This window comes from Panthera leo, chromosome E1 (assembly GCF_018350215.1).
Source record: "Panthera leo isolate Ple1 chromosome E1, P.leo_Ple1_pat1.1, whole genome shotgun sequence".
NCBI lineage: Eukaryota > Metazoa > Chordata > Mammalia > Carnivora > Felidae > Panthera > Panthera leo.
In genome coordinates, this window is record NC_056692.1 from 30,823,149 (window position 1) to 30,895,237 (window position 72,089).

Here is a 72,089-nt window from a genome sequence, read left to right on the forward strand (position 1 = left end):
TGGGCCACACCAGGGAGGGGGATCTGTTCAGAAGGTAGGTCAACTTCAAAGTCACGTATGTGAGAGGTGATGAGCCTGGATTCCAACCAGGAACCGTCCTCCACTCCCTTGGAGGAGACTGGCAAAGATGTCAAGGCATCATATCAGGCCACTGGACTTCAGAAGAAGGTTCTCATGTCAGGGAAGTTGGGCCACTGCAACAGCTAACTCCAGTCTCTCAAAGGTTTAATTCAGAGAAGCTTTTTTTCCTTCATATCATAGTTCAGTGACTTAGGGACCTAGGTCCTTTCCTTGTCTCTATCTTCTCAGGACATCTGCTGGAGCCAGAAGAAAGAGAAGAGAGGGGGACCATGTAGCTATGTTTATGGGCCAGTTGTAAAATGACAGCCATGCTCACGTCTACTCATATTCCAGTAGCTGGAATTTAGTGTATGGCCACACTCAATGCAAGGAAGGCTGGAAAAGGTGGTCTAGGTGAATGTCCGGAAGGAAAAGGAATGGATTTGGTAAGCCATTAACATATTACTTACCCTTGTCAGGGACGGCATATGCCTGGGCCTGTGTCTACAGGTGATTAGCAGGAGTTAACATGCATAGAATGTGTGTGTGTATATACACTATATTATGTATATGTATATAAATACTGTTTTATATATATGTGTATATATATAGTATATTACATATATATGTATATATAGTATATTATATATTATATGCATATATGTACACACACACATAGAATATATATCTATGTATATACAAATGACCCTTGAACAACATAGGGGTTAGGGGAAATGACCCTCTGCACAGTTGAAAATCTGCATATGACTTTTGACTCTCTCAAATCTTAACTGTTAATAGCCTCCTGTTGACTAGAAGCCTTAGTGATAATATAGTCATTTAACATTAGATGCATTATCTACTGTGTTCTTACAATAAAGTAAGCTAGAGAAAAGTATTAAGAAAACCATAGGGAAGAGAAAATATGTTTACAGTATTGTCCTGTATTTATTGAAAACAAAATCTGCATGGACCCACACAGCTCAAACTGTGTTGTTCAAGGGTCAACTATAGGTATATGTCTATGTACGTACATAGATACATATGGGTATATGTATAGGTATAGTATAGATATAGATATAGGATAGATATAGATATAGTATAGGTATATGTATAGTATAGGTACAGGTATAAGCATAGGCATAGATATAGGTATAGGATAGATACAGGTATAGGTTTAGGTTTAGGTGTAGGTATAGTATAGGTATACTTACTGGGGAGACTGAGGTGGGCCTGAAGGCAGAATCTAACAGGAGGGCCTCTGGGAATCACCACGACTTCTCATCTCCATGTGAACAGGGGGTGACCTCAAGCTACAAGTGTCAGCACTTTAGTACCATTCGGTACACTGGTTAAAATAAAGGTCTCCTAACTCCCAAGGCAGCAAAGCTGGCTTAACATTAGTGATGCTTCATGAATTTTATGTTTATAAAATCCATCTCAGAACCACAGTTTGGCTCATGAAGTGGCCACACTCCCTCCCCTGTTTACTCATCCATGTGGGACTGGGATGTCTCAAAAACATAGCAGTGACTCTGGAATCAAGTATTTGCAGAATGAAAATGCATCCACTAAAATATACAATGTATGGTCTGACTCTGTTGTAGCACATCACGAGTGAAATCAAATCAAGCAATTTTATTAATAATTACTATTATTATTACAAAAAGCAAGTGTTTGTTAAATTCCTGTTACACTCTGGGCAGTGATCTAAGTGTTTTGTTTATTTATTTTTTAAGTTTATTTATTTTGAGAGAGAGAGAGAGAGAGAGAGAATCCCAAGAAGGCTCTGCACTCAGCAGAGTGCAGGGCTCGAACCCATGAACCATGAGATCATGACCTGAGCCAAAACCAAGAGTCAGATGCTTAGCCAATTCAGCCACCCAAGTGGCCCAAAGCTAAATGATTTATTTTATTTTTTTATTAAAATTTTTTTTATGTTTATTTATTTTTGAGAGAGAGAGAGAGCGAGGGAGGGGCAGAGAGAGAGACACAGAATCTGAAGCAGGCTCCAGGCTCTGAGCTCTGAGCTGTCAGCACAGAGTCTGATGTGGGGCTCGAACTCATGAAGTGTGAGATCATGACTTGAGCTGAAGTCAGATGATACTTAACCAACTGAGCCACCCAGGCTATATATATATATATAGCCACCCAGGTGCCCCCCAAATCTAAGTGTTTTAGATGCATGTTCTCACTTAATCCTGGTAACAACCCTACAAGGAGAGTACTGTGGTGCCCATTTAACAGATAAAAGGGTGATTTGGTGAACTGTCTATGTCACATGAATATTGAGTAATGGATCTGGGATTCACATCCAGGCTTCCTGCTCCCTGCTCACCCTCCCGACTACAGCAATTACCGTTGGCCTTTGCTGAGCACCTAGTTTAACTCACGAAGAGGAGTGGTGTAGAGCACACTCTCAAATCAGCCTTTCTGCCTGGGTGTAAATTCTGCTTACTTCCTTTTTTGAGTCTGTTTCTTCATCTGCAAAACAGGGACAATGCTAGCACCCTCTTCACAGTGTAAGAATTAAATGAGATGTGGCAGGTAGAGGTCTAGGACTCTTACTGTTAGCTTTTCCTATTGTTTCCTGGCACCGGGCCAGGCTTTGCAGGATGAAAAGAAGTCAGAGAGAGGGGCCTTTAGACCCAAGTCCACACTGACTCAAAGCCCAGAGAGGCAGAGGATTCTCACCATCATCTTCACTCGGGCCTTTCTTCTCTAAAAGGTCCTTTTGATTTATTAGCAAGAAGCCATCTGCCGACTACAAAGGCAAGATTTCAATAATTCTCACCCAGTTCCTGGCTAAAGATGCCTGAAGAGACTTCTAAGCCAGTGATTTTCAAAGAGGGAATTTAATTCATATGCTTTGAAGAGGGGGGCCTGAGGGTTGGGCAGTTTGTTATATTTTAAGTGGAAATGGAAGAGCCATCCCACATGGGCAGCATGTGATGGACCCTGGGGACTGAGGACCTGTGAATGACCGGGCTTCTACACAGCTTGGCTTCCTATCTGTTCCTGCCATCTTAGAGGTCAAAGTCTCCCCAGACATGGAGACACGGTCACCTCCTATAAGAGATTTGAAGATGCCAAATATAAAATCAGCCACCCAAAGAGAACCTTACGGTCACTGTGCCTATTCCCCTGAGAGAGGAGAAAGTTGTTTGATGATGACAGTACAGCTGAACCTCCACTTGTAACTGTTCGATCTAAACGGGAAGGTGCCGCCAAGCAGATGGATGCCCACCAACCTGCGTACAAAACTAGGATCTATTAGGGATGTCAGAATATGAATCCACATCTATGTAGCACCCCTCATTCCCACACCTCCAGCCACCTGCTCCTTCTTCTGAGCAGGATAATTTTTTTCTGTCCTCTTGGAAGGAACAAATGGTCTGAGACACTGAATTGCAGAAATTGGTCCCCATCCCACTCCCCGAGGCTCCCCACGGCAGTTATTTGTTGAGGGCCTATCGTGTGCCAGAGACTATGCATTTGTTATGGCATTCATTCTCCCCACAACACTCAGAGGTGGAGATTATACTTTTACTTCACACATGAGGAGATTTAGGTTAAAAAACGCTTCGCACCGCGCAAGGTCATACACCCGCTAAGTGACAGATTTGAATCATCGAGCTCCTCACCAGAGTCCCCTTCTCTTACGCCCGAGATGCTGAGTTCCTTGGCCTGGGCTGCAGCCCACGCAGTGCCCGCGTTTGGAGCCCTCCAGGTGAGTCTCATGGGCTGCCAGGGCTGGGAACCACTGCACTGCATCAGCCTTCCTACAAATCCGCAAATGGGGACTTGATTCCATCTTGCATCACAGATTCCTTTGGGGAGTCGAGGTAGCTGTGCATCTCCCCTACAGAAAAATAAATGTTTATACGCAAAAAGTTGCATACAATTTCAGGTAATTATGGAAATTTTAAGCTTCTTCATGGATCCCCCAAGAGTCATGAACTCAAATTAAGGTCAAGTCTGTAAATCCTTGCTTCCAATTACTTGGCCACACACGGGGAGTGAGTTGGGAGACTTTAAGCAATTCATTTTCTCTCTACTGATTCAGAGTTGCTGGATCTGTAGTCCTGGAATATGTTCCCAGTTGATTCTTATACGTCCAACCAGAAGCAGTCTTTGGACTCGTTTTTGGGAACCAGTTCTCTAAATGATGCCCATTCAGTGGATCAGAATTCATTTCTGTCACCTCTAATGTTGGGGAAGCTGCTTAATCACATGAACCCTCTATTTTCTCTTCTGTAAAACAGGAAAAACAATAGTCCCCACCTTGTAGAGTTGACATGGGATTACAATATTCCAGGTAAGTGTTTAGCACAATGTCTGGCACATAAGTGCTCAATAAATATTAATTTACCATTAATAAATTACTTATTATTATTTGTCATTGATGTAATTGATCTCTGTAAGTGGGCTCTTGGTGATAGGATTGGGAACAGAATCTAACTTCTAGCAGACTACCAACAAAAATACATGAAAGAAAGGAACAAATTCAAAGTTTATTAAGCATTGAGAATAACAGACAGATAAGGGTTCGGACTTAACAGCATAAACACCACCCGTATCACGATGTACAATTAAACTGACCTCATGTGAACTTGTACCTGTTTAACAGATGCAACCTTTGTGGTGTTGCCAAAAGGATAATGGTTATGGTGGTTATGTTCGGGAAGGTTCTCCAAAATTAAAGATGTTATGATTTGACTTAAATATCCACACACATGTGCGCACACACACACACACACACACACACTCACACTCCTCTACATACACTTGGCCCTCTGCACAATGTACTGACTTAATTGTCAAGTCTAATCCAATTGAGATCTAGGATAAGGCTTTGCTCATTTTTAAAATGCCATTATTAATTGTAGAGAAAATGAGGAGGAGACCTTGGCCTCCCCAGTGGGGCCCAGGAGCCCTCAGCAGGGAGCTGCACCCTGAGAGCAGAAGCTGTCTAGCACACTGTCCCCCATCGCCTGCAGCTTGCCGACCCCGGGGTTAAATCCCAGCGTCCGCGCTCCACACAGGCAAACAGGCCAAGCCAGCCTGGCTTGGGACAGCTCTGATGAACTCTGACAAAGTCTGAATTTTCTTAAAAGGAACACCAGGGGGAAATTAGATAAACTACCGGAAAAAAAGCAAGTATACCTCTGCATGTTGTTTTCCTCAGGGGTGGCTGGAGAAGAGGGGCTGCACTTAAAATTCTTTTAGGCTCAAGACCTTCTAAATGCACATTTAGAATTATTGTGTGTTCCCTCACAAAACCGGCGAGTCGGAAGGAACCCCTGGGTTCTCTAGCACAGCATCCTACCCACCCGAAGCCACATCCCATCTGCACGCTCCTGGAACAAACGGTCCTTCTGCTTCGAGGGATGACTTCCCCCAGGCCTGTCGTACTGGAAGATGAAAGGCCTGGCACAGTCTTGCCCACTGAGTGTTTTGAATGGTCAGAAGGTGGCCCCTTTCTCAAAAGGAGGACGTGATCTCTTCCAGCCCTCCTATTCCCTACCTGCAGCCTCAAATTGCATGAGGCAGGACACGCTCATCAGGTTTTGCCCTTCTCTGCAAGTCTAAGTCCACAGAAATGACACCACGACCCTGTCAGGAAAGCAGGCCGCTCATTCCAAATTGTGTCTAAATGATGTTGGCACGATAGGATTTGCATTCATTTTTAATGGCCAAGTAATTAATCTCCGAAAGATGCTTCTGATGAAAAGGTGGAAAAATGACAACAGGACTCTTTTAATAGCTGCGGTCCGCAGAACTCATCTGACCCTGCTTGATCTGAGTCCTTCCAAATCAGGCCACGGCTTCCTACGCCATCGAGCAGAACTGCCTTGTTTACTAGTTAACCGCCCTCGACAGAAAGCAAGTCCAGGAATGAGTGTTCATGTGTGTGTGTGGGGACAATGACCTACATATAAGGCACGGGTACAGACTCCAAAAGTTTTTCAATTTTAAGACGAGGTAGGTTTCTGAAACCTCTCCTGGCACACCCAAGAGTAAATTTTATTATGATCTTTTTATTTCTTCCACAGAGAAAATGTGTGACCCTCATTTGATACAGACAACCTCAGTCCAAGACCAGAGCTCAAATAAATACGGTTTTTTCAGCTACCATGTCATCCTGTGGTGAACCTGGATGGCCAATGGTGCAACACTTCTCCACTTACAGACATTGCTTGTTTCCGTTTCAGTCACTCCTGCCACTGAATACTTCTGCTGCCACTGGTCTCTCTACCTATAAAAAAGCTAACGCTGCGTCCACCTGCATCTCTTCCTGAATATTGCTTATTCAGTTCTGCTTACTTTGGCCAAAGGTCTTTTTTTCTTAGTTGCATACCTGAACAATGCATTTCGATTCTAATGCTCTCGCATTTCCCACCATAATCTGTAGCTCGGGACAAAAGGAATATCTAGTAGAAATAGCCTTCTAGTCAGATTTACGGAAACTATGACACTCGACAGAAGCACTGCTGGTGGATGGACAAGGGGACCACCAGGTCATTCAAGGATTAGATACTCTGGAGGCAGGAGACTAGAAAATCCCATTGATGAAAGGGTGTTTTAATCTAGCACAAAACATATCTTTGCAATAACAGCAGAATCTCTTGACATTACACAACTTGGTGAAACAAAAGAACAATCACCTTTAAGGTCAAAACATCTACCAAATTATAAACAGTACATATAACACCGGTATCAACCTTATACTGCATAAGACACACGTGCCCACAGAGGGGAACAGAATTGTTTGGGGTGCTTGCAGTGATACTTCATTCCAGAAACTCGTAACTTTGAAGTGAACGTTTTCATGGCAGATGCTTTTCCTAAAAAACACCGTATCAGCCAATAAATATTTGACTAACATCCACTTTGTGCTTCTGGGTGACGTTAACTGACTTCTTTCTGAGACCTAATAGGGAACAGGAAAGCTCTTTATATATTTTAGAGCGGGATTCGTCACACCAAGCTTCGATACTGTCATAAAATTTTAATTTAAAGCAAAAAACATGCTGATGTATCAGTGATAGGCTTAAAATATTAAAGACTTCAAAAACCCCCAAGCGCTTCTTCTCTGTACAACACTGATGAATATATATCTTTGCTATATAATTTTAAAACATGGAATAGTTTTCCTCTTCTTTGCTATATATAATATATGTCTTCCAAAATACATTGTCAGTATTTATATCTGAAAAATACTGTACAAAAAAGAACTTCCTATAATTACTCTGTATAAACATTAAACAATTTAATAATCTCTCCTTTTGGTCTATAGTAAACATTTAAATTGATTGGATTAACCACAGTTTACGACAACACCATCCTCTTCTGAGATACACCAGTGTCTTTTACATTCATTTTTCAAAAGTCCTCTTTATAAGAGCACATACTTTCAAAAAAGCAAACGAAATAAGAAACGTAAGCTCCAGAATCATTAATTTATGAAGCATTCGAAAATGACACCACTAGGAAAAAGGGTCTTACAAAACATCAACTTATTAACTTAATTAACTGATTTTTAAAAACAGCAAGGTATAATTCACAAAAATATATATATTACCCAAAAATGGGGAAAACTGAATCTTAAGTAATTGTTTTGAATATCAAGAGGGATATGGAAAAAGGGAACTAGAAAAGTGGGGGTGGGGAGCAGAGAAAACAAAAGCAAACATATCAATGTCAAAAGCTGTTCCAAGATGCAATTTTTTTTTTTTTTTTTTTTTTTTTTTTTGGCTCCTATGCTGATAAATTAATCCCTCGTTCTTAGACCTGGCATTTCCCTCTGCTTCCCTGTCCTGGGGATATTCTGGGCATGCTCAAATGCATTACTGTAATTTTTGTTTTTTAAAAGACAGTGAAATTCTTAGGTAGGGAACATATCCTATGTCCACTAGTAATACTCAGGCAGCATGCTCTAGCGTACAATAGGATTATTGCTTTAGGTACAGACGGTGCAAAAACACACTCTGTGTTCTAGAATAGTACTCTTACTTACCTGGGGTTGGTAGAATTAAAAGGAAACTTAGTAGATAGCAGTAAGTAAATATGGGATCTAATAAATCTAAACAGCACTTGAAATTTGAAGACAATTATCACCAAAACTGAAAATATGAGGAAAGCAACCTATAACTGAAGAGAGAGAGAGAGAGCTGCAGTGTAGTGCTAAGTGATTTTTGCGCACCTTATTAGCATGGTAACTTACAGATTAAAGAGAAACAAGAGCTCGTAGTCTTGACAACTGAGATCTACTATTTCACCAGGGCCCTGCTTGGTGGAGCCCAGCAGAGGGTCCCGGAAGAGCAGGCAGGAGCCACCAGAGAGCGACGCGGGAAGGGGCAGGAGGGGGGTTGGAGGGAGGGGCAGGAGACCCCAGGAGGCGTCTCCGCAGTCCAGTAAAAACACGGCACCTTTCTTTTTCGGAACTGAAAGATGAGGAGAGGGCTACCTTAACATGGCAAGTGCAAAGGCACGCGCGCGCACCGCGGACCACACAGGAGCAGAAGCGCGCGCGGGCACACGCACACCAGAATGTGAGTCAGTTGTGTTTACGCCTCTGGTAAAGTGCTGATGTCAGAAAGGTTGGTTCGGGTGTGGTGCTATCAGGCGGGAAACACACTGTCCATCTATTGGAAAGCCAGCCCGCAAGACTGCCATCCTACAGGGGCCCGTGCCTGGCCTCGTACTTGGCAAGTATGTTCTTGCATTTGCCCAGCTCCTTCCGCAAGTCAGCCACTTCCTGGCGCAGGGCCGAGTTCTCCTTCTCCAGGAAGGACGCCCGGATTGCGATCTGGTTCTCCTTCAGCCGCCTGGCGTCGCGGGAACGCTTGGCTGCCATGTTGTTCTTCCTGCGCCGGGCCCAGTACTTGTCATCCTGCTCATTAGTCACAGGGGGAAAGAAACAAGATATTAGATTTCAGCCGCGCGGAGGGGCCCGGGGTGGCGCCCAGGAACCAGGAACCAGGAACCAGGAACCCACGCGTCTCACCTCACATCTCCTTCCCTGACAGTCCGTTTGAGTCTGAGACCACTGCTCGGGCGCCATGGCTTCCCTCCCGCAGCGTGGACGCACCTGTCACAGAGTGTCCCTCCTTACTCTCTGCCCTGCAGAGGCCACACCAGGGGCCACACGAAAGCAAGTGGCTCACCTCACACCCTAAACTACATTCAGATCGCTCTGTTTTCTTTGCCGAATGTTTTAAGAACCCTTTTCTTCCATGGGCGCTCATAGGCTTGTTGGTAGAAGTCCATACGATATGGTTGCAAGGCGACTTGGCAGTATCTATCAACTATTTAAATGCACTACCAATGATGAAGCAACTCGTCTTCTAGGATCTGCCTCCACCCATCTGCATGCATGTGCACACAGACAGACACCCCAGGCACAGAATTCTCACTGCGGCATTGTCTCTAATAGAAAGAGATGGGGGAAAACTAATCAGTAGGAGATTTAATAACTACATGACGGTGGAGTCCTACAAAAGGATACTCTGCAGCTGTTACAAATAATGACCCAGCTGAACCAAAAAAGATGTTTATGATCTACCACTATGTGGGTGGAAATGGCAATTTGCTGATAAATATGTATGGCCTCATCCCACTTTGGTTAAAAAATCACAATATTGTATATTCATAGAAGGAGGCCCGGAAGGATTTATACCAAGCTATGAAAAGTGGTGCCTCTAGAAGGGGAATCGGAGGAGGGATGCCAAGGAGAGAAGTAGGATCTTTCACCTTTTCTTTCTGATGTATCCCTTGGTCATCAAAAACAGGAAGAAGAAAAAAAAAAAAAAAAACCCTCCACCTGCCACCGATCAGTATGCTCATATTTGGTGGCTACCATTTAAATGATTTACTCTAATTTCCTGTTTAACTGTTCTCTAGGCCTTAATTCACCTGGGTACTATTTAAATGTGGTCAGTGTGAAAGCAAGGTGTCCTCTCCCCCTCATCCTTGCCCCTCCCCCAAAGAAAGGAAAACCTTCCTAGGAAGACTAAGAAATGTGAATCTTCTTTTAGGTCTTACCAATTCATTTATGGAGCCACCTGGTGTGTTTTGCAAACCCCTCTTTCCAGCCACTTGCAATAGCAAATCCCTCCATCCTAGCAAGGCTAATACCTGCAGGTACCTGTCACCCAGAATAAGTGAGTTGAGGCCAGTTCTTTCCCTCCCCCAGGATTACAAGGGGCAGCTGGCATTGGAGGAAGTCACATGGCTTGGGACCATGGCTGCAAGGAAGGCCCAAGGTCAGCGGTGTATGCCCATACCTGTCCATTACCTTTGGCAAACATCTGCCCTGCACAAAGACAGAACGTGTGAGACAGAATGCCCGTGCAGGCTCCTTGTGTCAGCCACTCACAACCTGGTAATGTTATTTGTAAAGCACACCTAGCTTTCTACATGTTTCATAATAGTATCTACCAAAGTGAAAACAGATCTTCATAAGAGCTGGTACCAGCATCCTTCTTTCAGAGAAGAAGGCTGTCCTTTGAAGAATCCCTGGATAAGTCAGCTTGGGCAGGTGTGCTGTGGCCGTTGGTGGGATTTGTCGTTTGTGCTTGGGAAAGGGGACAAGGGGCTGAAGGAAGGGGGGAGAGGCCTGACCAGCTGGTTGGGGGGAACAGGTAGGAGCTCGCCCCAGGACTTCACAGGAGGTAGGAAGACCTGAAGGCATATTAACAACAGTGAAGGCTCCAGTTCTGATGGCAGCTGTTCGGTTACTTGGATAGAAGCCCCAATTCCACCACCCTTGGTAGTCTCGGTGAATCCACCACATTCAATGTTCCTTGGGCATATGGTTTCCAAGATCATGCAAAAGAGGGGCTAACTCAGGATGTATCAGTACCCAACATAGAGGAACGGGAGCACAGAGGTGAAGGAGTGCATAAGAATAAGCCCCTGGGAAATGGCAGAAGCTGGGGGAGTGGAGGGAAGGGAAGGGAAGGGGTGTACTGCCATAGGCCACGGACTTGGTGGCATATGACAGGGTATTATGGGCCAGGGGGTCACCAGCTGACCTCAGGGGAACAACCAACATTTCTGTCTCTTAGAGCTCTTCTCACTTGTAAGGTGCTTTCATTTCCCAGCCTCACCTATCCACACATGCAGGTGAGCCAGGAAAGGTATCGAGTGGGGACCATCTCAGGTGAGAGGGGAGCTAACAAGAGGAGAGGAGTGGAGCAGAGGATGCAGAAGGCAGGAATGAATGATGGAAGGAGGGGGACCAGAAAAACCAGCTTGCCTCCCTTTGTCACCAGGGCATGGTTGGGGGAGGGGGAAGCAGGATATTGAGTGCCGCTGACAACTCTGGCACCACATTCCTGTCCTCTTCTCTATTCCCAGGTGCAGGTGCCATCTGGCTAGCTGGTTGCCCCCACCCAGCAAGGGCCCACCCAGTCCTGCCCCATCGTCTTTCGGAAGGAAGGTCTCGTGTTTGACAGCGCCTCCCCCAGTCAGCCCCCTCCTGAAAACCAGCGATTCCTTTCTCTTGCCAGACTCGAAGTTCCTTGAGAGTAGGAACACTATCAGTTCTGATTCACCTTGGTGTATCCCCAGGGCTTGGAACATACAAGCCTTTGAGATATCTCAGTCAAGTGAATGAATGGATAGTCAAAAGTATTAAGACATCAAGGTGATTAAACCGATTCTCAGCTGGGAATGCTGGTACTGCTTAATTCTCCTGGGGCACGCTAACCCAAAGGAACGGCTCAATAGAGGGGTTCGGGCAGCTGTGGGGAAGACCATTTATTGGCGGGGCTCTTTCACTCGTTTGGTTTGCTCGTCCAATGCTGGGGGCCACAAATATGTCACCCACCCCTAGCTCAGCCCTCTCTACTGGAAGGAAAAATATGTTACAGCTCTGCTTCTTGTTTCACATAAGATCATGGCCTGTGGCCTGACGCTTCACTCACAACTGAAGAAATCCAAAGACACTTGGCAGGAGAATGTTCCTGCCAGCTACCCACCTGCCATGGGAAAAGGTCAGGCATGGCCATGACAGCAGTACTATGCATAATTCCAACACATACTGTTTTCACAGGGCCTCTTTGTTGCCAAGGTTACCTGGGTTATTGAGCTTGCTCTTTGCTTTGAACTTGTAAATCTGGAGACCTGTGAAGGTTTGGCTGGAAGTTTTATCTACTGCTTAGCATCATCCTTCTGAACTACCCTCTGTTCAAAAGGAAATCCATGCTGCATGGCTCCCCAGTTTAGCTGAAGAGGTGAGCTCGAAAATACACACAGGATTGGGTGGCTAAGATGAGGAAAAGCATCCAGTTGAAAGAAGATTCTCAATTTCCCAGGACCCCATGGCCCCTTCTTATCCTATCTTAGTCTTGACCATCAGTTCCCTGACTTGTTTAGATTTTTTTTTTAAGTTTTATTTATTTAAGTAATCTCTACACCCAACGTGGGGCTCCAACTGATGACCCTGAGATCAAGAGTTGCATGCTCTTCCAACTGAGCCAGCCAGGCGCCCCTTGTTTAATTTTGTGGAGTGTTTACTATGAACTTTACTCTTTTGATTCTTAGGGTGACAGCTACTGGTTTGTCACCCAAGAGACCCTGCTGTAGCCCTTGTCAAGGCCAACATGCTGCAGTGACCTTTCTGGAAACTAGAAGATTTCCACTAACTAGCAGTGTTCACCTCACTTAACCCTTCTATTTCTCCATTTCTTCAACTGCAAAACAGCAACTGTGGTCTAACGAACCTCCGAGGTCCCTTTCAGCCCTGACATCTGATGAGTCTGCTACACTCAAGGTAATCTCAAGTATGTAGTCAACAGAAGTGATTTCAATCTGCAGGGTACCTTTTCCTCCAGTGGTCTTTCTAGATGGCAAAAATAGGTAAGAGGTCGAAATTGGTTCCAGGACAACATTCCAAACTCCCATGTTCCCAGCTGACAAGTGACTTTCCATCTGTACCACAGTTAGTTTTGAGAAATGGGGGTCAGAAGTTAGAAAAAGGCTAATTATGCCTGGTGTCAACGCCTCCAACATATACAATCAAATCTCTATTGTCCCTATGATTGGAAGGAAGCATAAACACAAGAAATTCTAAGCCATGGCTAATTAAAATTGTTCTATTTTGGCATTAGTGGACATGGCAAAATTTTGGAAAGAATTCTCATTAATTATCATTAAATGTGTCAGATTAATTTTGATTCTAGTTGTATCAGACCTCATAAGGTAAATCTATTTTCCTTTATAAATCATGTGTCCCCTCAACACAGCTGAAAAGAAACAACTTGGAATGAACCTTTTGCTGAGATATTCAAGTGACCATTATTTAAGATACAGAGTAAACACTGCATATCAACAACATCAGGGAACCCACCAGCTTCCTTGAGAATATCCCACCCAGGTCCTCTGAGGGTGGCAACATGGAGAGAGGTCTTAGCTCTAGCTGTTGTTCCCTGTGGACTATCGGGAAAAGGCAGCATTGGTTATCAACAAGTTCCCCGAGGGAAGGTAAGCCTTGGAGAACTATTGGCCCAGATGTCCTCTGCAGATAATTTCCTTTCTCTTTCCAACCCTGAAAGATTTTGGGTTTGGGTTGATTTTATGGGGCTTTCAGAGCATTCCCTGCAGATAGCAGCAGGTTTGTTTCCTTCATGGGTTGTAAATCACGCCAACATTTTTACTGCTTCTTCTTTCTGTGCTATATCAAGACATGAAAGGCATATTTCAGAAGATACCCAGGGAGAAAGCAACTTGCCCACAGTCACATGCCAAGAAACGGGATCAGAAATCACAAGTCTGTGGTTCACCAGCTTGTGTGATCTTCCTAGAGGTCACCCTTTTAGTCTGCCTCTTGATCCCACCCTCTGTTTGCCCAAAGCCTGATGACCAGTTCCAATTTACCTTCAGATCATCAGGGATGAAGACTTTACGCGCTTTCTTAATCATGGGCTGTGGCTTCAGTTCTTCCTCAGAGAACTTGCGTTTGCGAGGGTCAAACATTTCCTGGCCAGGGATGCTGGAGAGGGCAAGATCTGCCGGGTCTGGCTCGTAACCCACAGGGACCTGGATGGTGTCAGGATCAATGGGACTCGGTGTATTGCGGTTTGCTGGCAACAGCTGACCTGGAACAAGGCAGGAGCTTCAATTCAGGAACACTACCAGCGCCCCAGACAACTCCCTGGTGATACTTCGGGATAAGTGGCGAAAGTCTTCAACTTGCTTACATATGACTAACACTGTTCATTTTATTCATCCTCACTATGTTACTGAGAACACAGCAGGTTGAGTATGCCTTTACTCATGTCAGATCAGGCAAAAACAAAGACCCACACACGTCTGCAAACTAAATTTTAAAGATATGGGGCGCCTGGGTGGTTCAGTGAGTTAAGTGTCCGACTTGAGCTCAGGTCATGATCTCACAGTTCCTGAGTTCTAGATGCACACCAGGCTCTCTGCTGTCAGCTCGGAGCCTGCTTCGGATCCTCTGTCCCCCTCTCTCTCCTGCTTCGGATCCTCTGTCCCCCTCTCTCTCCTGCTTCGGATCCTCTGTCCCCCTCTCTCTCCTGCTTCAGATCCTCTGTCCCCCTCTCTCTGCCTCTACCCCACTCTCTCAAAAATAAACATTTAAAAAATTTTTCATGCATTCATTCTTTCCAAAAACACGTTCGTGGAGCACCAGCTATGTGCCAGGTACTCTGATTTTTACCTTTCTCATGTTTTCCAGGCAAGTCAAGGAATCAGACCCATCACTAGTCAGTTAGGATATAGTGAAGGTGCTGAGACAGAAGTAAACATCACGTGCTTCCAGAGTGTGGGGGACAGTATATAACACAAAGGAGGTTAGGGACAATTCCTAGAGGTGACACTTGGTGTAACTGCATCTTGAGACAAACAGTAATTAGCAAAGAAAGGTAATCTAGGGACAAATACAAGCCAGAGGGCTGCCTTTTTGAGGGGCACAGGTGGTCTTGGGTAGCTGTAGCCCTGACTCAGAGCACAAGATGAAGTGGAGAGAGACATAAATGCAACAGATATGGTCAGGAGGGTGGGCAGTGGGGATGTTATAAAAGGCCCTGAATGTCACTGAAGGATTCTGAGCTCCAAAGTGACAAGCAGAGCTGAAATCTGCAAAGAAGATTCAGGCAGCGTGAGGAATGGACCAAAGGATAGATGGCTGGAGAGGGGAGCTCGGCTTCCAGGATGCTATGATGACCCACATGCGCATCTGTGTTGACAGTGGAGACAATGGGAAGAGGGTAGGTTCAAGAAGCATTTCACAAATCAGAAAAGATGCAACAGAGGGGACCTGACTTCCACTTGAGGGTTCTGCAACCACTGAAACGCACAAACGTCCCCAGAACAACAGGCTTACTGTACTTTGGAATGTGTCTTACTGGTGAAAGTGAACTTAATGACAGACTGCGATGTTTACGTGGGCAGCTCTGAATCTTCATTTCTAATTTCATCTGAATTTTACAATTGCCCCTTTCACACCCAGAGAATAAAGGAAAGGATACTGCCCGGCTGTATTTGGCACACCGCCCCCCCGCCCCTCCTTCCTCACTGCCAATGGTTGGACAACGTGTGAAATCTCCTTTAGGCTTCATTAAAACCCACCCCAGGTTGAAGCACGAAGCCATGGGCTCCCATTCTAGCTGAACTATTAAGCCATGCTCATCTGTTTTCTGGAAAGGCCTGGTGGGGAGCCTGCAAAATGAATGTTCTGGGTGACCTTTTAGGTCCTCACTCTGCCTGGAGCTCTCTTTGTATCCTGCTTGCCAAAGAGGAAGAGATGGGCCCCCGAGGCATTGGCGGAGGACAGAGATGTCTCATTAGCCAGCCTGCCGCTCAGCTACAGCTTCTAGAGACTGCTGAGTTCGGTATTGGATGGTGTCAAGCTAGATTTGATCTTGTGCCTCTTGACATCGCCTCAGAAAATGAGCCATATCTGAGTCAAATGGGGATTTTATTTTCCCTTTAGAAATTCTCTTTGAACCAGATAACAAAGCTACCCCAATGCCCTATCACTACCAGCACCACTGCACCAGCACCTCCCCCACAACACACACACGCACACACATGCGCGCGCACACACACATGCACACTCATAGGTATGTACACCCTCTCCTACCCTCTGGAAGCATCTCGTGATTAGTATTTCCCAAACCTAATTGCTGCAAGTTTTCACGTTCTTCTTGAGGACTTTGGAATTCTGTTAATTATTCTATATTGCAATGTTCTCCTTTATTGCTTCATAAATGTTAAGCTTTACATGCACGCGTGCGAGCGCGCACGCGCACACGCACAGACACACACACACACACACACACACACACACACACACACACACACCTCTCCTCTACCGGACAACACGGTCTTTCATGTTTTATCTACTTTATCCCCACCCCTCCTGACCAGGGTACCTACTTCAGAGCTCGGCTTCTACCAAGTGTATTCCTCATGTAACGGTGGCCCACTTGGACCCTGGGCTCTGAAATTCATTCGTGGACATTCTAGCAACAACATAGGCCGAACCTTAGTTGGGCATTCTTTCTCCCCAGCCCTTTCTGCAATGAAAGTAGGTCATGCCTCCCTGCAGAATGCAGAAAACCTACTGGACAGTAGATGAGCTCAACGGCTTCCCCAGCGTCAAACAGCACATGGCAATGGACCTGAGTGAACCTGAGAAATACATCCAAATCCTCTTTCTCCCCAGAGACACCCTTGTGTTTACCTACACTTTCTACTGAGTCAACTCTGCTGGACTCATTTTTCCCCCTTTCGTTCCAAAATGTCAACAGTTGGGTAATGGAAAGGAGGACCTTTATTATTTTGTCCTACCTTTGCAGATTTTCAAATGTTTTACATAAGAATTTTCAACCTAAGAATGTATCATTCCATACATTTTTTAAATTACCAAGGATGTTCATTGTAAAACTATAACAAATGCACAAGTGCGTCAAGAAGTGCTCCTCTCCCCTGCCTCCAATCCATCTTGCTATTTTTCCCAGAGGTGACTGCCCTTAACTGCTTGGTGAAAACCTTAGTTTTTACACATATGATTTAACTCAGTAGGATGATACTACCCACATATCTTAAATTACTTTTTCAACATACCATACACAATTTCCCATGTTCTTTTAAATTATTTACTTACTTAAGTTTATTTACTTTGAGAGAGAGAGAGAGAGGGAATGCATGAGTAGGAGAGGGGCAGAAAGAGAGGAAGAGGGGGAGAGAGAATCCCAAGCAGGCTCTGCACTGATAGTGTGGAGCCTGGCACAGGGCTTGAACCCGCAAACCGAGATCATAACCTGAGCTGAAGTTGGACGTGAACCGACTGAGCCACCCAGGCGCCCCTACTTTGTTCTTTTTAAAGGGTTTATAGGGGCGCCTGGGTAGCTCAGTCGGTTAAGCGTCTGACTTCAGCTCAGGTCACGATCTCGCGGTCCGTGAGTTCAAGCTCTGCGTCGGGCTCTGGGCTGATGGCTCAGAGCCTGGAGCCTGCTTCCGATTCGGTGTCTCCCTCTCTCTCTGCCCCTCCCCCGTTCATGCTGTGTCTCTCTCTGTCTCAAAAATAAATAAACGTTAAAAAAATTTTAAAAAAATAAATAAATAAAGGGTTTATAGTCTACCTACTCATTCCCAACTGATGGATTTTTAGGTGTGTATTTTTGTAGAAAAGATTTCTAGAAGTGGGACTGCTCATCCAAAGGGATGTACATTTTATATTTATAAATGTGCTGCTAAACTGTCATTATCTATTTACACTTGTACCAACATTTATGAGTGCATTTCCACACAATTAAATACTAATTGTTAAAATGCTGTCAATTTGAGGGACGCAAATATCACTGTTGTTCTAATTTCCATTGCCATCACTACTAGTGAGACTGAACATCTCACATATTTATTATTTATTTCTTCTGCTAAACACCACCTCTTCCTTCCTGTCATTTGCCCCCTATGAAATGGATTTTGTTGCTTACTCATTTATAAGGACTCTTTATAGACTGGATGTCATCCTTTCATCTGATTTATCTATAGAAAATAGTTTCTCCATGACTACTGTTTTCTAACTTTGCATATGGAGTTTTTCACTACTGACAAGATCTTACATGGTAATGTAGTAGTATTTTTTTTAGTTTGTTTATTTTTGAGAGAGACAGAGACATAGAGAGAGAGAATCCCAAGCAGGCTCCACCACTAGCACAGAGCCTGATGCGGGGCTCAAACTCATGAAACCATGAGATCATGACCTGAGCCAAAACCGAGAATCAGATGCCTAACGATCTGAGCCACCCAGGCATCCCTATAATGTAGTAATATCTTGAAATCTTCTCATTTATGGCTTCTTACTTCCATACCCACCCCCAAGTTATATTATATATGCATACATATCTATCTACCTATATATCTCTGTGTATTTATTTTTTTAAGTTTATTTATTCTGAAAAAGAGAGCGCACATGAGTGGGGGAGGGGCAGGAAGAGAGGGAGAAAGAGAGAATCCCAAGCAGGCTCTGCACTGTCAGTGTATAGCCCATCATGGGGCTCAAATTCATGAAACATGAGGTCATGACCTAAGCCCAAACCAAGAGCTTAACCGATTGAGCCACTCAGGCACCCCAACATGCATATGTATTTGTAGATGTATATTACTCTGTATTTTTCTTTAATACAACTATAATGGATTTATGTTTTCAGAATTGTGAGTCACCTGGAATTTAATTTTGTATACAGTATAAGCAGGGGTTTTACTTAATGTTTTCCAAATGTCTTAATATAATGATATCAGTAAAGCTGGATATTCGATATATCAAGTTTTACACCCCTTATTGTTCTCTTTAGAAAATTTTCTTTGGATGGGCATTGAGGAGGGCCCTTGTTGGGATGAGCACTGGATGTTGTATGTAAGCAATGAATCATGGGAATCTACCCCCAAAACCAAAAGCACACTGTATACACTGTATGTTAGCTAACTTACATATATATACAAATATTTTTTTCTTTTATATATTTATATATATATATATTTTTTATATATAATATATATATATATATATATATATAAAAGAAAATTTTCTTTGGTATTCTTACAGTCTTCAGGATGAATTCTAGAATCCACCTATTAAGTTATATTTAGAGATTTTGAATGAAAACTACATGAAAGCTATGAGTTCAGCTGGGGACAAGTGAGGTCTTTAAAATATTTACTATACCCCTAGCATAACTTTCCTTTTTTTTTTTTTTTTTTTTTTGGTCTTTTTCTTATATCCAGCAGTTAAGGCTTATAGCATTCTTCATTTTAACTATTCACGTTTATTGCTAGGTACATCCCTTAAATGTTTTATAGTAGTTGTTCCTAGTGTAAATTTTCACTTACCTCCTAATTGGTTATTGCTGGCATCTAGGAAGCTACTGGTTTTAAAATGCTGGGTTTTATATCCAGCCACTTTACTCTCTTATTAGTCCTAATTGCTCTAGCATTGCCAGCTTACTTTTCTAAGAGAAAACTAATATAATCTTCTGCCTCTAGGGAAGTTGTTGCTTCCTCTCAATGTTTATAATTCCTACTTTTTACAAAACCTCACTGCATCAGTTAGGCTCTGCAAGACAAGGAGGAGTAAGACAAGTAAATACCGGAGATTCCTGCCTGTCCCAGACTTTAATGGAAAAAGTTTTTAGGACGTCCTCTGAAGTATTAAAGCATGAAGGCCTGTTCCTGCATCCGGATAGCTGCAGCATGACAAACTAAGGCAGTCCCAACATATTATATTGAGAGTTTCTTTTTTTTCTTTTTTAAATCAGGAATGGTGCATGAAATTTCCTCAAAGGCCTTTTTAGAATCTGTTGCGATGATTGTGTGGTTTTCTCCTGTATTTATTAAGTCTGAGCTTGATATTTCTCCAAGGCTTTCTTTGAAAGGTCTATGGGGGACGAGATCAACCCCACGATATAGACTCTGCAGTTTTCTGGTACACTGTTTTCTTCTTTCTAAAAACATCTTGATGAAAGTCACTTCCAAAAGGGCCAGGGAGGATTTCTGGAGGAAAGGACGGAACAAAAGGGCTCAAATCTGGAATAAGATTAGAAGTCACCTTCAAACCCAGAACTGGCCTCCACTTCTGTCACAGATTAGGCATGACTAAACCTCCAACTAGTGTAACTGAAGATCAGCCATTTCTTATTCTTCTATACTTTCACAAGAATTTAGCATCTCGTGTTCAATTGGCCGATTGGCTAGAATTCAGCAATGAATGGGAACAGCAGTGATCTGTGTCCTTATCTCTTCTCAAGTCAACAGTTTGTTTAATTGATGGCTGCCTCAAAGTAGTCGGTTATAGCTGTATTTGCTATTTCGTCCTCAAGGCTAATTGCAACACCTCCAATCTTTCTTTTGTGCTTCTTGTTAAGTAAATAAAACCTTACATCTGCAGCAGTAATGGCAGGACAAATAGTACTCCAGTGTTTATCACTGACAAGCATTATTCTCTATAAAGGAAGGCTGAGAAAAGAGAAAGTAATCTGGTTTTGGCCAAAGTGTTCTCTATTAGCACTGATGGGTGAACTTCCTTGTGATTTAAAGTTTGGTCCCACATCTTGATCCAAAATCTTTCTCTCCTCCCCATAACCAGTTTGTGGTCTGTTTGCTTGTCATCACCTCCTGGACCCTGGGTGGTCCTAATTTGAATCAGCACCATTTACCCTCTCTGCACCCACGGTTTTCAGAAGAAAACTGCCATGGGGGGCACAGCCTATTTCATTACAAAACACACCTGCTTCTGAGAATCTCTTAAGAGTACAGGGAGCCAATTAACTTAGAAGACTGTAGTAACACTAGAGGGTCCCTAAAGAGTGCTCACAATATGTATAGAGATTAAATAAAACTCTTACAAGTATATCCTAAGGATATGGGCTTCCTGGACATGGAGGCCAATTAGCTGGGCTCTGTTCCAATGGCAGGAACCTATTCTCTTGTTCATCAAGCAGTCTGCAAAAGCAGCTACGTGCTAATAGATAAAGGTCTCACCCTTCCCTCTACCCATGTCCCATTCCATGTGACTTTGCAGTTCCAGGCAGAGTCTATCTCCTCACCCCTTGAATCTGGGCTGGCCTTGGGACTTGTACTGCCCAACACAGTGTGGCAGATGTGGCAGTGTCAGTTCCAAGGCTGCACCTAAAGAGGCTTTGCACGCTCCTACCTCTTCTCTTCAGCACTTGGCACAAACATGCTCAGTCCAGCCTCCTAGGGAGTGAAGGGCACATGGCCAGGCTAGGTCAGCTCCCTCGAGGTGTGAGTCCAGCCCTGATCAGCAGAGCCATCTGACCAACCCATAGCATTTCCAAGTAGGTAAACAATAAACCTTCATGTGTGCATGCTACTGGGTATCTGCGACTACCTGCTAAATACAATCAGGAGAACAGAAGACTGATCTGCAGAGCTGGGCTACTGCATACAGGGAGATGCTTATACAATAGCGTAAATAGCACAGCAGGGTTTTTCAATGTATGGGGTAGTGGCTAAACTGTGAAGTGAGTCAGACTTGGGTTTCAATTCTGATTCTGCCATCAGTATGGTATCAACTTGGGTGTTTGTGAATAAAGGACCAGAAAGAAATACCCTCTCCCCCATTTCCTAATAAGGTCTGCTTTAAGGAACAGAACTATTGGGGGGTGCCTGGGTGGCTCAGTCAGTTAAGCGTCTGACCTCGGCTCAGGTCATGATCTCACGGTTTGTGGGTTCGAGCCCCGCATCGGGCTCTGTGCTGACAGCTCAACCTAGAGCCTGCTTTGGATTCTGTGTCTCCCTCTCTCTCTGCCCCTCCCCTGCTCACATGCTTTCTCTCTCTCAAAAGTAAATAAACATCAGAAAAAAAAAAGGGAACAGAACTATTGGTGTCTCCCCTTCCCCCCCTCTGGCTTTTTTAAAATTTCCCTCCCTGAGTTTCTTCATCTGCAAATGAAGATTACTATGCCAGCCTCATGGGGTGGTGTGAACAATGAATGAGATAATATGTGTATAAATAAAGTGCTTAACACAATGCATAGTACCTGGAAAGTACTCAATAAATGATCTATATATAAATACAATTACAAAGTAGATGCTGTAATCACAGATGGTTAAAAAACATGAAACAGGCTGTGCCCCCTTGTCCAAGCCAGCCCAGTCTCCCCGGAACCACTGCCACATCCCCCTAGCTGCTCCTTTTCCTTCCATTCGTGTCTCCACAATGCACTCTCCACGCAGCTACCAGAAGGTATTCTAAAAATGCAGACCTATGCAGGGCACTCCCCCATACCAAAACCCTCCCAAGGCTTTCCATTGCCACATATGATAACATTCAAGACTCCCCCTCACTCAATATGCTTAGCCATGCTGGCCTTCTTTCTACTCACAGAGCCCAAGTAGGACCCACCCGGGCCTTTGTACTTAGCGTTCTCTCCCCCTAAACCGTTCCTCCCCTGCTCTCTGCCTGCCTGTCCTTTTGCGTCATTTAGACACCAGCTCTCTGCATCTCCTCTGTCCTCTGACTTTCCCCCCCCAGCACTCGGCCTTTCCAACCACCCATCTCTTCACCTTTACAATATCTATCTCGCCCAAAACTGTCTTTTCTACTTCCTTGACATTTGGTGACCACCCCCCTCCACCTGTACAGAAGCTCCACAGGATGGAGACCTTGTCTTATTTGCTGCCCTGTCCCCAGCTTCTACAGGCGGCCTGCATCCGGGTGGCACATAGAGCACACTCTGGAGTAACCAGAAACAAAGACTCCTAGATCCTAACAAGGACTGTTTGGGGACACAGGGGCTATTTTTTTCTTTTTATGATATTTTTGCAGGTTGTCTATAGTGAGCACCTTTCACTTTCAAGGTCAGAAACTAAAACCTTATTTTTTAAACAATGGACTTTGCTACACTTCATACCTAATATTTTCAGGAGCCCGTGTTAGATGTGGTTGAGAGAAGACCATTCGAGTCCCTAGAAAGGAAGAAGAGAAGGAAGAGGAGAAAGAACAGACCAAAGAGGGAGAAGAGAATGGGACAGAGGGAGAACAGGAAGGGGGAGAACGAGGAATTAACAAACTAAAGCAGGAATACAAGGATGAATGAAAGAAAAAAATGGAAGAAGCGGGGAAGGAAGGAAAGGAAGAAGAGAAGGAACATGAAAGGACAGAAGGGCATAAAAAAAGAAGAGAAGGAAGAAAGAAAGAGGGTGAGAAAGAAAAGATTTAGCTGAGGACTGAAATGGGAAATGTCCTTCTAGACCCCAGCTCCTGGGAATCCATCATGACCCTAACACTCTTCAAGCGTCCTGAGCCTTATACAGCAGATACACTGACGTTAAGGCAAAAACGAATCTCACACACACACCCACCCACCCTTGTGTCAGATTCAGACAAGGTTCCAGTAAGTGCCGTCCATGACTGCTGAACAGATGCACCAAAAGGCACGCTACAAAGATGGCTTTGATATAAGTAGCTCTTTTCCTGCAACGCCCTGAGCACAGTAACAGACTGTCAACAGAAATATGGGACCATCAGTGAGCATCTCCTGGAGTCCGTGGGCTGGTCGCCAGGCCTGCCCCACCCACGGGTAAGCAATGTCAGCGATACTGCTGGTGACTGGGTGGGGCCCTTACTCTCCACCAGGCCCCTCTGATGGGTGGCCTCATTTAATCCTTACAATGGCTGCATGAATGTGGAATTATTAGTATCCCCATTTTTCTGACGTGGAAATAAAGGGATGGAAACAGTTTAAGACAAGCTCGGCGATGCTAAATAATTTGCCAAAGGTTGCCCAACTAGCAGATGAAACATGGACTCATCTTTTGATTTTTCTGACTCTGAAACCCAAGTTTTTAACTGTGTAAATGCCCCAGAAGTGGGGGCCAGAGAGCCTAACCCTGGGCCAGTGGAAAGCAAGGGACTCTGTGCTTCCGGAGTGAGAGTCCTGCGTCAGGACCCGGGCTCGGAGCCTAATGTGCAACACTGAACTGACCCGTTAGCCTGCCCCACGGGGGCGGATTGTGTCCCACATTTTATGGATGAGGAAATGTTTGGTCAGAGAGGTGAAACCACTTGCATAAAGTCATGCAGCTAAAAAGCTGGGGGGAGGGGCAAAGGTTGGGTAGAGTTCAGACTCCAAGTCTGCTTGATCCACAGTGGACCCATGCCCTTTCTACTCTGCTTTCCTCTCAATGGGACAGAAGAGGATGAGGAGGACTCTGAGGGTTCCCTTCTCTCTAACCCGACATGTGCAAGCAAGGTGGACCCCCCAAAGGGGTGGGAATAGCCTCCTGTCATGGACAAGAGCCCCCAGGAAGTTATGGCTGGCCAACCACTATTTTCCTCTCCCTCCTTCTCTCCCCCTCCCTCCCCTCCTCCACTACCTCAGTCCCCCCGAATGGCCAGCCTGTGCTAAGGGCACGTCTGCCTTTGACAACACCACTGCTGGCCACGGGGTCAGGGCTACTATGTCCACACTATGTCTCGCTCACTGGCATCTTAACGAGCTTCTGGATATCCAGAGACCATGCCTCACAAGAAGGGCCAGGATTCCTGGAAGGGAGGGTGTGTAACATACTGTTGTGTGGATATGAAGGTTGCCTCGTGGGGGAAGCGTGTTTTACATCTATACCCTTAAATTATCACTATGCCAATTAGTGCTTGGTCTGGGTTTAGGCAAAGAAAGTCAGCTGGAACTCTGTTTCTGAGGCTCAGCTCTGGCCTTCATCCCTCTGCTGTGACCTGTCCTGCGAGTCAGCACGGTTCATCAGAAAGCTCAGACACACTTGGACTCATCATGGCTTTGCCCCTAAATGGCTCTGTGGCCTGCGGCTGTCGCTGCACATGCAATTTCGTTCTCTCCTCTGCTGTGTAGGGCTGGATGGGGTGGGCAGCAGGCCGGAAAGCAAGTCCCCGTGTCCCTCCCTCATGCTCCCCAGTGCCTGCTCTCCTGTAGCTGCAGCCCAGGCGACCGTGTCCCCCCATGTGACCCTAGGACCAGGACAAGCACTCTGCCCTGAGATTGTGCAGCAGTACCCGAAATGGCCCTGACTTGACTCGGCAGCTCCTAACTTGGCAGGAGCCGGGACCAGATTAACGAGGCCTCTCATTCCAAGGGTGTTTATCATCATGCCTCTTGCCAACGGTGTCAGCAAGAAAGCTGCCTCCTTGAACTGACAGGAAGGTGAGGCCAGAGGAGCTAATAAATGCAGCCTGTTTCAAGTCAGTCAAGTGGGGGGCAGAAGTTTCAGCTAGTGGTCAGAGCACACATGGGCCTATTGGCCTGCTCGCCATAGCTCCTGAGACAGAGCACCCTCCACCTCCTCTCCTTGGGGCCCGTGGCCTCTCCCCATCCCTGCCACAGCACCTCAGGGTGCAGAGGAATAAAGCCTGGCTGGAAATGAACTCGGTGTCAAAGACTGAGGCCCAAGCGAGGCATATTTCCGATCGGGCCACACTGGCCCAGGGCAGGTAGGTAGGGTCATGAATGGGTAACAGGAAGCACTGTCTTCTTCCCACACACTCATGCCCCTGCCCCCACTCCACCCCAAAGCTCTGGTGCTACAGCAGGGGAAGATGGGGCCCCCTGGTTTCCTCTGTGGGTGCAGGGAATGCACGGTGGGGTAAAGACCCAGGAACTGGAAGGTTAAATCCCAGCCACCTGCTGGCTAGCTCAAAGTCTTTGGATCGTTTTGTGCTCCAACTATCCCTTCTGGAAGAGGGCAGGCCCTATCCCTCCTGAGGCTGCCATTGTGACCATGGGAGTGGCAGACAATGGCCATCTCAAGTCTCCCTGCAGCTCCACGCACTAGACACTAAGCAACAAGAAACACATGGAGAGGACCAAGTGGACACTGAAGTCCAGTGTGTGCTCACCGTGGGCCCCTCGTCAGACCCCCGCCACGGGCTGCATGGCGGTGGGGGGGTGGGGATGCAGTCAAGACCGACCGTGTTCCACAGAGGAGCGGTGACGGGCAGGGGCTCCCGCTCGCACTGACTGTTGCATCTGGACCTAGTTCGACGGCATGTTGCGTCTCTCGGGCCTCAGTGCACCCTCCTGAGGGCCCTGGGAGGCAGGCAGAGCCAATGGGCATGTTTTCCAATGGAGAAAGTCGCTAAGGGATTTACCTGGGTCCCTGTAGGATGGGGCTACTTTCTGATCAAGCAGCGAAACAAGCTCTCGCAACCTGGAGTCTATTTTCAGAGGCTCTTTCCATTTTTAATGACAATGTGCACCACTTGAATCAGCACCACCTAGGTCCCCGGAGTCTCTTTAATTGTCTGAGTTGGTGAAAATGTGCAGGCCTAGTCATTTGAAACCGGCAGTTTCCAAAATGCTGCCATGGCGTGTTATCAAACTGTCCATTCTCCTTTGGGCTATGTTAAATTTTTTTGTTTGGATTGAGAGGAGGGAGTGAAACAGGAGGCCAGATAAGTGGCGAGGTTGCTGACGCTCCCGGAGAACCCAGGAGCCCACAGCAAACAAAGGGCCCACACTGTCCCTGAACAACACCCTTCCTCCTCTCCCCAACCCCCAAACCACAGTAAACAAACATAGGAAGAAAAACAGGATTGTTTTAAAGCCTGAGTTTCCGGATGAACACGAATAGGATTCAGGTGTGTCTGTAGTTCTGCAGCTTCTCAAGGAGATTCACAAAAATTCTTTCCTGTGCAAGACTCCAAGCTGAGCACCCAAAAGTAAACATGCTTTTCCAGAGCCTCCTTGCCTTGGCCCTGGGCCAGGGCTCTGTGTGGCTGGTTCCTACCAAAGTTCACAGAGTCCTAGCCTGATCCGGTCGTCACTGCACATTGCCCCCGGTTCTCACTGTCACCTCCACCTCAGGGTGTTTAGGCCAAACCCATTCTCCACACTCCCAGGGATCATCAGCCTCTCGTGCCGGCCAACTAACTGTCCATTTCTCCGTTCTATCAGGCTTTGAATATTAACCACAGACCTCTCACGTGGGAAGGAGAAGTGAGCCACACATCCGAATCCAAAGACTCCATCAGTTATGGAAACCTTGGGGAGACTCCCTGGGCTTCCCTTTGACCACCCATTAAATAACGGGATGCAAGGTTGGAATGACGGTAAAGGCTCATTCCAGCTCTGGCAATAAATGATCCCTGAAGCTCTAGGGAGGTTTTCCTTTGTGGTTTAAGTCCTTGTTTTAGGCCAGGTGCGGGCCCTTCTACTAAGGACTCCGACAATCTCAATACCTTCTGGACTGGTCTCTCTGACACCTGCTATCCTGTCTGCCAATACAGCCACCAGGATACTCTTTCTAGAACATCTCCAGAATCAACAGTAGCCAATGGCTCCCCACTGCCTCCCATTTCTAAACTCTGAGAGTGAAGGCCCTCCTTATTCAGGCACACTGCCCTCATCTTGTAGTCTCTGCTCAAGACAAGCTGCCTTGCTTCCTGGATATTCTTGCTCACATCCTACCTCTACCTGTCTTGCCACCCATCGGGGTCTAATTCAAACCCTCCTCCTGCTGAATGCCCCAGTGTTGGTAGCAAATTCTAACTGCCCTCGCAGTTAGCATCCATTTCATGTTGCACTAAGCACATGCCAGCCTAGAATTTTTACCAAATTAAGTCAGTCTACAACTTCTAAGCAATTACCTATTCTCAAATTAGATTGGAAATCTTTTGAGAGAAAAGCCTTGCCAACGCCTTGCATAAAAGATGATTAACAAAGGCTTGCTGATTAAAACATTCATTTGTGTAACAAACATTCATTGAACACCTAGTATGAACTAGGCTCTGAGAATTTATAAATGAAACAATCCCTGGGAGCATACGGAGTGCCTGTGGAAGCAAGTGAGCAAATAGATGAATACAGGTGCTAAGTGCTCCAAGAGAGAGCTTTACCCTGGGAACCAAAGGTTGGAGTTCAAAGGTTGATCATTAATCCAGATCCCTGCAGAGACTGTAGGGACATCAGGAATAACTTCTCTGAGGGAGGAGGCATCTTGGTGGACTCTTGAAATTGGCCAGGCAAATCAAGAAACAGGGTGGTCAAGGCAGAGGGAGCAGAATATGTGAAGGCATGACGATATGAGAAAATTCATGGCCAGTCAAGGAACTGAATGGTTGGTATAGTTGGAGCTCAGACGGCAAAGAGAGGTCTCAAAAAATTGAGACCACAGAATGGCTTCAGATGGTCAGATTTATCCTCAAGGGACTGGAACAATTGATGGCATACTGCTATAGCAACCAAACAGAGGAGAGATCAGAGGGAAGACTGGAAAGGAAGGCCCCCCACAAAATGGCAGAGGACTAGGTAGGTTCAAGACCTACTGATGAGTTGGGTTCACCATGAGCCAACTAGATATGGGGAAAAGAGGAGAGAGCAAGATAAATTTTTAGGTTTCTGGCCGGGACAGCTGGAAAAAGGAGGTGGTTAAAATTCACTGGAAATAGGGACTACGGTGGAGTGAGCACATCCAAAGGAAAGGAGAGTGTCTGGCCATGGGCCCATTGAGTGTGGGGTGCCTATGCATTCCAGATGAAGAAGCTTGAGGACATGATCTCAGCTTTGTACATGAGTCTAGGCTTCAGAAGAGCAATCCTAACAACACCTACAGATTTAGTAACCTTGAAATCCCCCACCCCAGGTGAGAACACAGAGCCTGAAGGAAACCAGAGAAAAGGTACTGGGGGAAACCCTGACATTTTAGGGACAGGGAGAAGAACACTCCATGGAAGATACTTTGGAGAGGCCAGAGAGAGAGGAGGTAAGCTAGTTCTTGGACAAGCTGGTGAAATGGGACTGACCAAAAAGATGGTTTTCCTAATTATGTTGTTACTCCCTTATGGGCAGTCACTGTGCCTCCTAATCAAGGAGCTATATTATTACCTCCATTACACAAATGAGACACAATACAAGGAGACAAATCAAGTAATTTACTCAAGGTCAAGTACTCGGAAGAGACTACATTCAAATTAGGGCTAGTTCCAAGGCCCTAATGTTCTTTCTACATTTCCACCTGCACCCACACACGCCCACCAGTAAAATTAGTGCCAAAAAGGCTGGTGTCCAACAACTTCCTCCAAGCAATGCTCATCTGGCCCCTACGTGCAGCAGAGATCCGAGGGTTCTTCCATGCGTCTTGGGATGTTAGGTGTCTACTTCCCATTCTCTGTGTGGGTATTTTGTGAGGGGGGCTTGCAAAGGCATCTTAGTATAGCGAGCCTAACAGAGGTATTTCTCTTTGCTGCCCACTGTACCTACTGCGTGAAGTTCCCACAAAATCTTTATTATTATTATTATTATTATTATTATTATTATTCCTGGTCTATCAAGTGTATGTTTTGTGGGCATGGGCAGTAGAGATAGGGAGGATGATGGATGAAAATGCCTGGAGAGATCCCCTCTCTAGCCTACAATTAGAGATGTCTGTATGTACCACAGGCTGCGTATATAACATGGAACAGGGACATTTTTCTCTCCTTATTAATGATAATTCTGGAAGGTTACTAAATAAGCGTTGCTAGGCAATACGAACTGCCAAAGGGGAGGGGGGTTATGCTAAGTCAGGGATGTGGATTCTTGGGGGAAAAAGAATCAACTTCATTCCATGGAGTCAGCTGTTATCTAAAAAAAAAAAAAATGGATGTTGTGCCCCCAGCATCTCACGGCGGGTGAGGTGAGCAATCCCCTAATACTGCCGGCCCTGGTAGCTGCTGCTGGGCATTTCAGCTTCAGTCTTATCACTGCCAGACTGGCATATACCTTTGTGATGAGGTGTCACAGAAAGAATTACATTATAAATAAGAAACAGCTCGGTCTCAGTCATTTGGGGGGAAGTAAAGAGAAAGCTATGGCGTGAGATATATAGTTTACAGCAATCTGCTGATTTTTACATTCAAATGCAAGCCAAGGCTTGGGGAAAAGGCATACACTCAGGTTTTCTTAAATAAATTCAAGTCCCACAGAGGGAAGAACATGCCAAACAGCCACTGATTCACACAAGTAATAAAAATGGAGGGATTATTAAATCTAGTTCTTACCACCATGTTGGTTGGGGGAGGGAAGAGGGAGACACAGGTAAATTTTCACCCATATTTATCAACCTGCAGTAAGTCAGCCTATAGTCCTAAAGTTCCTTAACACACACTACAATAATACCCCAGACCAGGCAGTTTCTTAGAAAAATGTTGTTTCAGAGAAATTGAAAATTTCCACCTTGCACCAAGAGTTTGTAGCCAAGCTAAACCCATCTGGCTCCTGCCTGATGTAGTCTAGGGAGAAATCGGCATGGGACAAAAATCTGCCTTTACATTTCACAGGCAGGAGATGTGGATGCCTCTCGGAAAACAGAAACTAGACACTAAGCCATTGTCAAGCACTTTCTTCTTTAGTTTGTCAAGCCAGTGCCCACTAGGATGGTGCACGAGAATGGAAGTCCCGCCATAGTCTGCAAGTGGACCAAGACTACCCCAGTTACTCTGAAATCCTTCACTGTTCTAACGTCTTGAGAACCCCGCATGCCAATCCGCTCAGATTTCCTAACAGAAAATTCTCTTCACAGAAGGCAGTTCTTGCCTAATCATGGTGATTGAGTTGGTTGACAAGGATACCAACCGTGAAGATAAGCCAGGCAAATGACAGGTGGGAGGGGCAGGAGTCAGTTTCCTCGAAAAGGAAAAGACATACATGCTGTTAGATGGAGAAAAATGGTCTTCAGGTTGGTAGGGGCATGAGGGGTGAATGTGTCATGTGGCTTCCCAATGCCACACAGCAAGGGACACGATGTCCCTTTGACAGCAGCTCAGTGGACAGACATACAGAAGAGGATGCTGAGCATGGCCTCAAGGGAAAGGACAGAAAAACTGAAGATGGTGATTTTTTTTTTTTTTTCATCAGAAACAGGCTATGAAAGAAGGCCAATAACTGGAATAATTCCTCAAGATGGATAATTCTTAAAACAGGTCTCCTGGAGAAGAAATGTCTATTCCGTCTCTCTCTCTCTCTCTCTCTCTCTCTCTCTCTCTCTCTCTCTCTCTCTTGCAATCTATTGAGGCTAACTAAGCAAGAGAAAGGAGACAATTTAATTCCCAGAGCTGGCAAGCTGTGCACCACCAGCCTGGGGGTTTTTCATACTGAAATCAGAGAAGGAAGTATTGACTTTTAATACCCACAAACTCTACTTACTTCTGATGGAATCTGAGGCCATGCCAAAAGGAGCAAAATGATTCTTTCTTAAAGGTCCATACAAAGAAAAAATGGATTATGGCTAAGTAATTACAGAATAGTGAGAAAAGTATCAAACTGCACCTACGTCCTCCTTCTCAGGCTCTTGTAGCTTGACTCCTATGCTATTTCAAATACAGATTCATTTAATGTTTATATTTGTCTAAATAAAGACCTCCAGTTCAACAGGAACCCTAGAGAAAATGGATGGTTCTATTTCTCGAATCGACCACATTACAGGAAGTTTTGCTGTATGGATATGAAAGGGCACAACCAAGGCATCATTGTTGAGGACCACTGCCTCTTAATTGCACCCCCTCTATATAAGGCCATAGTTCCCAACCCTAGCTAGGGATCGGATTCACCTGTGGAACTTTTAAATAATGTAGATGCTCAGTGCCCCTTCCACTCCAATCAGAAGCTCTGTATTTTTTTTGTCTGTTTTTTGTTTTTAGGAAGTAACCATGTTATTTTATTTATTTTTTTTGAAAATATTATTATTTTTATATTTTGAGGTTTTTTCTAATATGAAATTTATTGTCAAATCGGTTTCCATACAAAGAAGCTCTGTATTTTTGTTGAGTTTCATTAGTTTTGTTTTAATGAAAGAGGAAATAGTCTTCTCACATACTTTTGGTGGGAGTATGAACCAGAACAATTCTTCTAGCTCCTATACACTTTAATCAAGCAATTCCACATCTAGGAATTTAAACTTTAGATATGCCACACAAATGTCCAAAAAAAATTGGCAACCAAGGATGAAAACAAGCTAAAGGTACTTGTTAAATAAATTATAGCATAGTCCTGACAACAGGATTCCATGTAGTCAGTAGGTCCATATACACTATTGTGGAAAAAGGCAAGTTGTATAACATTATGTATAGTCTATATATACTATGTGTAGTATGCATACTGTTCTATGTATAGTGTACGTGCATACATATATTTCCATACTCCATACGCACACTCTTATAAACACAAAGAAGACGGAAGAGTGTCCAAGAAACTGCTGACACTTAAATCTGGGAATGAGATGTAAGAACTCAAGCTGTACACTTGTAGAGTTCCGACTTAATTTTACAACGATCATATATTACTTTTGAACTAAATATTTTAAAATAAATTGTTTGAAAGAGATCCGCCGGCAACTTTCACATGAGGCCAAGGTTGAGAACCAGTGATGTAAGAGAAATAGCCCTTGTGGATGTAAGTAGATCAGACGCTCAAGCTTGTTAAGGAAACCCACCGCCCACACAAACTGGAGTATTCACACCATGTGCTACCTCAGACTCGCCAGAAGATGGCGCCCCAGAGGCAATCATCCAGTTCTCAGTCAAAACTTGTCAAAACCAATTTTTCATTAACCCAAGTCTTTTTACTACTCTAAGGATGGTTTTATTTATGTCCAAAGCATTCTTTGATGCTGCTTCCATAAACAGAGGTTTATACGTATTTATGTCATGTGCATTTTTTTCATAGAAATCCATGGTCGTTCAATATATTCAAACACAACACTGGGGAGATGTTTTCCTAAAAGAAATTGGCAATGCTTGCTCAGGCCACCCCCTCTTCCTCTGCACTGTTTCCCTGTTGTCTTTGCTCTGCTTTACTCATCTCCTTATCTTATTCCAGAGTCAGTGCCACAGAGGCAGGTGATAATCAGACATGTGGGGCATTTGTCCTTCTCAATCTATCCACACCTTTGGCCCAGAAAGCATGGGGCATAGGGCAGCCCGGGGCGAGTGCCACGAGTTTTTCTGCCCTCCCACTAACACTGATTTTCTGGAAGTGGGCGTGTTGCCACAGCAACTGTCAAATCACATCAATTATGCCGCCTCTAACCTCCCAACATCTTCTTTAAACATACCACGCTTGAGACACGTGGCTCAGCTGCCCTGGAAATGCAGAGCACTGGGTCCCTCACCATACAGCAAACATGTCCTTTCTCTGGGTGGAAGGGAGTTAGCCCCTTTGGGGATTAACCACCACGTACATTCTTTTTATTCTTTTTCTCCCCCCATTTTTTTTTTATTCCAGTTCAGTGTGATCACATAACACTATGATCTGAAGGATTTCCTGTGCTTTTTTCCCCTGTGCATATTTCATGGAGATTAATTCTTAATATCAGTCAAGAAAAACTCAATGAGTCACTTAAATGTATCCTTCCTATTGACATCATTTTTGCTCATTCTTCAAGACACAAGGGTAAGGGACGGTGTCTTCCTTACCTCTGAATCCCCAACACCTCGTTCAGTGCCCTCAGTAAATATCTGGTTAGAAAGTAAGTGCTCTCCCAAATGTCCATTTGATGGATCTCCATTAATTTTTATTATGTTATTAAATAACAGGGATAATGACCAGGTATCAGACTTGCCGTTAAGATCCAAATAAGACATTACAAGTCCTTTTGAAGAGGGAGAATACAGGAAGTTCATTCCTAAGACTTTTATACCATCTTCCTTTTCATTCTTGTTTTTTTGGATCCAAGAAGTGCATTGAAAGGGAGGCTTCTCCATATGGGGAGAAGCAGCGAAGCCCCAAAGAAGGAAGCCATCGCATTCCCCGAGTCCTTACCAGGCAGCCTGACATCTGGTCCGCACTCGGGGAAAAGAGGCCACATCCTCACATGGAGCTCTATTTTTGCATTCCGAACTGCTGATGCTTCACTCCTACAACTCGCCTCACACACAGGAAGGGGAAGGGAACCAATATTTACCAAGTGCTGGCTGCATGCTCTCTGCTGCTTCAGATCCAACGCTCTGGGAGAAGATTTCGGCCCCATGCTCTGAGTCTGTGGGGACCTCTCACCAAGCACAGCTCTCAGGGGGCAAACAGGGAGTAAGCACCTACAACTGCTTCCATTCACCCAGCTGAGGGCAGATGCAGAGCTGGTGCCCAGCACAGTCACGTGACGATGTTGCTTCCCCTCCCACCCCCCGCCCCCCAGGACTTCTCAGGATGGCTGAAGGGGGAAATCCGTGTCTCCCTGTTGCACTGGGGCAGACCACCAGAGGGTGGGCACAGGAAGAATGAACCCTGTCTTGACTTATGCAGACTGTACTGCGGGCTTAGCTGAGAGGCATTAAGTGTTCCTAATACCCCACTGGAGCATCCCTATATCTTCCTGGATCAGCGTGCTTATCATTTCATGGTGTTTCACATTTAAAACGATATTGGAAGGCACTGTGGACTTGAAGCGTCCTTCAAAAGCACAGAATTCATTTGTAAATGAAATCCTTCCTGATTTATAAGTAATGCCTGTGTTTTGAAAACCAGCTTCTCTGTGTCGTTTAAAATCAGACTCCCCAGGAACTGGCTGAGAAACTAGGACCTCCAAAGACAGGCACTCTGGTCGGATTGCAGTGGCTCCTTTTGTCTTCTTTCCTTCTGCGTCTAGCTTCCCGGTACCTATGTGTCACTGTGTTGTGCCACTGACAAAGGTGTTCAGAGGTTCCAGGAGTTCTGCCACGTTCCACAGGCCAAGAGCCTTCTACTGAGAAGCAGTGGAGGGTAGTGGCTCAGCGCGCGGTTCGGGGTCTGACTCCATGGTCTGGTCTCGTATTCCAGCCATGCAGACTACTAACTCTGTGTGCTGCTGCATTTCTTTGGTTCTCTGGGCCTGTTTTCTCACCTGCGAAAGGGCGGTAATAGTGCCTGCCTGTACTAATAATAGGAGTACCCACAGGCTGTTTGGAGTTTTAATGAGATGATACATGTAAACCACTTAGCCTAGTGCCCAGACCGTAGTAAGCACTAAAGAAGGGTTCGTTATTACTGTGCCGTTTCTTTTCTACCCATCCTGTGTGATGGAGGCTCTACGTTCAGAGAAAAACTGGTACACACTGCAGACCGCCTGATCCTGAGGATTTCATCAGTCAGGAGAGAAAAAGCACAGTGACCAGCAGCTGCACATGGCATAGGTGTGCCACCGGCATCCCCTGGGACCCTGCGTCCTCAGGGTGAGCCAGCATCACAACACACGACTGAAGTCCTCAGGCTGCACAATCTCCTTCTTTTAATGTTGGTTTCGTGTATCATCGGTCTGTTTCTTCCTTCAGCACAGAGGCAGGAAGGGATGTGCCTCTGGGGCTAAGGGACGCTCCTTCTACATCCCAAAGGGAAACATCCAGCGCTGCACCCAAGAGCTGCCCTCCAGCCCTCCCACCCTCTGACAAAACGCAACCCAAGGGAATGCAGCCTTCTAATGAATTAGCCTGGCCTTTTTTTTTTCTGTACTAAAAACAGGCTTATTTATTAATACAATAGATGCAAAGTGCTAGGAGGGGGTTAAGACCTGAGAAAACAGACTTTGAATTATTTCAGTGCTCCCTTAGGAGTTAACACATTCCTCTTTTTAAAAAGTTCCCCAAGACCCCAACGCGATCTGCAATGTTTAAATTCATAGATGAATGTGTTCATGATGTTTGTATATCAATATAAGGTAAATATGTTAAATTGTTAATTCTGGGAGATGGGAAGGATGCCTGCTATGTACTATTTTTTGTATTTTAGAACTTTTTCAAAATAACGCTTCACATGCCTCAGTTGTTTGAATGATTTTCTGCACTGTTCTAGCCACAGACCTTTGCCGCTTCACCCTGGTGAGAAGGCTGTGATTTTTTTTCCCAACATACTACTAAACTGAGGCAGAGTAAGCTGAATAGCAGCGGCCCATGTGGGAACAGTCCAGCCTCTCAGGGCATTTGTCAGAAGGTTCATGCTAAATTCCCTGGTGTGGGCGCAAGCACGTAGGGCACTTAGAATGAATTCTGCAGGGAATGTTCAAGACACCACAAAGCCAGGGATCAACCCATTCCAACTCTTGACCTGTGGCTGCCGGTGGAGCAGACCAGCAACATACATGTCAGTGGTGGGTTGTGACTCTTCAGGGCAGTGACCTGGGAAGCCCCTCTCCTCTTCAGCAGCACCATGTCTGTTTTAGTGAACCCCAACTGCTGGCTGGTATGGGCAGAAGAGCCATTCCATGGAGCCATTCCATAAACCAACCAAATCCTACACTCAAAGAAGTTCCTCCCTAACATGCCACACCCAGAGGCATCCTCCCATGTCTACTGACCCAAGAAATAGAAGCTGGTGTTTTAAATAAAAGTCTCTCTGCATTTCTCCCTTCCCCCAACCCAACATAGAACTTCTCTACTTACCCAGGTAAAATCCCAATCAAGAACCTGTTGGATGAGTTTTAAGAACTCTTACAGGTGATCTGGGAACGTGCAGGCTGGAGCTGGTGCCTTCCAATTCTGCCTGCCATCGAGGGATGGAAAACTGGGGGGTCAAAACCCACTTTTATTTGTAAGCATCTAAATGCTCTGGTCAGAAAACACTCTTCATCCATGACTATCGAATAATTAGTTGGAAAATAGCAAAGCGTTCACATAGAACAGCAGCTCACACAAGCCTCAGGATGAGCTCTGGAGCTATCACCATGTCAGCAGCAGGATATATCTGCACCTCACCTCCTCCAAGACCACCTTGAGTCAGCTCTGTCAAAGGGCCATCCTGACCCTTTGCAAAGACTCACCGCGTTGAGCACAATTCTGTCGGCATCAATGAAGATATTAAAGTCAGCACAAGTTCTCTTTTAAAACCATTTATAATGAAAGTAATGCCTTTGTTATTTCAACAAATGTTTACTGAACGTCAACTATGGTATAAAGCACGTGCTGAGGCGATGGAGATAAAAGCCTAGTCCCCACGTCCGAGAACCTCAAGGTCAAGTGCAGAGTCATGCATCTACAGAAGTGCTTTGGGAGACAAGATGGGTTTTAACACACCTTCACCTACTTCATTTCACACAAAATGAAAAAAAAAAAATCCTGCAGGATTGAAATACTCACACTGGAGTGAGGACAGGCCAACTCAGGACCAACAAATTCACCTACGGATTTTCAAAGCAGTCCAGGGATGGCCAATTCTGAGTGATAACTGCCCTGCCACAATAATGCGTGAAGAAATGCACCGTGCATCACTCCAGTTAATTATGAAATGAAATCACATTCCCTGAACACTTCCCCAAGCGAGGGCACAAGGTGGAAGCCTTGAGGTGGTCTCTGGCTGGGTGGCAAATGGCAACCAGCCAGGGCTTACACATTGACCGTGGCCAATATGCCGCACGGATAATCCACACAAGCAATGGAGAACTGACACTTGATGCCGACTACAGATCATCTCAATCATGTGCTAGAGCTTTGGTCTGTCAAAAAAGAAAATGTGGCTAAAAATTACCTGTCTGGCTTATCAGGGGAAGGGGAACAAAGCTTCAAATAAACTTCTGAACTTCAACTATTTCTCAATACTTTCAGGAGACCTCTTTGAAACTGCAGGGCGACTTCCATCTCTCCAATAACCTTCTCTGACCTCGCCTGGAATGACTAATGTGATCGCAACGGTCTAACTCTGTGAAGTAGCACTCTTTCCACCCCCCCAAGGAGCGTGTGCATCTATTAGCCATGTGAGGACTTGGCATTATTTTGAAAGCTAATTACCAGCAGGTTTTTGAGACAGGTGGAATGGGTTTCTGTCACCTCCCTTCTGCAGAGTAAGCAAAGGCTTCCCCAGGTGACCAGCAAGAGGCTGCAGCTTGGTCCCTGAGGTTCTGGGCCTCTTTTACAAATGAGGGGCTTCCCATGGGTGGCCTGTCCTATGAAGCAGCAGCCTGATACATGCACCTTGCTGGAAAACGTTTCTTTAAATCTAGATTCATTGTTGCTTGGCTCCATGGTACTGACAGCAACAGTCCAAAGCAGAAAACACTAGAATCAGAATAAGGCTCAGCACTTGGGAAATCCCTATGAAATTTATGGGTTGGCATGACCGGAAAGGAAGAGTTTATTTTCAGTCATTTGTTACAAGAGGGGTCTGTTTCATAGAGAGAGGAGAAGTTAGCATTATTCCCATAAATCTTTGCTTTCAAATCATTTTGATCTTTCTTAAGGAGAGCTGAAAATTCCAGAACCAACTTTATTTTCAAGCCCAAGTCAGGCGCTAGGCAGCCATCTATAATAACTGAGTATGAGGGGATAGACCAAAAGAAGCATATCACCTCTCTTCTCGGAGTCCTCCTTTTGAAATTAAGATATTTGTTTTCCCGAAGGCAAAATGATCAACTTGGTCTCTGAGAGGAGTAAGATGGAGAGGAAACAGAGGTAGAGAAAGGGGGGTGGGGTATTACAAAGCAGTAAAGTACACCGGGTGGGGGAAGGGGATAAATAAAAATAGACCAGTGAGGGAAAACTGAATGGAAGAGGCCCATTTGTTTATTTTAGCAGTGTTTGCCATTCCAGGAGGCTAGCTGAAGTTCCTTCCTTCAGTGGTTGGCCCTGGACCAACATTTGAAAGTCTTAGATCTTTGGAAAGAAAGATTTGGACAACAAAGTTGTTTTATCTGGGAGGGTAACTAGTTTACTCAAGAGTTCCAGGACTTTGGTTTTGATGTTATTACCTTGGCCTAAGTTTCTCTGTCCCAGGCGGTCCTGGCTATGTTTACCGATTTAGCAAGGGAAACAAGAGATGGTGGGAGGGATGGGATGCCACTGAGACACAGCTTCCATGTTTGGTTGGATCGCCTTAATACCTGGGCACCCTGAAGATGGCAAAGATGGGGAAAAGTCAAATATTTTTTAAAGGTCCTATCTCTCTACACTCATAAGAGGGAAACAACACTTCTCTAACTTACTCCCCAAATAGACACTGCCGTGGATGTTCTGCCAAGGAGTGATGTGAAAGTGTGTTCCAAAGTGAAATGTAAGCTTGGCCCAGTGCCCAGCTCTTGACTGTATTTTGCACAGAGAGCTGCAGGCTGGTGTACCAAAGGAGCACATTTCTCTCCACGTGACTGCAAGAGCCAGGCAGCCCAAGCAGATTTCTTTGTGTTAATAAAATGTGATCTCTAGACGGTACACACCAACAGCCCTAGGGAAACGTGAGCCAGGGAGAAGGACCCAGGGAAACCCATGGGCCTGGCCAAAAAGGGACTGCAGTTGCCGGCAAACTCAGTTGTATCCAGGCAAGGCATTCCAGGCCTGGCGAATGCAAAATGAGAACAGAGTCAGAGAGGAAAAGCCAAGTCAGGTGCTCAGGTGAATGCTGCTTAAAAAATAAATGTAATCCATGGAATCCCATCAAACATAATCCTTTACAAATATTTATGCTTTCTTGGTAGGCCTTCACGGACACTTTCTCAAGATTTGGAGTATACTTGGGACTCTTGGCACCTCCCCCCAAAACTGAGATTACCCCAAATACGGCAGTTTGACTCCTAGGTTAAATTGTGTATATTCGGATCTGGTGTAAGGTGTGGCAAACACACATACTTCTACTCCCTCACCCCCCAGGGGCCCAGCAAATGCAGTCAACTATCCATGAACCCAGGCAACCATGGGGAGGGACTCATAAGTAACTACAACAATCACCATGGGAAGGCCTGAACCATGAATAGCTTGCTTTTGTGGACAACTCCTGCCTCATGGCCCCTGTGGCCTTGGCCTCCTCTGACCTCAAGAGGGATGCATTGCTCAGTGCCTTAGGCCTGTCAATCTACATCTTTGGGCAGGAGGTACACAGGCTGAGGAAGAAAAGGGGGTATTAGCCACCCCTGCTCATTGGGCATCCTTTCAACACAGTAGATCACTTAATCTCCAGAATTTTCCAATTCACTATGCCCTTTGGCCAATTTCATCTTCCCAATTTGGAGAGTGTGTTGAGGCTGGAGGTACCAGGGGCAGAGTACCCTGAACCTCTCAGCGATTATTCTGGGGATTGCAGGACTTTACAGGCCAATGGGTTCCTCTGGCTGAAGTGAGTAAAAGGTCCTAGAAGACATTGCTCCTTCGATCCCCTCCCCTGCAGCAGCCCAGCCCCCAGGCTCCTTGACCATGGGCAGGCAATCAGCCATAACCAGCTAATTTTGGAGCAGCTGAGTTGATGAGCACCTCCCAAGCCCAGGTGAGCCTTCACCTTGGTTAATCTGCAAACCAGTTAATCGGCCTCAGGATAATTGAAAGTTAATCGTATGCAGAACTCAAGTGCAGTCATTGGAAACAAGAGGAAACCACAGTAGCAGAGGAAGTCAGGTCCACTCTCGGCGAACTCTCTCACACCACTCTTTTCTATATTCTCCACAATGTTTAACCTCACTTCACCTCACTGCCTCACACACTCTTGCACCCACCCCTTGTCACACAGTGACCTTGATCCCAGGGAACACATAGTAAGTTCTCAATAAAATGCGACTGTTATTAGTCCACTGGTGCAGGGCATGGATCTAAAACTGGGAGAGGCTGGCTGGTTGTGGGAAGCATAATGGGGCAGGGGGCTGCAAGAAGCATTATGGGTTCAAACATCAGCAGGAAAGCAGATCAACAGCACCAAAACATAAAGTTCATTCTAAAACTGGTGAGAAATAAACGTGGAATATTGGTTCCATTAGCACAGGTAACGGAAGGTCATCCCAAGCCTAAGCAGACTGGTAAATTCTCCAATGCCTTCTTAAAGAAGATGGGGCCACTTCTGTTTTAAACGTCAGGAATCGCAGTGTGGAGCACTGGGGGGCCCAGCCTCCTGGCCATTCCAAGGTCCAGGTTTCCAGGGAATCCGCAGCCGTGACCGCTGGCCACAGCCTGCCAGGCTCGGTGGTTTGTGGCAGCCTTCACTGAAGCAGTGAGCACCCACCCAAGTCCGCCTTCCACTGGAGTATCTACTGGAACCTGATGGGGACTGTTGGAATTACAACTTCAGTCCATGTTGCAATTCCTGTCCTGTGACCATGGTGCAGAATCAATAGTCTTCCCTTCTTCTATTCTATCAAACTAACCAGAATAAGCCTCCTGCAGAGAACGAAATAGTAGTGCCAGGGGCTTGGAATAACACTCTTCCAGGACACCAGAAAGAGCACTGGCCCGAGTCCCTGATCCTCTGCCCAGTGGAGGGACCAGTACTAAAGGATCTTCCCAACTTGCTCTGTCAGGACAGCAAATACCTGGCACAAATACTGTCCCACCTAAGCCTATGGCAGACATCCCTAATTCATCACAGAACTCTTTCCGCTGAGCTCAGACCAAGCTTCAGTCTTTGATGATGACATTCAAGGCACCTACCAACCCACAGCAGCCAGCTGGGAGGTGAAACCTACTGACATGGATTTGGGAGGGGGGTCCCTACAAATCTGAGTCCAGACATGCAGAGGAGCAAGCCAAAAGCAGAGATGGCTACTGCCCTTCTAGAGACATTGCCATCAAAAGAGCTAGCTGTGGCCTTTGGAGTTTTTTTTTTTTTGTTTTTGTTTTTGGTTTTTTTGCTCTTTTTAAAAAATTATTTTGTCTGGCTAATAAAACACTGCTAGAAAAAAAAAAAAATCCAAATCTTGGAGCGATAATTCCAGCCAGATAATTTGCCTCCAGGGTTACTCAGATATGTTGAATACCAAAGAGAAGCCAGTGGTTCCCATTCAGAATGAAGACCATTTTTTTTTTTTTAATTTTTTTTCAACGTTTTTTATTTATTTTTGGGACAGAGAGAGACAGAGCATGAACGGGGGAGGGGCAGAGAGAGAGGGAGACACAGAATCGGAAACAGGCTCCAGGCTCCGAGCCATCAGCCCAGAGCCTGACGCGGGGCTCGAACTCACGGACCGCGAGATCGTGACCTGGCTGAAGTCGGACGCTTAACCAACTGCGCCACCCAGGCGCCCCAAATGAAGACCATTTTTAAGGAAGAAACTAGCTTGAGTGCTGTTGAGTTTTTTCCCCAAAGGTGTCAAATGTCTTTTGCTTTTCAGCTTTAGTTTTTAAACTCCATCACTCTTTACGAGTGGCAGAATGTCAGATTCTTAATCCATCTACTTGCTTGGGAGCAGCACCATCAACCCAAGAGGCTTTGCATTCTTTTCCACCAAAGTGTGAATGTTAGTCTTCCAGCTTATGGAGTCTTAGAGCAGAGTCATCAAGCTAAAAATAGCACCCATGTTTTACAGGTAAGAAAACTGAGGCCTTGAGAACTTCAGTGACCAGGGACATACAACCCAATCCTGATAAACTAGCCCTAGAGCCTCAACTTGGTAGACTCCAAATTCAGTGCTCTGTGTAAATGACCTACCTTCAAATTGTTGCCACATGTTTTCTCCTCTTGCCACCTAAAACCCAATGGAAATAAGAATGCTAACCCAATTTACACTTTAATTTGAATTTAGTTTGGTCAATTTTCTAATTGGTTAACTTATGTTATATTTATGACATACTTGTAAATAAGAAGGGCACAGATTATTCTCATCTTACAGATGAAGAAGTAAAACCCAGAGAGGTTGACCACTTGCTTAAGACACTTAATAGCAGAGCTGGGACTATAAATAAGTAAATCTTCTCGTGTACCTAGAGAAGCACCTGAGGCTTTGCAAAGACTCAGTCCAACAACACAGAAATCTGGGACTGAGAGTCCAGAGACTGAACTACAATCTTTATATTTATTTAAAGATTACTTTTAGGAAGTAATCTTTAAATACCAGATTCTCACTCTGAATTAAAATTTACTGAGTGCTAACAATCCCAGGTCCATTCACTGACTAGACCATTTAATGTAATTTAACCCTCATGATAATCCTGTAATTGGCTGCCATGTTCCAGGTGAGGAAATGGGGGGGGGGGGCTCATAATTTAAGTGACTTACCCAAGGTATCATGGCTTCTCAGGAGACCTCCGACTCTAAATCCAATTTAATTTAGTGCCTAAAGGGTCTAACCACGACGTGCTTATGCTATTAGACTGTGTTTCTTTGAATATCTTTATCAAAGCTTGTTATTTCTGCCTTGAAAATGATTTCATCCTGATCTCCATGGTTTTTGGCCACCGAGACATGCCCAAATTTATTTTTAAGCTGCCTGTAATCAGAGTGGAAGGGCTGATGAAGAAAAGAGAAGACACACTTTGGCGACGTCGCCACAATATTCAATCCTCTTGGGAGACACTAAATTCCAGGAACCGACATCATTTCTAATATGAGTTGATTTCCTACAACCTCTTGCATTAAGTGCTTAGCGCCATCCCGGCTGTAACACATAATGGGTACTGCTATGATTTCATATGCATTTAGCTGATTTAAACTTAGGAGCATTGTGCCCACTCTTTTATGAAAGCTCAGAGATACTTCATTAGATGTAAAAATATGCTCAGGGAGTCTTAGCTGGAATCAAGAGGGGGAAATCTGGCTTAGTTTGATGTACTTTGTTAATCTTAAGACAGGACTGTTGTACCTTGAGAAGCTTTATCCTGCCACACCCGTATGTACAGTACACAATGTACTATATCAAGACCCATGCCAAGAGCTCCACATCTCTAATCGGGCTGAAAAACAAAGTAATATCAGGTTAATCCCAATTCTTAAATTAATCAACATCACATTGTCTCCTTTGTGTAAAAACTACTTTCATACTTTTCTCCATTTTCTCAATTTCCTCATGTTCCCTTTCTCTTTCAACAGAAGGGTCCATTTTTCCTATCTGGGGACCTCCCTGGTAAAGGTAAAGTGAAACACACTTTACCATCTTGTAGGGGGAGTTAAGAAGAAAGTATCTAAGAGATTTACACTGGGGGGAATGGCAGGCCAGGAAGAGGGCTACCTTTGGAGACCCATAATCCTGCCTCTCCCTACCCCGAAGCCCATCACCCACAACTAGGGGGACTGGTAATTCTTCACTACATGGCCCAAAGGTGTCACCAAAGAAAAAAAAAGAAGAAACCCAACTCACAATACTTACAGCATGTTGGAAAGGCTTAAGAGCCCCAAAAGACATGTATGTAAGTTCCACTTGTCCCTTTCTCCCCTCAAGCTCTTTTTTTTGGCACAGGGTCAGAGGATGGTGGGAGACAGAGATGAAACACACAGCCCTGGCTGGTGAAGCATACATCTCTTAGCAGAGCCACCCAAGAAAGCAGGTGGTTACACGGTTACAGGACCACAACAGGGGTTTCCAGGTGGATAGATCTTTCCACAGAAGTCAATACACAGGATGCTCAGCCACTCTGCTTCATCATTACCCTTTCTTCCCTACAATGACATGGGAGGTGGGGAGCCATTTCCAGGCCATCGCTGCTGTAGCACAAGAGTCACTCCTACTTGAGTGTCCGTAAGATGAAGATGGAGGCAGAGGAAAAGAAAGAGCAGAATACAGATCCAAGTGATGAAAGCTCCCACTCATATATTGAGCACCACTCAAGTGCTTTGCATTTTATCACCTCATTTACTCCTCCAGGGATCCTCTGGCACAGGTGTGATCTCCCCAACTTACAAAGGAAAATTCAAAGGCAGAAGAGTTACAGAGGCAAGATCTAAGCTCAGGCCAGAGGTTTAACCCCCACGTTATGCTGCCCTTTGATGTAGAAAGGGGAACATGAGAGGAAGTTGCTCCAATAGATGATTATTTCATTAGTCAGATGCAAGAAAAAAAACCATCCTTGGGGATTGGTCTAGGACATCCCCTCTGTTGGTAGGTAAATGAACAAAAATCCTCTTTTGGTCCCACATACTTCCTGTATATGGAAATTTAAGTTTATGAATATAAAAGAAAAGCATGGCAGAGCAAATGGGGGAGGGAGGCAGAGAGAGATAAACAGCAACAATTTGGTGGAACACGGATCCACACAGCCACAAATGTCCAAAGGACAGACACTCTCTTGCAGTTCACTAATATACACTGTGGTTACGAACATCAATTTATACACACACGGAGAAGATGTTTAAAGATTACTTTGAACTCAAATAAGTTAAACGTGCCTAAGATTATATTGGCATAATTAACCTACTGGGGGCTATCTTTTTTTTGAGAGGTGGGGGTGAGGGCAGAGGGAGAGAGAGAATATTAAGCAGGCTCCCCACCCAGCACAGAGCCTGATGCGGGGCTTGATCCCATGACCCTGTGATCATGACCTGAGCTGAAATCAACAGTCAGACACTCAACTGGGCCACTCAGGTGCCCCAATATCTTTCTTTATACAGAAGACAAAAAAGTAAATTTCTGTTTAATCAATTAAAGATCAAGTAATTATAAAATCTGAATCAATGCGATGTGACTATCAGGAAGGCTTAAGGGTAGAAAGAGAAACAGAATATAAGTAAATTCAAATTGTTTCTTCACACCTAGGTTTGGTAGTAGTGAAATTTCTTTCATCTTCAAACTTGTAAGGAATCCAGTAACTAAAAGCCGCTAAATGGTCTGTTCTGTTTGAGTAAATTTCACTTACAATGCTAAAAAATACTTATTTTTTGACACGGATGTATATACTATTTTAAAAATCATCCAGGTGGTTACTGGCCATTTGAAATAAACATACATTGGATTCTACAGGAAAAAAGACCCCCACCTCCCTTGGGAAAGTGTATTAATATAAAGAAATCAATTGGAAAAAAGAAAAAAAAAGAAAAGAAATCAATTGTAATGAAATAAGTTCTGTGAAATTCTTATTGTCAGTTCTAGAAATTTATCCTCAGAAAGTCTATCAAGGCTGCATTTCTCTATTTGTACACAGTATATCATCACTCTCTTCTCTTTAAATCTCTCAGTGGCCTTTGGTCTCTTAAAAACAGTATTATTTTGGCTGAATCTGAGATCCCCATCCTATTTTTAAACTTTTCTCTAGTAAAAGCCTCCATAATCTTCTTAGTGATACTAACTAATGAAGCCCAGCCCACAGAATAATGAATCCATTCTAAGGTGAACTAAGTCTCAAGGCAGATGGAGTTTAACTGTTTGCCACTCTCCATATCTTGGAGCATTGAGATCTCTGATCTGGGTAATCTGATTACTCCATATCTAGATGATCTTGTTCATCTGGTTTACAGCATGGATTCCCATTGGTCCCAGGGGGATCCTTCCCCAAACAAACCTTCCCTTTCCCCATTCAATTCAATTCAACAGGCATTTACTGTGCATGAATGGACAGCCTCGCTTCTTAACTCTTTCCATTAAGTGCAGAAGCACTTCTAGAGCACCAACGAGACTTTCCTTCTCTGTTCGGCTGTCCGGGCCTGGATTCCACAGCAAACACATCAAATCAGACGGTTAAACCCAGAGCTAATTAGAAAAGAAAGCATTGCTCTTCCCCACTCAAGGATTTTTCTGCCAAAGCACTTATTTTTGCTGATCCATTTATGCAATCCCACATTCTAAGAGAACATTTTGTCACAGATGATTTAGTGTTGTAGCTCCCTGGAGCATCTTTCTGTAGCATGCACTCATTGTTTTTAGGAATCTACGGTCTCCCAGGCAAGATTTGAGAGGGAAAGAGGTTTAATTAGCCACAAAGCCATCTCTCATTATAAGACCCCAAATTCCAAAGCATTCTTCCAAAAATCATTAATGAAAAAAAAAAAAATCCCAGATTAAACTACTAAAACCAAAACTTTTAGGAACCTTGAGGAACAGGGGAACTGTCTGATTTTTCAGGAAAGAAAGTGAGACTGGATTCTCATTATGAGCTGGATGGGTAGGGAGTTGAGACAGCAATGATATTTGTAAAAGTCAGAAGAGAAGGAAAACAAACATTTTAGGAATTTCCACCTTCAGTCACAGAGTATGTATCCACCAGAAGCCAATTTAACAGAAACAAGTACTGTATGGTTTTCCCCCAACAGACACTCAATTCTGCCAACAGTCCTGTAATTGTCTACTGTACATAGCTGGAGGTGGAATTGCACACATTGACTCTTCTTCTTTTTTTTTTTTTTTTTTTCAAGTGAACTGGTTTGGGTTAGGGCAACTCCTCCAGTTTTCTGCAATCTTGGCCTGATACCAGAATACCCTTCGGGGGTATTTGGGCGAGTCACTTCACACATGTGCCATTTGGTGTCCCCATCCCATCCCCCAAACCCTGTTCCTATAACACACACAAAGTCCCTTTACTCTAGCAGCATTCTCAGTAACACACACACACACACACACACACACACACACCTCATATCCACCGTACCTAAGCATGATGTGCAATTAATTCCGGTTTCAGGAAAGAAGGAAGCCACAAATACAAGGTCAGGACTCAAGAATGCAAAACTGTAATAATGATTCCTTTGTCTCTCAGGAGTAAAATTAATAAGTTGGCCAGAAACTTAGCTAAGTATTTTTAGCTTGATATTACTGCTGCAGGTAAACTTATAATCAAGTACTATTTGTATCACTGAGGCATCAATGTTTTCTTTCTTTTTCTCACATGCATATATACACACATAACAGCAACAACAATAAACAAAACACACTCAGAAATCAGTTCAATACACTTGTTTGCAAACCTAGTAAGCTTATAACAGAGGCATTTAAAAGTGATGAATGTTAATGGGTTGGGTTTATTAAAATCTATTTTTCTACTCCTGTGAGACCAGGCCTGCTTTTGGACTTTTAAATTCTGAACCATTCAAGTCCCTCAAACTATGTCCTTGCCAAAGACTGTTTCCCCCAGTCACTAAAACCATAAAGCCCAAAATGATGGGCTTTATAAGTGAAACCTAAACCCTTTGTTTTTGAATTACTTTCCCTAGATCATTAGAACATTGTGTTTAGAAAAGCTGTTTGATGTTCAAGGGAGAGTATTTATTTTCAAAATAATAATAATAAGGAAGTCCCGGTTTGCCAGAGGAAACTATTGTGAAGTATCTAAAAATGTTTCAAATCCAACCTTGAACCCAACTGGAAATGTCCACATGCCACTTCCCTCCTCGCAAACCTTCAATGGCTCCCCACTGCCTCCTGGATAAAGTTCAAGCTCCGCAGCCCAGCTGCCAGCCTGCCTGGCACCTGCCCCTCCAGACTCTTCTCCCCGACTCCTTCATATGAATTTCCCGTACCAGCCAAACTGGATCTACACCTTGTTCCCTAAACACCCCGCAGACGTTCCTGCCTCTACAACTCCGCGCACCGGCTGCCCACTCACCACTCCGGCTCTCCACACCTCTCATTCCCAGGCCCAACACAGGCTCCACGTCTTCCAAGAAGAGGTACCTCAGACGCTCCTGCCCCGGGCGCTGGCTGCTTCCTGTGAGGTCTGGCCCTTCACAGTGTCTGCCCTGCTCCCTTATTCATTTTTAAACACTTTACTCATTTTTCTGATTACTCTTCCATCTCCTCTTTTCAGCAGATATTGGGGGCCTCTCGGTCCCCATCATTTGGCACCAAGGACATGCTACGCTGTCCTGTCACTCACCCTTTTACCTAAAACCTCTATCTTCCCCACTAAAATTGCCATCTCTTTGAGGCCAGAAGCCAAGTGGTACCCTTGTCTGTCTTCCCCAGGGCACACCACAGACTGAAAGCTGATGCTATTTCTGGGAACCATCCACACTGCTCCTAAAAATGCCTCTGTTGCTCCCTAACCTTCAAATCAGAGAAAAGGGGAAAGTAACAGAGCTGACCTATGGTGCCACAGTGGACCCTTCATGCACATTAGCTTTAGAAAGCTCACATAAGCCCAAGAAAGATGCTACCCTACAGATGAGAAAATGAAGGCGCAGAAAGAGTAAGGATTTATCCAGTATGGGAGCATTTGGGGGAAAGAGGAAATATTACTCTGGAATGCTTATGCAAAGTATTGCCTGTGAGCAAGGGGATGAACTAGACCTCTCTCCTCCTCCCGCAACATAACGTGCCTTACAGCTTCTTTACCCCTGAGGTCATTATATTGTCTTCAAGTGTAATTACTTAATGCCTGTTATTAAAAATTCAATAGTAACATCAACTGATGGATTTTACTTGCAAATATGTCACTGAGAAGCCTTCTAATCAGGAACTTATTTGAACTGCATTTTGTTTGTTTCAGTTTTCACCTCGTGAGCAAGGAGGAATGCATACAGGTTACAGTTTAGCTACCCCCGGTTACCTAAAACTCAGAGGCTAAGTGGGGTAAGCAAGACTAGGCAGAAAAGCAGAGGAGAGATTCAAATGCCTTGACCAGAGGCCTTAATGGGCTAGGAAAGGAAGCGTATACAGACCTGCCTGGAGACAAACGCTAGGTCCTCCTCTGAGAAAGAAGATCAGATGGTAATGAGAATGCCACACACAGCAGCTGTTATTGAGCACTTACTGTGTGCAAAGCACTGTGCCGAGTACTCTACACGCACCGGCTCACAGGACCTTCCACGGTCCCATGAGGCCAATCCAGAGATTATTTCAAAGTTCCAGATGGGAAATCATTTCAGTGATCTGCCTGAGACCACAAGCAAGCAGGGCAGTCAAGATTTACACCCAGGTTTGTTTGTTTATTGGATCTCAAGCTCTAAAACTTTGCTATATTGCCGGTAGAGAGTGGTCCCAAACATTGGGCATTCTCACGGATGCTGTGAACAGTAAGCTGGTGAGCACCTAGGCCTTAAGGAAAATTAAGTTTATTCCAAAACAATGGTTTCATGGCTTCAGGTCAAGACATTTGCTGGGATAATATCAAATATAATACATGAACAATATTCTCAACCATTTCCATTACAGAATCCAATGTAGACCTTGTATCTTCCTGTCCCTCTCATGTTTTTTTCCCAATTTTTTTTTTTTTTAATCTTACTACTTCCCCTGCTACTTTCCCTCTTCCCTCCATTTTCACTGCTGAGACATTAAAAAAAAAAAAAAAAAAAGGCTCTTGGGTAAGAGTAATTAAATTAGTCCGGTTGCAGAAGAGGGTTCCAGAGAAACCTAATAAATCACCGCTGTCTTTTCATCCTCTGGCTTTCTACATCACGATGTTATCAATGCTTTTCTCTTCCCACCTTCCCCACCCCTCTCTTTCTCCCCTACCTAGTTCTGTCTTCATATTGCTATTTTTCTAGTCTGGTAGGCACAGTGCTCAACTCAGAAGACTGTGCCAAGACCCTTGGCAGGAGCTGGCCTACAGGAATCCGCGCGCCAGGGCGGTGCAGAGAAGACAGGGCTGCTGGGCAGGCAGGCAGGAGAGAGGGCCGAGTCTGGGGTCTGGCTACAATGCTGGACCGAGCTGGCTTCCTGCATATGAACTGCCCTACAGAGCTCAGCTTTCTCCTGCCAGGGTCGGGATTACAATTTCTTGCTGGCACTTGCCATAGTTTGCCTAGGAGGAGAAGCAAGGATTGGGGTGGGGGATGGAAGCAAGCCAGCACACCACCCAGGGTTGGGCAAGCTCGACGGGGCACAGCCACGTGCCTGAAGCACACGGTCACGCAGGCAGGTGGCCAGGGTTGTCAGGGTTCACACGAGAGCTGGGGCGGGGGGCGGGGGGGCCTTGGGCACGGAGTGAGTGGCTGTTTCCATACTGGCAGACCAGGAGCTGCTAACCCAGAAGCGATGCTGCTGGGTTAACACCAGGAAGTCACTTGTCCTAACCCAGAATGAAGGAGAAAAGTCAAGCAGGCTACACAGAATAAGGATTAGGCATGCTGGAGAAAAAAAAAAAAAATGCATGTCCTATTTTTGCAGAGAGAAGGGGACTGGATGAAACAAATCCCTAAACGGAGAACAGGGGTTGGGAATCCAGTTGAGTTCTCTCCCCGCTCCCATGCCACTGACATCAGAACAACAGCTCCAGGCACTGAGTATTCATGTGCCATACACGGTGTCAAACTCTGTCAGGCGTTACCTCATTTAACCGCAAAAACCCCAAGGGAGGGGTTTATCATCTCCATTCCAAAGACACATAAACTGAGGCTTAAAGAGGTAGGGAAATTAACACTATGTTGCATAGCAGGGCCAGTGTGGGTCCAGGACGTGAACCCAAGCCCCCCGAGGTCCAGGGCTTATGCTCTGAACCGCCACCCAGCTTTCCATACCTATCTGAAAATACCTCTTGCCAGGAGACTAGAACACTATCCTGGGAATGTCACAACAGGTCAAACCCAGCAAAATAGGGCAAGTCTGTCCTCTATAGGGTGTGGGGGGGAAGATAAACTCTAACAAGAAACAGAAAAAAAAATCTGCCTGCCTCCAAAGAAAGCTGGACTCTCTCCCCTTGATGATGTCCTTGATCCCAATGAATGTAAAACACTTCCAAGATACTTGAGGCACAGTGCACAGCAACGATCAATCACGATGCTCCCAACCTACAGACCTACCAGTGTGCTGGGTGGGAAAACACAGAACCACATGCCCTCATGGGGAGGGAGAAACTGAAGCTTCTTCTCATGATGTTGAGAAAAGCAAGAGAATCCTGTTGCCTGGGCAGGACCTCCCATAATCCCAGAACCACCAGCACAGAACTCCCCTCTGTCATTACCCAGATCCCAGGGCCAGCAGGTTCCTTCTGTGCCAAATCCTTAGCACAAAGGAAGGTCAGCAGAAACAGAACACAAATTCCATCTTGCAAAGGTATGATGGGTTCTCCCCCATCTCCCCACTCTGCTTATACCACCCGCTTACGCCTTCCTCTTCCTACACACCACCACATAGAAAGATTTTCACTTCACTCTGTCAGCCTTCATCATGACCCGGTCTCTGTGCCCAGAACTAGAAAGACAGCCTTCTTAATTCTCAGCCGAATATGGGTCTAACAGTGGTAGGACACCCCCAAGCTATTCAAAGAAAAACCACCAGAGGAAACGATTTCAAATCTGGCTTTACAAGCATGTGATTTAAAAATAACTCTGCCTTTGTCTGCTACAGATGACTTTCCCTAAAGGGACTGCTGTCCTTAAAGCAATCGCTCAATTCTCCGGGCAAACAGATTCTTATTTTTCCAGTACCCAGGACATACCTCCAGGAGAACACTCCTGGGTACTATCTCTGATAGCATCTGAAAGGCAAACAGCAAAGCCGTCAGGATGACTCCTGCCATCTCGGCTGACCTGGGACCAGACCATCTGGGATGCTGCCCTTCAGATGACAGAGGAGACCGTGCAGGTGGCTACAGCATCCAGCAACCAGCACTCTGCCTTCATCAAGATGTCAACCAGAAGGCTTGGCCATCACCCCATAGCCACAGGAGGCTTCGACAGATTCCTGAGTTACTTCAGGGAAACTGGATTTCTTTGGATATTTGATTTATCCTTTGATCAGACAGTAGACAGAGGAACAAGGACGAGTGCACAAAGCAGGAAAGGGGGTCAGGGGGCAGTCATGGTGAACAGTAAGAGAATTCACAAGAACGCTCACCTTGCCGTTCCAAGACACTTGGGGTAGACCTAGAAATGCAGTAGTTGTCAGCTCATGGCTTAATTTCCTTTCAACCAGACAGGTGGCCCTAATGACACAATGCTACTGAGCATAACTCAAAGATGCATGCTAAGCAAATACAGAAAGCAAATGTTCAATAAAATTGTTTTGTAATTACCTCCTGATTCGCTGGATGTCATAGCTTTATCAACTAACAGCGTAGAACTATGCTTTATTAACATGATATTTCTTCTTGGCAACCTAATGCCTCCTGACCTTCTCAAAAGTTTTGCCAGTAAGTGTTACAGGAGGCAAAAAGCATCCGGGTGTATGTGACAGGATGTTGAGTTGTGCCCAGGATAACTACACCAATTTGCTGCCCCAATTGAAAGTTCTCAACAGGGGTGTCCCAGGGGACATGTAGCAGTGACTGGGAGTGGGGGGTGGTGTGTGACTGGCATCTAAGGGACGGGAACCAAGGATGCTGTGGAACATGCAACAACGCACAGGACACTGGCCCATGGCAAAGACTTACCTGAAGCCTCAGCAGTGCCAAGGTTGGGAAATCTTGGTCTAGACTGAAATAATATAATTCCCAGAATGCTCAAGGCTACACCTGTGCTCTTGCCTTCTGAGGACTCCCTTTCCTCAAGATCCACTTGGCATGTCTACTCTGGTCTCTACTGTGATTACATGGAAAAACCAAGAACCGTCTTCCTTTTCAGTTTTGTTGGTGACATACCATCCATCAAGTCCACATCCCTTAGATTTTTATTTTGCACATAATCTTTATAATGACCAACCCTGTACAAGTTGTTACAGCAGAGTGTCATTGTCTCTATACTTGGTATTTGAAGAAGACCTTTAGCTTTTTTCCCTTATTGTTAGGAGTATCACTGAGTTTCCAATTCAAAAAAGAAGATTATTTTGAAGTATGTTTCTGTTACCAAAAAAAAAAAAAAGAAAAAACCCAAAAAACAAAACCAAAACAAAACAATAACAACAACAAAAACACATTTAAATGAAGAACTTATTTCTAGATTCCAGTTCCCCCTTGGATCCTGGTACCTTTCCCCTGTCACCTGACAAAATGATTTCTGTGGAAACTCAGAAGCCCTTTGTTGTGGATTACAAATCTGATTGGGGCATCCCAAGTTTTTGAGTCACTGATTAATTACCGATTCTTACAAGCTCTGACAAATGACTTCTAAGAAAGCCTCCAAACTTCAAACCTTAATTCTTGATTGTCAGTAGGAACCAAGATTTGGGGACCCACTGTTCACGTGCCTTTTCGGAAAAAATACAATACTTCTAACATGGCACACATCTTGTATTTGGCAGGGGATGGAGAAATACTTGTCAATTGAGTATAAGTGTTAAGGCTGCAACACACCAATCCAATAACTATCGGCCAAAATCTCTTGTTATTTCTCTCCAGAAGGGAGGAGGGTTATCAACTGTTCCTAAGTATCTTAAGGAAGTATTTCAGAAGACAGGGTTGAAATCAATGATAAAAATTGACACAGATAATAACAGTGACAACTATTAGTAATTATTTGACTATTTATGTATATTATATATAATTTTCACACTAACCCAATCAAATAAAAATTATATCCTTCAAAGGGAAGGGAAACTGAAGCCCTGAGAGGTAATATCACTTTCTAAAGCTACAAAGTAGTTAAATCTCATTCTACAGAGTAGAGTGACTGAGATACAGGGCGCCTTCTCACTGGGGCTCCAGCCCCTTCTCCCTGGTTTAAATGTTATTTCACTCACTATCTGTTCCTGGAAAGAAACAAAACCATGGCATTGTCCATTCCAGGAAACTAGGGCTTGGGGTCACATCAAGGGTGTGTTCCCAAGCTTCTGCAAGCTCCTGGAGTGGTCAGAAGTTAAGACTTAATTCCATTCTAGCCAGTGGCTTTGAGTTATCATTCAAAGTAGGTTTCAGAGCAGGGGGCCAGCACAGAAAGATGTTAAATCCAATACTAATATTTCAAGGCAGGGGTGTTTTCTTCCTCCTTTGCATCATTTCCTTCCATTTTAATCTTGCTCTGCATGTGACATAAATTCTATGCGAGGTGAAGACACAGAGTTCAGGAATGATCTCAAGCACAAATCCCCCATTGTCCTGCTTTCTGTCTTCCCCTGCAGCAAAGGCCTTCAGCTCAGTGACCTTCCTGACAATTTATCTGGCTGAATCTTTGTTCCTGGTTACCTGTGCACGTGAAATGGTCTTTCTTCCTGTTCATTTTGCACTACAGAGTACTAACAGCATAGAGCCAGGGCTGAGCCACCTCAAACCGTGTCTCTGTCTGAGCACCGAGCCATGGGTTTTGAAGTACTGGACATTTTGGGTGATGTTTCTGTGTAATATTTCAACACCATTTACAGCTGACCTTGTGGGCTTTGATAGACATGGGTTCAGTATGACAAACAGGTGAAAATGAAAAAAAAAAATCCATAAGAACAATCTGGTTTACAGAAATAATAGAGTTCTGGCCCTGAGAAAGGCTAAGCCACACTTACAGTGAGAGGTGCTTGTAGACTCAATTTCTCAATGAGAACACAAGAGGAAAAGGATGAAAAAGTGATCGGCCCCCCACCCCTAACTCACATTTTTTTTCCCTTCAGACGAGACAGAAATGAACACAGGTGAACCACAGCCTTAGAGAGAGCCTACCCGCATCATTCATCAAGGTCCTATATCATGTATTGGGAAAGAGGGGAATGGGAAGGAGAGGAGATAGAGAGGTGCCTACATATCCAAACCATTAACTGTAGGCTGGTGTTTCTTAAACTGAAGCCCGTGGATCAACTGCAACAGAATTGCCCAGGTTCAAAGCACATATTCCTATGCCCTCATCCCAGATCTGAAAAATCAGGATTTCCAGGGGGGAGGTCCATAGAATCTGCATTTAGCCGACTCTCCCGGAGATACAGATGCTCACTGATGTGGGACAATCATGGCTGTGGGTGAAATACAAGATTCCTCTTTCAGAGCCAGCCAAAGTCTCCCTGATCGTGAAGATATTTCTGCCATCCCCATCCCGCCCCTCCCCTGCACCCTCTTCCCCATCTGAAGGGAGAATCTTTTTAGAATTTACCTGGTCTGATGGGGCTCTGCATACAGTTTGGGGACGGGATGCCAGGGTGAAGGGGTGCAGAAGCCCGACTGCTGAGGTCCATGACGGAGGGGGCGGCAGAGGAAGCCGGCTGCAGCCCAGGAGGGTGAGGGCTGTGGTCATGCTGAGACGGGCTGGGGGGAATGCCATTTTCCGACAAAAACTCCTCCAGGTCCATGTATTCCAACTGGAAAGTATCTCCGTCATAGGGAAGGGTTTTGTCCCATAAGGTGGGTCCCAAGAACGCCGACTGGGGGACCGTCGGGCTATTACTCTCATCATCCAGCTTCTTTTCCTTGTCTTTATCTTTACTAAATGCTGCAGAAATGAGGGAAAGTTGGACTTAACAAAGGGAAAAAAAAAAAACCGTGGCTTTTTTTTTTTTAATCACTCCTCCTGGCCTCTGCTACAAAACACCACCTTCAAACCGTTCTCACAAACCCAGGGGATCTTCTTGGGCTGCTGGCTTTTGTGGATCTAGAGTTAAAAGTTCAGACAGGACATGGATCTCTGCCTGTTTTTCAACATCTTCCTATTTACTTTGGAAAGAAAGCACTAGTCCTTGGGACAGGGTTACAGACTGATCTAGAATATAAACAAAGGAACACAGTTTTCAGTACATTATTGGAGGGGACAAATAATTCAGATCTACAGTGGCAAAGTAACACCTGCAGTTACATACAATGGCTGTGATTTTTAACAAAACAGCCAATAACCAGGCATGGTTTCTCTTCCAGGAAATTCATTACAGTAACAATATGAGGTCATTCAGACTTAGCCAGTGAGCTAGGGATTCTAATTTTGGTAAAGCAGGGACTCTCCACCCTCCTCTGAAACCATGCATTGAGCACATACTATATACCTGCTTCCTTCCATAAATTATGTCCAAAAATCTCACAATAAATCTGCAAATCGCTATTGTCCCCATTTATAATGAAGAAATAGAGGCTCTGAGACTTGAAGGAACTTGACCAATGCCTCACATTGGCAGAGGAGAAAACAGAACTTCCGGAACCCACATAGGTTTGCTTTTAAAGCTGCTGGGGCACCTTGCATTTTACAAAAGGAGGTTTTTGTTTTTGTTTTTTAAGTGTTTTCTTCCTCCTCTTCCCTAAAGGCTTAAATACGATCCAATTCACAAAAATTATACATGTATGCAATCTGTCAAAAGAACAGCTATTGGAAAGCTCGTTACATACCTATAAGGGAGGTATGCAGCTATGTCCTACCTGTAAGAACCGCTCACCCCAGGACGTCTTTAAACAGTGCTCTGGATTTTGCCCATTCTAGTACTCAGGCGCGGGTGGAATCTGGGATCAGGGAATCTGGCTTCTGAGTTTCTTCCTCAGAGAAACACAGCCTCCGCTGCCATCCATTCTAATCCTCTAGTCTCATCTCCTGAGAATCTGACTTAAAACACCCACAGATGCAAAAGACTGCAGGCAGCACCTTCCTCCCAAGTGCTACTCCTTAAAGGAGAGTTAAGAGGGAAGCTGCTTTGCAGACGGCGAACCAAACCCCTCAACTCTTGCAATGCAACAGGTTGCCCCCTGCTAGGAGAGAAGATGCGAGTACTCCCAAGCTCTTTGTAACCAAATGATCTTTCAAGACTTTTACACTAGAAGCCGCACCATTTGCATTTGCAACTGTGATATCGAAGGCATGAAACCGCATCAGCCCAACTGACAAATCCCTTGGCGGCACCAGCTCAGTTCCGCGCCGCCTCTCCCGACCCCTCCTCTCCCGCTCCAGCCAAGGTTGCCTGGGGAGGTTTGGGACTTACCAAGAAAGGGCTCAAGCCAGAGGAGGCTCCTGCGCGATTACACGTGAGCCTGCTCCGTTCTCCCCTCCCACCAGGAAAAGTGCACAGGGAAAGTGTCAGAGCTGGAGGCGTGCACAGCTTCCCGCCCGGAGACCACTCCCCCTCCCCCGCCAGCCCCAGCCCCCACCCCCCTTTTTGAATTACCCTTCGCTAGGAAAACACGCGTCTCAGCTCACGCCTCGCAAGTTCCTGATGCTAACTAACACACAAACAGTAGCAAGATCCCAATACCCGAGGTACGATGCGAGACCACCTACCCCCCCCCCCGGAATAAAACGAGTCCCCCTGTTTTCTCCTCCCCAGACTGGGCAGCTCTGCCCTTACGCGGGCGGTTTCACTCTGCGTGCGGGTGACCCTCAATCTAGGGAACACTGACCTGTCAAGTTATGACTCCCACCTGCGCCGCGGGACCGGGACCCGGCGAGCCTGGGTCTGTCCCAGCGCTATATTAAACGTTCCTCAGTGAGGGGATCCCCCTTTTGGGGGAACAGGGAGGGTGATGGGTGGGCTCCTCAAATTTCATCAAAGCAGGGATAGGGTGCCAGGGGACAGGGAGGGAGGGTATGGATGCTCCAGCAGGGTTGCCCAGCCAAGGAAGGGGACCCCAGGGAGCGTCGTTTCTTCCCAGAGCGGGGCAGCCAGGAAGGCAGCGCTCACCGTCTTCGTGGTGAAGGGGGAGCTTCAGCGGGTTCTCCAACAAGGACCTGAGCACGCCGTAGGGAGGCGGAATAAAGGTGGGATTCAGGGGGAGCGGTCGGGACATTTTCTCCATCGCGATGCACTCAAATGTTTTTCTTTAAAAAGAAAAAAACCCAACCGCCCCCCAAAATGTTGCTGAGCTTTTTCCTCCGTCCTTTGCCAAAAGTACTCGCTTTCAAGGCGGTGGAGACAAGAAAAAAATTACTTATATCTTTATAAATACATCTGCATAAGAAAATAAAAACAAAAAACTTTCGGGTTCCCAGTGCAGACGGTCCCCGGAGAGCGCGCCAAGTGCCCGCAGGCTCCTGGGCGACGTGCAGGATGCTCTCACCTGCCTTGAACCCCTCGTCCTGCAAAATATTCAAAATTGCGAAAAAGAAAGAAAAAATATGCAGATAGCTGCAGAAGGGCGGAAGGCACCGCGCCGGCCCGGCCCCCACGCGCCAGCACCCGAGGCTGGACGCCGTCCCACCCCACCCCCCACCCCGCGCCGGCGGCCGCTGCTCCCCCGCGCTCCGCGGCCCCGCAGCGCCGGGCTCAGCGCATCCGGCGGCCCATGTGCCGCGGCCCTGACAAGAGTGACGTCAGGGTCCGCACCGCGCGCCGATAGGCGTGCAGGGGCGGGGCCACGCGCGGCCCCGCCCGCCCGCCCCGCCCGCCCCGCCCGCCCCGGCGCCACGTGTTTAGCGTCGTCGCGCGCGCGGATTTTCCAAGGCCATGCAGCGCTGAGCTGCAGTAAAGAGACAGGTGCCAGATCCCTGGATCACCCACCTGGGCTAAGAACCCAACTTTTTCAGGTTAGGAAGAGAAATGAGGAATTTCTTTCAGTAGTTTTCAACCTGAGAACAACGTGGAAAGTTAAACACACACACATACACACACACACACACACACACACACACACACACACACACACTCACACACACACAGAGCCAGATGTCCAGGCTGCATCCCAGATCAATTAAATCAGACCTCTGGGCTGACATCCAGGCATCATTAGTTTTTAAAGTTCCCCAGGGTGGTTCCAATGAGCAGCAGGTTTGGGAATGACTGGTTTAGACCAAATGGAAGGTAAATACTCTTTTAAATATTTCTCCTGGCCACAGCCAAGCTTAGCACCCTCTTTCTTGCCCTGTTGCCAAAACTACTGAAAAATAATTACGTGCTAGAAGTTCTAATGAGGTACAAAAAGTAGAGTGAAAAGGACAGGGACCAATGTCAAGGGTTTCCCGTGCTCTCAGGAGGACATTCATAAGGATACCCATTTGCTTGGGATTGAATAAGGGCAGAGGAGAGACACGCATACACTGGTGGGATTTCAAGAATATTTGCTGCAGGAGAGTACAGATGACTGTGCCTTGATCCAGTTACAAGGTCCACACAGTAATTAAAATAATTTTGTAAAGTTTTTTTTAAGAAGCGTCTCCGTCTTCATTGCCCTAGCAGCGGCTTCAGCAACTGTGGGTTGGGGCCTGCAAAACTCGTGGTGCTGGAGCGCTGTGCTTGTGTAGAGCCTGGAGTCTTCTTTCTGCGAGGCGTGGAAGTTGGCGTCTGGCTTGGAGAGCTCCAGGCAGGTAGGCAGGGTCCTCCCCTCCCTTCCTATAACTCCTCACTAAAATCAAGATACCATCATCTGGGGAAGGGTCTGCAGGAAGGAATAGGCACAAAGTAAAGACAATTTTCTTTTGGAGCGCCTGGGTGGCTCAGTTAAGCATTCAACTTCCGCTCAGGTCATGATCTCACTTTGGTGGGTTAGAGGACCCCCGCCCCATCCGGCTTGGTGCTAACAGCTCAGAGCCTGGAGCCTGCTTGGGATTCTGTGTCTCTCCCCCCCCCCCCACACCCCCCCCCCGACCCTCCCCTGCTCATTCTCTCTCTCTCCCTCTCTCTCAAAACTAAAAAACATTTAAAAATTTTTTTTAAATTCTTTCAATGAGACACAAAGGCTTTCTTTTGTAAAGGCTGTCTTTGGGTTGAGGTATGGCAGAGTCTTGGAGGTTCTACTTCCCTGAGGCCCCCAGGAGGGAAGTGCAAGAGAAAAGGCACCGGAAACCAGGAGATCAGGAGGGCCATAAATGGGCACAGGATGCCAGAAGTCAAATACCTTCCCCTCTGAGTTGGGCTGTGATCAAGTGACCCCATAGTTCTCTTCACACTAAAATTATAATGAGGGGTGTCTGGGTGGCTCAGTGAAGCAAGTGTCGGACTCTTGATTTCAGCTTAGGTCATGATCTCACGGTTCATGAGATTGACCCCCAGATGGGGGGCTCTGCGCTGACAGTAAAGAGCCTGCTTGGGATTCTCTCTCTCTCTGCCCCTCCCCAACTCATGCTCGCTCTCCCTCTCTCTCTCTCAAAATAAATGAACAAACTTTAGAAAATAAGATTATAACGAAGAGGTAACATTCTGAGAAAGCATGGTGATGTTTCAAATTTTAGCCAAATTCCAAAAACAACCAATTTTTAGCTAATACCACATACATTTATTGAATACCAACTGTGTGCCAGAACTGTGCCAGGATTGGGGAGAAAAAGACGTATAAGACATAATTCTAATGTAACAGGTTATGGACATATGCAAACATTATAATATAGTCTTAAAAGAGCAAAAAAGGATAGATGAAGGTGGCATGGGCACTTATATTAGGAGAGGGATTCTAGAGAAGGTATCTGAACCGAGAATGGAGCTAAAGGTCTTTCCCGAACTTCCCAAATCCCTCAACTCCATTATACAGTGTTTCACAAAAGAAAGGACTCTTCCACTATCATTCAGAGAGGAAGAGGCTATTTCCCTGCCCTCACTCCCCTACCTACCTGTAAACCCATTCATTAACTAGGATAGCCGAGAGCATCCTCTTAGACTGGTTAGAAACAGATTATAGACTGCAGGTGCACAAAAGGATAACAGTCCACTAGCAGTCCTCAGCACATCCAGGATGCTCTACTTGCTCATGGTTCCCTGTACTTCCTCACTTTCCCATGAAACCCCTATCCGTTCAAGTAATCTGGTTTCCCAGAGCGATCTTTTCCTTACCATTGGAGAGAGTCTAATATTGTGGCTTGAAAATTACACTTCTAATTGCAAATGGATATACTGGCATCCTGGTTAATCAACCAGTCTTTTGGGAATTTGGTTCTTTTAATTTTTTAATTTTATTTTTTGTTTATTTATTTTGAGAGAGAGAGAGAGAGAGAGCAAGTGGGGGAGGGGCAGAGAGAGAGGGAGAGAGAGAATCCCAAGCAGGCTCGGTGCTGCCAGCACAGATCCTTACACAGGGCCCAAACTCATGAAACTGTGAGATCATGACCTGAGCCGAAACCAAGAGTCGGATGCTCAGCCAACTGAGCAGGTGCCCCATTGGCAAGTTGGTTCTTATAATTCAGTTCCTCTGATCAACTCTGAACATGGCCCACATTGAGGACCAGCCCCTTAGACCAGGATGTGGATGATGCACAGTATTTGTACATTCAGAAATCAGGGATGGGAATAGGAAAAAAGGAACTCCAGAAGAGAATGGCATGGAGAAAGATATGGAGAAGGGAAATTGGCAGCCACAAATTGTGAAAATTTTTTCATTCCTCTTGGGTAAACAAAGTGGAATTGCTGTAACATGGGGTAGAGATATGATTTATTTTTTTTAATGTTTATTTTTGAGAGAGAGAGAGAACAGGGGAGAAGGGCAGAGGGGAGAGAGAGAGTGAGTGAATCTTAAGCAGGCTCCATGCTCAGTATGGGATCACGACCTGAGCTGAAATCAAGAATCAACACTCAATCACTCAACACCCACCCCAAGATATGTTTTAATTTATAAGAAACTGCCAAACAGTTTTTTTTGCTGCATTAGGTGAATTCTCCTGCATTGCCAGCAGCAGTTGAGAGTTCAGGTTGCTCTGGAATCTCACCAACATTTGGTGGTGTCAGTTTCTTAAAATTTTAGTCATGTTATGTCTCATTGTGCTTTTAAGTTGAATTTTCCTGATGAAAAATGATGTTAACCACTTTTTCATGTGCTTATTAGTCATTGTATATCTCCCTTTGCAAAGTATCTATTCAAGCTCCTGGCCCATGTTAAAATTGGGGTGTTTGTCTTGTTATTGCTGAATTTCAGGAGTTCTTTATATATTTTGGAATCAAGTTCCCTTGCCAGATATATGTGTTGTGAATATTTTATTCCAATCTGTGGCTTGCCCATTAATGTTTTCACATTGTCTTTCCATGAGCAGAGTTTTGATGAAGTTCCATTTACTGATTTTTTTTTTTTATGATTATTACTTTCTGTGAACTAAGACACCTTTGACCACCTGGAGTCTTGGAGAGATTTTCCTCTAAAAATTTTATAGTTTAAATCTTTTTCATTTAGGTCTATGCCCCATCTCAAATTCATTTTGTGTATGGTGTTGAAGTAGGGGTTGAGGTTCTTTTTTTATTTGTCTCATGGGGACTTCCAATTGTTCTAACAGCAATTGTTGCAAAGACATTCATTCTCTCCTTTTAATTGATGTGGTGCCTTTATATGGCTGTACATTTGTGGGTAGTCAAACCTTGGACTTCAAGGGACAAAATATTCAAAGACAGAATAAATATTATTTGTAAGTTTCCTAGGCTCTGATTGTTATCAAGTAACAGAACAAAGTTCATCAAAGTTCATGGCTAACATGAATGGCTTGCTTTCAGTGGCTCATTTGGTTTGTTACAAGACCTTCTACAAAGTTGTCCACATTAACTTAAATAAAAGCCTGGAGGCAGAAGCAATGGCCAACTTGCTGTTTATGTACATGAACAAATATTGATCTCTTAGATGCTTTTGGTTACCACTATCAATATTCCAATGCTTTTTCTTAAAAAAAGAAAAAGCCAAAATTAAATCCTTTGTTGGAAAAAGCCAAAAAATTTTATAAAAAGAACACTTGACAAGTCAGTGGAAAACTCTTCAACTGTCTCTTCAAGGAGGGAAGGATAGTAGAGGCTCCTGAGGTGTGAAACTGTTCTAAAAATAGGAATGACCGTAGGAGAAAGGTTTCTCAGAATCAACTTCTTAAAAGATGCCAGCACAGCCTGACTCTGCTCTGAAGCTCTGGAAATCAGCCTTCTGCCCAGCCAGTGGTTTCCACCTGTCCAGTCATTTCAGGACTGTGAGTAGTGAGGTTGGGTAAGGAAGCCTTTCTTGTAGCTCAGTGGGTGCAGATGTGAGGCAGCCATCTTGGCACCCGCTCTGCAGGCCTGCAGAAAGAGCTTTGCGGCGTAAGCAGTGTCTGTTTCAGATTCCCAATGGGTGTGAAACCTTGCTGAGCATACAATGCCTGCCACTGTACCCTACCAGGGACTGGGAGCATGGGGTGGATAGAGCCCAACTTTGTGGTTATGAAGGGCTTTATACACCAGCGAGCCAAACCTCTAGATGAACCTGTTTATCTTGTTGCCAGAAAGGGCACTTTGTCCAGGGAATTAATTCAGAAGTAAAAGGCATCACATGGGAGTTCAGCTGAATACACCTAACCCAGCGCGTCCTTCTCCATCCTGAAACCTCTAACCCAGCTAACACACTGAAAAGGAAAATTATATTTCGTTAGCTTAATTTCTGAAGACCCTCAAATGTATTTGCTTGAGACAGGAACATGCAAACCTGAAACAAAAAGACATGTTGGGAATGCTAAGCTCTCCTCCAAAGGATGACTCATGTAAAGGACCATGGCTAGGCTTTCCTACCTCTTCTCTGAGTCCTGTGGTGCTCTAGTAAATCTGAGTGGGAAAGACTAAGACAGGTATAAGAGGCAGGCCAAGGGTATGTGTTTAAGAATCAGAGGCTTTATGTAAGTGTGATAGGAAGGTAGGAGAAGGAAAACAGTATAGAAGAATATATGTGGCAAAAGGAGAGAAACGAATAACGCAGTTGCCGTGGAATGGTCTGGGGCCATGCATACCTTGGTATTTACCACTATTCCTACTAAAATAATAAAACCAACATCATGATGAGAGAAAGGCACATTTATTGTGTGCTTAACTATGTTCCGGCATAGCATTAAACACTTTGAATAGATTTTATCACTTATTACTCACAAGAGTGGTATAGGGTATGTTAGCATTACTATCCCCATTTTATAGATGAGCAACAGTGAGGCCAGAGAAATTAGCAGACATGCCGTGGTCCTATGACTAACTAATACATGGAGAGGCTATGAGTCAAAACAGCTCTGCTTAGTTCCAGAGCTTGTGCTCTTAACCTTGATATAGTAAATGCATGGCGGACATCCACCCAATAAACCCACTGGGTTTCCAAATGGTTCAAATTCTGCCTCTGTCCTGTAACCTTGGATAGCCTCTCTGATCTCAACTCTCTTTGTGTGAAATATAAACTAATGCCCATGTTTCCCAGCTCACAGAGTTGCGAGGAAGACTAAATGAGATCACGCATCTGGAGGTGCTTGGTAAATTGCGAAGGCTAAACAAATGTGAGGACTTGTTAATTGGGGCATATTTGCATTTTCTGGAGATGCTCCTACCTGTGAGTCTGCATAGCTGTTGGGCCTGTGATCTTTCTACTTTCCATCCAAACACATGTGTCCTTTTTTCTTCTCCCCTTTTTGTCCCTCTCACCAGGGCAGCCACCTTCTACTGCACCCAGGATCCACAGAAAATTGAAATTCAGTGGGAAAACAAATTTAGCAATGACCAATTCTAAATAGCCCCTCAACCAGAGTAGGGAAGGCATGCCCATTTCCTTCATCTTCCCAAGGGGTGGGAGGAATAGAAATGTGTGGGTTAATTAACAAATGGAAATTGTTTCAAATGTAGTAAATATAGCTGGAGTTGGAAACAGTTGAGCTATAGAGGCATGGAATCACCATGACTCAGAATTTAGTCTTTAATTTCTGGATCCAAGGTTGATCAACTTTAGCAAAACTGACATGCCAACCACACTCTAAAATATAATTTTCAAGCTACATATTAGGCTCTTTGAGGTCTACAGAAAAATAAGACTAGCTGCCCTGTGGTGATGAATTTCTTGTGAGGCTAATCTGGTGGAAAGGAAGACTATAAAAGTTCTAGGAGCATGCATGTGCTCATGGACCACATGGAAGCATCCTGCAGACCTGGGGAGAATGTGAACAATGGCCTCTCATCATGTAGGGATACAGGACCAGCTTGCCTCCATTCCTTGTGCCTTTATCCCAAGATGAAGATTCTAATTCGTAGACATTGTCAGCATCCCATATGGAGCTCTTGCGTTGGGCAGAGTTTCACATGAGCCATCTCGTAAGTGATTGGCCAACCAAATGCCTATAAATGGGTGTCTTTGTTGGGATATTGGTAATTGGTCCAACTAAAGAGGCCAAGGCAACTGGTTTCTCAGACATATGACACAAATCATATGCGACCAGATTAATCTGGCATGGCTTTCCTTTAGAAAGAAGCTCTGGGCATGTAAGATATGTTTGAACTTTAAGCAATACTTAAAAATTTGTGTCAGCTGGACAGTGTGTTCCCTGCCCTGTAAGGATACTCTCCATGGGAGCTTTTTTGCTGAGCATAGAATCAGAGTGAGGCAAGTGAGTCAGATGGCCTTAATGACATCAGGCAGTGCCAGCCAGGTGCACAGAGCTTTGCTGTGACTTCTTTCCAATTGAGTAACTGAGGGAATGTGGACATTTCCATCATGGAGACTCACAGCCAGGGTGAGAGGAGCAAGAGGAAGCATCCTGAAGGATCTACTCATTATATCTCGAGGTATCACATCTGGTGGGTTTTGCAAGTTGCTAGAGGCAGCATTCCTAACTCTTTGAACTCTGCATTTACTGGGCCCCAAGCAAACTATTCCTCATCTGTTAATGATTGGGGGGGGGAGGGGTGGTCAGGCACAGAACGTTAAGATTGGTGAGCTTTTAGTGGGTCTGCCTTCCTGAGACAATACCCTAGTCTCTTCCCCTCAATGCACCAAACACTAGTGGAGGGCTCTTCTGAGCCCAGTGCTGTGCTGGATGCTGAGGATTAAAGCAAAGAAGTATGGAGTTCCTTGCCATCAGGTGGGGAGACAGCCGCTTAACCAGATATCTATCTCAGTGTCATAGGTATAATTGATGGATAAAAAGGGAGTATGAACAGGGAAGTGATTAACTGTGTTGGAAGGGCTCACAGAAGTCTGCACAGAGGGGCCTCAAGGAAAGTTTTGTAGATAGAAGTAGATCAGGGAGGAGAGGACACAGGCATGGAAGAACACAGTCAGAACTACAGGCTGTTCACTTGCTGGAATGCAGAATTGACAGGAGAAAGAATGATCTTTCTTCCAGCACCATTTGCAGAGCTCTGACTAGGCCAGGCATTATGCTACTTGCTTTGCATGTACCATCACCTTCTACTTTCAAAACAACCCTATGACATGGGTATTAATATTTTTTATTGATGAAAATACTTGGTTGTGTCATAAACCAAAATCACACTACCTTGGGCAAATTGGGGGAGTTTGGGAGGCCTTTTCATTGTCTTTTCGTGGTCTCATGCTTCTCTCTTTGTGTTGACTTCATGGTCTCCCCACAAATTGGCCTCTTCTATACGCTGGGGCACAGGATTTCCAGCAGCTCAGGGGTTTCATGTCTTTGTTTCCTCCATTAGAGAGGGACTGACCAGCTCTCTGAGTTTTAGCTCAAGAAATGCAAAAGAAGGGCTCCGATGGACCTAGCTTAGGTCAGCTTCCCATTCTTGGATTAAGTAGCAATGACCTGTAGAGGATGTGAATGTGGGCACTCTAGCTGGGATCAAATGGTTGGAGTGGAGAGGAAGAGCAATTCTCAAGAGGAGGGAATATTTCATGGGCAAAAATTGCAGACTCCCACTGCATTCTTCATTTTCTAGATGAGGAGATTGAAGCTTGGAGAGGTTGAGCAACATGTTGAGGTCACAGAGCTAATAAGTAGCAGAAAATGCAAACCAATCTAAGTCTTTCTCTGGTTCTCAAACAGAGAGGATTTTGCCCCCTCCCATAGAGTACACCTGGCAATGTCTGGAGATATTTCTATTTGTCAGAACTTTGGGGCTGCTTCAGGGTAGGGCTGCTGCTACAGGCATCTAGGGGGCAGAGTCCAGGGATGCTGCTAAAATTCTACAATGCACAGGACAGCCCCAAACAAGGAGTTAATCTGTATAGTGCTGAGGTTCAGAAGCCTTGGTTTATCTGAATACTGAGCCACCACTAGCCTACAAGTGCTCCCCTCTCCTAAAGGGCCCTGATTGGCCTTTAGCGGATCCCAGGTCTCCTCCTCACACATTTACAGATAACCTGTTGGGGTATCACAACCTCATTCTTAGTGTTTTGATTCTTATGTTTCCCAGTCACAGAGCGGCAACCTTGCTTTCAACGCTGGGTTTAACTTCCACCAACCACCAAAAATGCTAGCTAAATGCAAAACAATGCACAAATTGAACACAGGCCATTTTAAGTATTTTATCAAGACAAAAACTGACAGTCTAATAAAATGCCTTCAAAATATGAGGATTGTATCCTATCACTACAAAGTATAGTTTTTCCAGGGGATGCCTGGGGAGCTCGGTTGCTTGAACTCCGACTTCAGCTCAGGTCATGATCTCTCAGTTTGTGAGTTTGAACCCCACATCAGTCTCTCTGCTGTTAGCATGGAGCCCACTTCAAATCCTCTGTCCCCCTCTCTCTCTGCCCCTCTCTTGCTCCCTCTCTCTCTCTCAAAAATACATAACATTTAAACTTATGTTTAAAAAAAAGAATAGTTTTTCCATGAGGAGAAATGGATTTAACCATATTCCTTCATCCCTCCTGTTATTTTGGCCAAGGATAATAGTGCAATCTGAGGCCACAGGAAGGTTGTTTCAGAGTTGGGGAATTTACCTGTGTTCTGTGCTCTTTTAGGTGATGGTCACAGGAGGAGACAAAGGAGAGGCTTGGGGAAACAAGTTTATTGTACTCACAGGTCCTGGAAACCAGGTGCACCGCACATCATGCAGGGCCACAGGGGGAAGCACCAGTGTCGGTCGGCAGGTAGAAGGGCAGCAGCAACAGGAGAGCCAAGGCCCTGGCCTTTATTGGAGTTGACACAGGAAATGCAAGGTAGGGCAGAGGAAACAGTTTAGGATTAGCTAGTTTGAATAATTCTGGCGGGCTTTAAACTATAGGGGTGGTCCCCAGTTTTCTAGCACCTGACTCTGGGATGATAAAGGAATTTCAGGTTTCCAGGCTGGATAGAGGAGGTATGGCTCTGGATTGGCTAGTCTGCATACCAAAGGCATGTTCCCAGCTGAGTCCTTTGCTACAGTGAAGAAGTGGTTAGCCCTAAGGAGACAGTTTCTCACCCCACCCCAGCCAGAAAAAATTTAAGATGTCAAGCCATAATAATATAGAGAAAATAAAAATATAAGCAATATGAGCTGGCTAGTACAATTTTCTAACTCAACCAAGGAAGCTTAGATGCCACAGTTCTGTAATAGGTCCCAAATATCTGAGAATCTAATTCTCTTTGCAACATAACCCGAATTTTAATCCCTCTTTCCTCCTCAAATAAACCAAACCCTTCTTTTTGTATTCCCTCCCTCCCCTAATGGTACCAATTTGCTCAATCACCAAGTTAAAAGCTGCAGAATTGACCCTCCTGTCTTCCTCATCCTCCCATCCTCATACTTGCATTTGAGAACAAAATGTAATCCTTAAAATCAAAGCCAGATCCTAACTATTTCTCAGAAATACTCTCTCCCTTCTGTCCTCAATGCCATGGCCTTTGTGAAGACTTTTTTCAGCTCTCCTTTAGAAAATCCCAATGGCCTACTTAACTGCTCTCCTCACACTTTCCCTCTTCATTCCCACCCCAAAATAATCTTCTACTAAAACCATCTCTCGAAAGTACTGATTTGATTTGATTTTTTTCTTGCTTATGAGCCATTGATGTCTCTGAGCTACATGTAGAATGAATCCCAACCTTCTTATCATGCAGTAGACCCATCCCAGTTGAGCACCAATCTCCAGACTCCTGTCAGGCTCCTGCCCAACCCCCTGCCATACACCTATATCGTAGCCCCACCAGCAGGAAGCAGCATGCAGTATACAGGTGGGCAGCTCTTGAACAAGACCACTACTAGAGTTCAAATTCTGGCTCCACCATCTGTTAGTAGAGTGCCTCTGGACAAGTCACCAGGCTTCTTTGTGCTTCAGTTTTCCCAACAGGACGATGAGGACTGCAGCTATCCCAACCTCACAGGCAGGGATTAAGTGCATGAATACACACAAAGAACTTGGACAGGTGCCTGGCACAAAGTAGTAACTCAGTGAACCAGAGTTGTCATGCTTTCACACTTCATGTTTGCATCTGATGTCTCTACCTTCCAGGCTCAGCCTCACTGTCACTCCTTGCTGAAACCTTCCTGATGCCCCCAGAAAAAGTCCTTTCTTGGGCTCCTGAAACCTGTTTATATGCCCATCTCCTCCACTGTCCCTGGAGGGTGTGGTTCTTTCCTCCTGACATTCATCTCTAAAATACTGTACCCACTATGTAGAAGACACTCAATAACTGATGCATAAATATATAGACTTCATGGAGACAAGACCAAAACATAGAGTCAGCTCCTGGGTCATCTAAAGGTGCTCACTCATCCGTTTTCCCAAGCATTGTTTCCTCTAACTCTCACGTTTCAATTATTCTTATGTGTCTACCTCTGAAGGAGTGAAAAATATCATTTACAGAGTTCAGTAGCTTGGTCCTTCCTCCTTTGCCTGTCAGCTTTTATCCAAAACTGAATGTTAGTTGTGTTTGTTATCAATGCTCCCAGATTCTCCATTACCTCTCCAGCTTGGGTTTCTGTTTACCTGCTGAGACTAAAACCCAGACCATTCAGCTCTTCTTCCTTATTAGTTTCTGCACACACTGATTCAGAAGGTTTCCCGTCCAATGAAACTTGCCACCATGTTCTTACACTTGTGTCTCCAGTTGCTACACAGTCAGTGCTTAAGTAATTATAAGTCTCCAATAACTAGTAATCTGAGTATCTCATACAATTGTCTAATAATCCTATGTTCTTTACTAAGGGAAAGGCAGGCAGCCTATGGGATTTCCTTTTATTCTTTTATTTTTAATTTTTTTAACTTTTATTTATTTTTAGAGACAGATTGTGAGTGGGGGAGGGGCAGAGAGAGAGGGAGACATGAATCTGAAGCAGGATCCAGGCTCTGAGCTGTCAGCACACAGCCCAACACAGGGCTTGAACTCATGAACCTGAGCCAAAGTCGGATACTTAACCAACTGAGCCACCCAGGTGCCCCTCCTTTTTTTCTATCACTAAAAAAAAAAAAAAAAAAAAAAAAAAAAAAAATCTTGAAATATTGGGCTATTTTAGTCCTGGATGACAGAAGCCACACTCAGTTTTTCTTATCAGTAGCTGTCAAATTTACACACCAAAATTTAGAGGGGTTCATTAGGATGCAGAGTCCCAGGCCTGCTGTTAAGGGTTCTCATTCAGTAGTGTGCATTAGTGTCTGAGTATCAGCGTTTTTGACAAAGTATATAGTTCCCTAACAAATTACAATAAACTTGGTATCTGAAAACTACAGAAACTTTTATCTCACAGTTTTGGGGGCCAAAAGGCAAAGGTATTGGCAGAGCCCTGGTCCCTCCAAAGGCACTTGTAGAGACGCCTTCCTTGCCTCCTTCAGCTTGTGCAGGCTCCAGGCATTACTTGGCTTGTGGCTACATCTTTCCGATTTCTGCCTTCAGTTTCACATGCTTCTGCCTCTCTTCTTTCTAAATATCCCTCTTCTGGGGCGCCTGGGTGGCTCAGTTGGTTAAGCGGCCGACTTCGGCTCAGGTCATGATCTCGCGGTCCGTGGGTTCGAGCCCCGCGTTGGGCTCTGTGCTGACAGCTCAGAGCCTGGAGCCTGTTTCAGATTCTGTGTCTCCCTCTCTCTGACCCTCCCCCGTTCATGCTCTGTCTCTCTCTGTCTCAAAAATAAACGTTAAAAAAAAAAATTTAAATATCCCTCTTCTTTCTCTTGTAACGACAACAGTCATTGGACTTAAAACCATCCTAAATAGAGGGGGATTTCACCTAGAAAGCCTTAATTTAATCTGCAAAGATCCTATTTCCAAATAAGGTCACATTCACTGGTTAGGACTGGACATCTCTTTCGGGGGATACAAAATTCAACCCACAACACAAAATTATTCTGGATGTATGGAGTTTACAGCATGCTGTACACAACGCTGCCCTAGATCCTAGATCAGTTTTAGAGTTTATCTTGACAATAATTCTCATGATACCTAAACAGTTCTACAATAGGAAACTAGTAACCCGAAAGAAATAAGCAATAAAAGAACGAATACTCTCCCCACTGGCTGAGCACATCTTCCTTTGTGCATTGCTATGGTGGTGGAAAGGGAGGGGGAGGAAAAGCAGAGGGGCTACTTCATACTGTGCATGATTTCTCTCTCTCTAAAAGCAAAGTTCTAGGCTCACACATTGCCTCTTCATCCAATGTGCTGAACCTCCTGTTCAAACACGAATATTAAATATGTGAATGAATGACAAACACACAAAAGAATGGAAGTACTTCCTCTTCTTTCAACTTTGTATATTGAACCTTGGGAAAAAAAAAAAATCAAACCTTCCTCCCTGTAATCCTTATCCTGGTTTTCTCCTCCCTGTAGGTTATCAAGATAATTTTACCACTGAGATAAGAATCCTCCTCTTTCTCTTCCTGTGTGTTAGTCACCTTCCCCATCCTGTTTCAAACCAAAGAAGTCTTGAAAACAAAGGATCTACAATAATACCTGCTTTTTCTGCTAAGGTATGGGTATCTTCATTTCATGGCTGCAATCTGCCTTGCTTAACAAGAGTCTCGTCTCCTTTATCACATGTTCACTTCTTGTACACTTAATCCTCCAACTATCAGTTACAAATCCTTTAGCTGGTGCCCCCTCTTTAGATAAGATGCATTTCACCTTTTATACATCCTCAATCCCTTCTCCTCTGTGCAATTTCCAGCTCCTAGAACCTTTCAGGAAGCTGTGACCTTCTTTGACCTTGGGATCAGGGCCAATCACTGGGTTCCATCCCAAAGCTCTGCCTCCCCCTCCTAACTCCAT

General features: G+C 45.0%; 1 protein-coding gene across 3 annotated transcripts; it reads right to left on the reverse strand.

Moving 5' to 3' along the window:
* Nucleotides 1-4,555: 4,555 nt before the first annotated feature.
* HLF (HLF transcription factor, PAR bZIP family member) lies at nt 4,556-58,445 on the reverse strand. 3 transcript variants are annotated; one of them, XM_042915367.1, is made up of 5 exons: nt 57,955-58,445; nt 55,458-55,793; nt 13,945-14,165; nt 9,071-9,154; nt 4,556-8,956 (listed from the first exon to the last, which is right to left on the reverse strand). In XM_042915367.1, the coding sequence occupies exons 1-5, from the start codon at nt 58,067-58,069 to the stop codon at nt 8,741-8,743; spliced, it is 972 nt and encodes a 323-aa protein (XP_042771301.1). In that variant the 5' UTR covers nt 58,070-58,445; the 3' UTR covers nt 4,556-8,740. The 3 variants fall into 3 exon arrangements, with proteins under 3 accessions (XP_042771301.1, XP_042771302.1, XP_042771303.1); XM_042915368.1 differs by lacking the exon at nt 9,071-9,154 and having other exon boundaries at nt 4,556-8,959; nt 57,955-58,444; XM_042915369.1 differs by lacking the exon at nt 9,071-9,154 and having other exon boundaries at nt 57,955-58,443.
* Between the last annotated feature and the right edge of the window lie 13,644 nt (nt 58,446-72,089).

Coding starts and splice junctions, on each gene's coding strand:
- HLF (XM_042915367.1), bottom strand. CDS start 58,069: ATGGAGAAAATGTCCCGACCGCTCCCCCTGAATCCCACCTTTATTCCG. Junction 55,794..57,954: donor CCCCCTTCACCACGAAGACG/GTGAGCGCTGCC, acceptor TCATTTCTGCAG/CATTTAGTAAAGATAAAGAC. Junction 9,155..13,944: donor TCATCCCTGATGATCTGAAG/GTAAATTGGAAC, acceptor ACTCTGTGACAG/GTGCGTCCACGCTGCGGGAG.